The sequence below is a fragment of the Elaeis guineensis genome, chromosome 5 (genome assembly GCF_000442705.2).
Source record: "Elaeis guineensis isolate ETL-2024a chromosome 5, EG11, whole genome shotgun sequence".
NCBI classification, from domain to species: domain Eukaryota; kingdom Viridiplantae; phylum Streptophyta; class Magnoliopsida; order Arecales; family Arecaceae; genus Elaeis; species Elaeis guineensis.
In genome coordinates, this window is record NC_025997.2 from 72,663,763 (window position 1) to 72,735,851 (window position 72,089).

At 39.5% G+C, this 72,089-nt stretch overlaps 1 non-coding gene across 1 annotated transcript; it reads right to left on the bottom strand.

The window, feature by feature from the left end:
- Positions 1-36,820: 36,820 nt before the first annotated feature.
- Positions 36,821-36,926, bottom strand: LOC114912946 (small nucleolar RNA R71). Its single transcript, XR_003798962.1, has one exon. It is a non-coding gene; the product is annotated as a small nucleolar RNA R71 (small nucleolar RNA).
- Positions 36,927-72,089: the final 35,163 nt, after the last annotated feature.

Consider the following 72,089-nt stretch of genomic DNA (forward strand, 5'->3'; position numbering starts at 1 on the left):
TCTATTGAAAATCCAACTATTGGGGTATAGGATACCGATAGTATAAGTCATGTTTGCAAATAGTTGCAAAAGACTTCAGGATAGTAGAAGATTTGAAAATGGTAAGAGACTCCTGAATGTAAGACATGAAAGTCTATTCCAGTCTTAACATTAGAAATCATCGAACTTATTTTCAATCCTAAAAATATCATTTTAAGTGATTGTCACTTTTGTCCAATCTTATTGATGGTGTCAATAAATATGATTGTTGTAATATCATTGTGAATGATACTACAATAATGAGTGGATAATTGAAAATGATATAATTAACTCATTACCATAGTCTGTTAGTGTAATGTACATATTTAACTAGCACCCTAGATTAGATAATATCACTAAAGCCTGCTTTTGGCATAGTTGACTTAATCACCTTTTACTAGAAAGGATGAATGAGTCAGCAATATTTTGAGTCTGATACATATTGATGTATTTGCACTCATAAACATAAGTGCAGGAAGAGGGCTTTACTACTTCATTAAAATCTTTGACGACCTATCTTGGCATAGGTGTGTCTTGCTTATGAAGCACAAATTCGAGTCGATTGAAATATTCAAATGATTCTGTAATGAGGTAGAAAAATAAACTACAAAGAGTATTAGAATTCATCAATTTGACTGATGAAGTGAATACTTTTACAGTAAGTTTTGACATGTCTCGGAGAAAATTAGATTTTCTCTTAACAGACCTCTCCTGAGACATCACTATTTAAAAAGATATCTGAAAAAAAAATTGAATCTTGTTAGACATGGTTCGGTCCACTATGAGGTTTGCTGGTCTGACTGAGGTCATGTTTTAGAGACTACTTGATATGTGCTCGAGAACATTCCAAACAAATCGATCACTAAAACTCCATATGAGATATGGACTTGGATAATTTGATACTCACTTACCTTAGGTTTGGGGTATCGAATTTGTGTGAAATGTTCACTGATTGATTAGCTTGGATCTTGATCTGATAAATATCATTTAAGGGTATTTCTTCTACCTTCCTGATGGACATGAGATGTTCATGAATCTTAAGGTATTCCTTTTGGAAAAAAAAATTTTTGGTGAAGAAATTGATGCCGTTAAGAGTAAGTTTAATGAAGCTTGATAAGTAGAAGAACCAACTCTGACACAAACCAATAGAATCGAAATTGATTAGATCAAATCCGAAATCCAATGTAAAGGCATCCTTGAATAGATACAATAGAGTACCGTATCAACCGAATAGATACTTCAATTTTTAGATTCGAGATAGAGATTTTATCTCTCATATAAATGCAATACAGGGATCTAACATTGAGAAGTGGCTTGGAGCCATTAAATCTGAAATGAAGTCCATAAAGATCAACGATGTATGGACATTCATTGGTTCACTTGAAGGGATGAGACCCATAAGGTGTGAGTGGATTTTAAATGGATAAGAGGTGCAGATGGAAAGGTAGAGACCTATTAATTCTGTCTAATTGACAAAGAATTTTATCAAAGTTATAGTGTTAACTATGACGAGATAATTTTCTTATGGCAATCCTCAAGTCCATTCAGATTGAACCAAGCTTCTCAGAGTTAGAATATATATTTTGAATATATAGCTTTGTTAAGAATGAAGCAGAATCCTATATATACAAATGGGCTAATAGTTCTATAAAAACTATTCTTTATGCTGTTTGAATGAAATTCTCTTAATCGAAAATGACATCCCTACATGACAAAGAATAAAAGCTTGGTTGTCATCTCTATTTTTCATAAAGATTTGGAAGGTTATGAGAACCATCCTTAAATATTTATGAAATACTAAGGACCAAAAGCTCATTTATGAAGAATCTGACTTAAAATCTATGGAATACTGATTCTAATTTTTAGTCAGATGGAAATGATAAAGTTGTGTCAGATTGTGTTTTTATCCTAAAAAGATGAGTGAGTGACATGCTAGAAAGGTTCCATGCAATAGTTAATAGCCAATTTTATTTGCAATACGGAGTTCCTTGCAGCATTTGATGCTGGCAAAAAAGTTGTTTGGTTATGGAATTTTATTAGTAAGCATGGAGTGGCACCTTCCATTGATGGTCCAATCTTTCTGTATTGACAGCAGTACTAGAGCTATAGCTCAAGCTGAAGAATTGATGTTCCATCTGTGAACCAAACACTTTCTGCATTGCAATCAATTTATTCGATAAGATCGAAATAAAGTCGACCTTAGGAAGATCGACTGAAAGAAGAACTTGACCGACCCATTGACTAAAGCAATTAGATCTAATGAGTTCGATGATCTAAAATGAAAGATGGATATTTGATACCGATCTGATTGACTTTAGTCCAAGTGAGAGTTGTTAGAAAATGTATCCTAAAGTCAATCATCTAGGTTGTAGATGATTGTGCTCCATATAAGTATATGAATTATAAAATAATAAATATTATCTAGCAGATTCATCATAAAGAACATATCTTCTAAAATAGAACTCATATATTATGATGAAGTCCTTAGAATTACTTTTAAAATGATAAAAGAGAATTTATCATGTGGTTCTTAAATCCTGCTCGCGATTAAATGATATAATTATTACAAGGATGATAACTGTATCGAGTGTAGGTCGTTGTGTGCCATATTAGTTGGTTGTCCTCTTAACCAAGATGTGTAGTGACATGAGTATAGCATACAAGTGATATATAAAAGTATATTTCACAGAGCGTGATCACTTTCGAAGTACTCTACTATCAAAAATTGCTCTGATGGGATATGGGTATATGTGTCCCTCAGACCTGAGGCTATCTTGATGACTTGCAAGTAACTCACTGTGCTTTGATGCTAGACTATCCGAATTTTTAATTTGATGATGAAAAATTTTTGGGTACAGTCAAGTACTTGTGAAGTCTGAGTGTGAGTCAAGATGGGATTGACTACTCCAAGTAAAATTAGAGATGATGCATCATTGTGTTTCAATTCAGTAAAATTTTAACCAAAATAGTCCTAGTGAGGAGTCACAGGATTTTTGTGGTTGAGACACATGTGGACCACTCTTCCTGGGTTGATAGTTTAATCCAAAGTCATCCTTGAGCATCAAGTGTCAAAGGGATGAATTATACGGTAACTATATCCACATGGATTCTAGAGTGTTGTTGGGCATACATTCAACCTATCCAGATATTGGGTCCCATTGCTAGATAGTTCATTGATTAGTACAGGAATTATTCTTGTGTTATCGACTTAGATTCGAGCCTATGGGGTCACACACATAGAAGTACCTGTCTGATCGAATGGCTGATCGATAATTATGAATCGTTGGAGGGTTTAATTATCAATTTGATTGATGATTAATCCTATGCAAAGGTTATAATAAATATTTACTAATGGTTAGTAAATTAGAAGAATAATTAATTAATAATATGATTATTAATTAGTTTAATTTGATTGAGCAATGGAGATTGGATTAGATCTAATTGAATTGGATTCAATTAGATTGGATTTGGATTAATTGGATGCAGCCTTATTGAATAACAGAGCTTATTCCAATTGATCTTAGGGATACATGAATATGAAATTATTTTATATAGGCTTGGATTGGATCTAATCCTATTGGATAATAGGCTTTGATTTGATCAAATACCATTTGAAAATAGACTTGATTGGGTCAAGCCTTATTATTAAAATTTTTTTTTTCTGATATTCATTAAGAATCAATTTTTGAATCAATAGAATTTTAATCTAACCAATTCTCAATTGGATTGGAGCCTAATTAGGCTAGGATCCAATTAGTTACTTTATTATAACTAATTCCTAAATTGGTTAGGATTGAATCCAAGGGTTAGTTAGAAGTTGAAAAAGATCTTGAGTCCTATTTGGAATAGGGGTTAACCAACTTAAATCACCATATATAATTCCCTATGCCCTATCTCTTTTTCACATTGAAAAAAATACCTCACACCCCAATATGAGAGGCGCCCCTTTCTTTCTTCCATGGAACATTGGCATCCCTTCTGTACTTACTAAATTTTAGATTTCAAATGTATATACATGCATATTAGTTTACATCATAGATCTTGTATGGTGATTTAGATTTGATCTATGCATGTGTTATAGATTAAATTATTTAATCTATGTATATTCTGCTGTAAAAATTTAAAAATACATGCACATCACCCACCATGCTTTCCTTCAGACTCCTCACACCAGTAGGTGGGATGCTCAAAGAGACCCCACGCCCAAAGGAAGAGGAGCAGCAATAAGAAGAGAGGTCAAAGGGAAGAAGGGACCTCTCTCTCTTCTCACACCTCTTTCTCTCTTTCTCTCTTCTCTCAATCTGATTTGTTTTCTATTTGCTATGCATCCATAGGTAGAGACCCTCTCATTTATTGATGATTCTTATAATCCAATGAGAGTAGGACTCTTTATTCAAATCTGATTTGAATTGGTCCTGTACTAATGAAAGAAGGATTCCTACATGAGATAGAATTGCCATCACTTATGACATCCACTTTGTACCCACTCCCACACCTACTTTGGATGCCCCAAATAAGCGTCAAACTAGATTTTGGTCATCTTTCATGAGAGAATATTCTTAGTGCAAGTAAGAATACTCATATCTCATCCAAAATAGATCTAATTTGAATTCAATTCGAAGCTGGTTTGAAATAATTTCGAAAGGTTGTCAATTCCAAACTCTTTAGGACTTTTTGTACTAAGTCTAACTTGAATTTTAGATCCATTTAAGTTCAATTAATTTAGATCTAATCTAAAATTAATTAGCAATTAAATCTAATCTTTCATATGCCCCATGGATTATAGATCAGAAACTATTCATCTTCGGGATCGAACCTAAATCTCATGTGTAGTGCTAGCTAGATATATTCAACTCTTCAATCCCCTTTGATCCTTAACTTGATTCTCAATCAAGTTAACTTATATGTTCAATCAAGTCAAGTACTTTCAAATTGAACATATAAACATAAACCAATTTCTTCCTACTTTGTCTGACTTGTGTGCGTGACTCCATAGGTTCAAATACTAAACTGGTAGCATAGGAATCAATTTCTGTACTAATCGAGATACCATATAGCAATGGTTTTCGACATCTAGATAGGTCAAATTATCATAAAAAAATATTTCAGAATCCATACATATGGTTACCACATAATTTATTCTTTTGACCCTGAATGCTCTGGGATGGTCTCAGGTTAACTGTCAACCAAGATTATTTCATCTGCATTGTATTTCAACCTTTCAAATCTATCTCATGGATTATCTTGACCAAGGTTTTGCTAAATTGAAATACAATGATACATCAACTCCAATAATTTGGAGAGGTCAATTCTATCTTGATCCACATACAAACTTCGCAAGTACTTGACTGTACCCAGTAGCTTCCATCACTGTATTAGAAATCCAGATAGTCCAGCACTAAAGCACAGTGAGTTACTTGCAAGTCACTATGGTGATCTCAGGTCTGAAGGATACTTTTACCCATGTGTTTCACGAGCAGCTCTTGACAGCAGAATGCTCAGCAGGTGAGTCACTTGTTCAGTGATGATGTACCCCTACATCTCACTTGTATGCCATACCAGTGTCGCCACACTCCTTGGTTAAGGGGACAACTAACCCATATGGCATACAATGATCTCCACTTGATAAATATCATCATTCTGTAATGACGTATCATTTGGTCACAAACATGTTTAAGAACTATACGATAAATCCTTTCTTTATTGCACACTAGCATAGTTCTAAGGATTTCATCACAACACAAGAGTTCAAGGAAGATGTTACTTTGTGATGAAAAATACTAGAATAACTTTTATTTATTAAATAATAATTCATATATAAAGATAAACTCAATCGTCACATGATTGATTTTAGGACATAATTTTCAACAACTCCCACTTGGACTAAAGTCAATCGGGGTAGTATCTTATATCCATTTTTCATTTGAAGTCATCAAACTCTTTGATCCCAAGAGCTTTAGTGAAGGGGTCAACTAGGTTCTCCTTTCCATCAATCTTCTGAAGTTGGACGTCACCTCGGTTCACGATCTCTCGCACTAGGTGATAGCGGTGCAGAACATACAGCATCCGATGCAGCAATGTATGCTGCTTCGCAAATAGAATCGGCCATAGTATATTACTTGGAGCTATTCCAGCAAACAACTCCTCCATTCAGAGTAAATACGTAGTCCGACATGCTTCTGCTGTCATCACAATCTGATTGAAAATTAGAATCAGTATATCCCATAAATTTCTAGTCAGTGTCTCCATAGATAAGCCATTGGTCTTTAGTACTTTTGAAATACTTAAGAGTTACTTTCACAATCTTCTAATGCATCTTATCCAGATCAAACTAGTACCTACTCACTATCCCTAGTGAATAGGCCACATCCGGCCTCATACATATCATAGCGTACATGATAGATCCCATTGCTGAAACGTATGGTATTCTACTCATGCACTCTCTCTCCTTAGGAGTTGTCGGACAATCCTTCCTAGAAAGAGTAATTCCATGGCCTATTGGAAGATAGCCTGTTTTGAAATTATCCATGTTGAACCGCTTCAACAAGATGTCAATGTACATAGATTGAGATAGTTCTAGCATCTTTTTAGATCTATTCCTATAGATCTTCATCCCAAGGATGTAGGATGCTTCTCCCAAATTTTTTATGAAGAATTATGATGATAGCCATAGCTTCACACTCTGCAAAGCCGGAATATCATTTCTTAGTAACAGTACATCATCCACATATAGCACAAGAAAATGACTATAGAATCAGAAGCCCACTTGTAGATACAAGGATCTTCTCTGTTCCTAATGAAGCCATACATTTTGATCACCTTATCAAAATGTATGTTCCAACTCTTAGACGCCTGCTTAAGTCCATAAATAGATCTTTTCAGCTTGTACACTTTCGACTCATCTGTGGATGTGAACCCTTCAGGTTGTTCCATATACACCTCTTCTTCCAGCTCTCTGTTAAAGAAAGCAGTTTTGACATCCATCTGTCAGATCTCATAATCTAAGTGTGTAGCGATAGCAAGCATAATCTAGATGGACTTGAGTATTGCCACAGGAGAGAACGTCTCATCATAGTTAATACCATAATGCTGATGGTAACCCTTGACAATTAGATGGACTTTATAGGTCTCCACCTTCCCATTCGCTCTTTTTTTTCTCTTGAAAATCCATTTATATCCTATGGGTTTTATCCCTTCGGATGTATCAACCAGTGTCCATACACCATTGATCTCCATGGACTCCATCTTAGACTTCATGGTCTTAAGCCATTTTTAAGAGTCGGGCCTTTGCATGGCCTCCATATAGGTGATCAGATCCTCATCATTCTCATCAAGTTCGATGGGGTCACCATCTCGGATCAAAAAATCATAATATCTGTCTGGTTGATGTAGTACTCTATCGGATCTCCTTAATGGTGCCTCTACTGGATTCAAATTTGATTCACCAATCAAATCCAATTCTATGTGTGTCGATTCTCTCACCTCATGAACTTCATCAAATTTAATTTTACAGGCATTAGCTTCTTCACCAAGAAACTTCTTTTCTAAAAAGACTGTCTGGCTGCTGACAAACACCTTTTGCTCTGCAGCGAGGTAGAAGTAGTTTCCTTTAGTTTTCTTTGGGTATCCTATGATCAAACATTTATCGAACTTCAGTCCAAGCTTATCTGTTTTTAAATGCTTGACATAAGCTGGACACCCCCAGACCCTAAGGTGTGAGAGTACCGGCTTATGTCTAGTCCATATCTTATATGGAGTTTTATCGATAGACTTGATGGGCACCTTATTTAAAATGTAGCAGGTAGTTTCTAGAGTATATCCTCAAAAAGAGATTGACGGACTTACAAAGCCCATCATGAATCGGACCATGTTTAACAAAGTTTGATTCCTCCTCTCGGACACACCATTATGCTATGGTGTTCTAGGATGGGTCCACTATGAGAGAATCTCATTCTCTTTCAGATATATCAGAAACTCACTAATGAGGTATTCACCTTCTCGGTCTGATCAAAAGATCTTAATACTCTTACCAGTTTGTTTTTCTATTTCAGCACGGAATCATTTGAACATTTTAAATGATTCTGATTTATGCTTCATAAGATAGACATATCTATACCTCGATAGATCATCCGTAAACATAATAAAGTAGTAGCATCCTCCTCTAGCATTTATGTTCATAGATCCGCATACATTAGTATGTATTAGACCTAGGATATCACTGGCTCTTTCATTTTTCTTTTAAAAGGTGACTTAGTCATTTTATCAAGTAGACAGGACTCACAGATAAGCAATGATTCACAATCATCTATCTCAAGGACACGTTCTTTGATCAATCTATCAATCCTATTCTTGTTCACATGACCAAACCTACAATGCCAAAGGTAGGATTCACTAAAATTATCTAAGTTAGGGCATTTACTGGGTGTGTACATTATACTAACAGGCCTTGATATTATATATATGCCATATTTCAATTGTTCATACATAATTATAGTATCATTCATAATGATATCACAAAAATCATCCTTTATTATAAACTTGTAACCAAGTTTTGCCAAAAGGCCTATAGAGATGACATTCATCATAAAGGAGAGACAATAATGACAATCATCTAACATGACACTACTAGACTCGAAGACAACCTGCAAAGTTCCCAAGGTCAGAATTGGAACGAGACTTTCATCTCCAATGTTAAAGAACCACTTGCCTTCTCGAAACTTCCTACTTACCTGCAGTCTATGCAACAAATTTCATATATTAATAGAACTTCCGATATTCAATACCCAGATAGTAGTATCACAAATAAAAAAATTATAAGGTATTATCATATAAGTACCTTGTGAAGTAACTGCTTGCTTCTTTCTCTTATTTTTAGGCCTGTTTGGGTCAAGGGTGGCTATTTAGGCAGGATAATTTCTTTTTCAATGACCCACTTTTTACAGAAGAAGCACTCTGCCTGGCTCTTCTCAACTTTTGATGATTTACTCTATTTGAGATCGGTGGCATAAGATTTTTGCACTTTTTTCTTCTTTTCTCTCCTAGAGGATCGACGCCCTGAGATGAACCTCCCATTAAATTCACTGGCTCCTTCTGGAGCTGGTGATCCTTCTCAAAAATCTGCAGTAACCTTAGCAAATTATGGTAGTTTACTATAGACTTCATCATTCTATAATGACTGAGAAAGGGTAGGTAGGATTTCGGTAGCAAATTGAGAATAGCATCCTTGCCTAACTGTTAATGCAACGGAAAGCCAAATTTGATAAGGCATTCAATCTACTCAATTATGTATAATACATGATCAATGACTGAAGCCTCCTCTCGCATACAGGCATTGAACACTGTGCAGGAGGTTTTATATCTCTTTGCATCCTCAGGGGTGCCGAAAGACTCATTCAACATTTGAATGATCTCCTCTGGTTCTGCATCCTCGAACTTACAACTAAGTTTGTTGTTCATGGCTATCCTCATCACGCAACACATGATTGTGCAATCATTGAGCCACTTCATGTAAGTATCTCTCACGGCACGAGGAGCATTGACTGCAGATTCTTCAGGTGCCTGATCTATAAGGGCATATAAAATTCTCTCATGCTCCAGGACGATCCTCAACTTTCAATACTAGCTATTGAAGTTGGATCTGGTGAGCTTATCACTGTCCAACAGCATACGGAAGGATAGTGTGTTGTCCATAACTGAAAGGAGAAAATACTAGCCTATTAGTATATGAATTATTTTTAATCCTGAAGATATAGACTTGAGTCTAAAAGTTCTCTCACTATTTTTATGAATTGGTAGCCTTTACCTCCAACTCGAGAAATTACACTAATTCTTTAGCGGGTACTAGAATCCACATGGACTGCATTCGGGCCCGAGTATGGCTCGACCAACTCTAGTGCATCTATGGATAGGTTCGCAATCAATTATTTCTCCAAACAACTTCTAGTAATAAGTTTTTCCCCAGTCATCCCTTCAGCAGGAGTGTGGCGCCTCCATCAAAAATTTCGATTAGGTCCAACCATTAAAATGGCACACCAAGTGCATCCAATAAATGGATGTCCAGACCCGAGTGTGGCTCAGCCAACCTGAGCATTGATCTGAAGGTATATCATGATAGTCATATGATGAATGATAATTTCAATATGTAATAGACATCAGACGTGTGGCGTCTCCAATACCTATTTAGAATATTGGACTCATTATCATGCACCTTAATAGGAGGCAATGACCAAGTTATCTCATAACTTTATCACTTTATTGGTCGAATAATTTAGAGGATTTGATTTCATTGATTTAAGAATAAGAGAAAAAGTTGACCTGCAAGCTGTAAATCCTCCCATTGACTTCACCAAGTCATTTAAAGAATTAGGTACAAGCTGGTCTAAAGACACCTAAAATAGTCACATTGATTTACCTTAATGGCATGGGTTTTGCACGAATCAACTAGTGACCTAATCAAAACATAATCTACCATGTTAGCCAGGTAAGTGAGATCAATAGAGGGATATGCCTTTAACTCATCATAGATGCATCTAGGTGAATAGCTCTCAATTAAAAATCACTTGATCGAATTTGTCAAACTTACCTTAGACACCAACTGGTTAATTAGTTTCGATTTGGTCCACCAAAAGATTTGGGCTGAACTATGGAGCCATGATCATGGTCCATTTATTAGGTCAAACACATGGACTTGATCAAACTACAACTATTGATATTCATTTAAAGAAATACTGACCTGATCTAATTCAACATTTGATTAGATTTAATCAATTTCTCTACATGATCCATATGTGTTTCTAACCCTAGGTCTAACCCATTAGAAGTTTTTGATTCATGCTAACCCTTTGCCTATCATTTTATGTGATGTCTTAATGATCTTTAATTTTCAAATCTAGATCATTCAAAACTTCATTCATAATTAAGTATATGAAACGTGTATTTCAATCTGTAGAACTATTCTACAAGGGTTTCAGGTGAAGCATATCATATATTTCAATATATAAAAATAAATTTTTATAATATATTTAATAATTAAACATATATAGATATGATCTATACTTTATACATATATCTCATGTATCATGACAACCTTTAGATCTATACTGTTTACATCATATATAACATGCAATTTAGATCTAAAATAATTTTATATCTGAATTTTATCCTATTGTAATAAATCATAAATTACTTTAAATCTAATCTAAACATATTTATGATCAAAATAATATAAAAAATATATTTATTTTTTTTTCATGAAATTAGATCACAATGACACCCCTACACATCATAAGAAAACTCATCGAATAGGTAAAAAAGAAATTAATCTCTTCAACTCCTATGACCGGATGATCTGGTGATCTCATCAATCTGAGTACTAGGCTACTAAGATCTGAAATCTAATTTCATACATAATTACATCAACATATAATTATTGACAAAACTATTTTATGTCATGAATATATCTTTGATCTTATCAATTATGTTCTTCATCTAATCTAATTAGATTTAATATATCATATACATCATATCAGATTTGAAATACATCTTATACTAATTATAAAATATTAATTTTAGATTTGATATCATATAAAAAATTAATTAGATGTAAATATGAATGCATAAAAAATAAATTTTTGATAAAATCTATTTTCGCACAGTGCAGAATTCTGATAGGATTCAAATCAAAATATCTATCAAAATAGATCTAATTCAAATCTAAAATAAATATCACTTTATAAAAAAAATAATAATATTAAAATTTTATTAAAATAAATTTAAAATAAATTTTAATTCATATTGTTATTTCATCAAAAATTTAGCAACAACAGAATTCTATTATAATAGACTTATAACAACCTCAATAAATCATTGATTAGGCACCTATAATCTGATCAAAATTAGATCAAAAATTTTATATAAATAGAATTAAATTAGATTTAATATTTCACAAAATATCTCAATTATATCTCATATATTTTTTCTAAAAAATTCTATTATGCATATATATATTTCAGGCCTATCCCGATACTAGTTGAAGAGAAGGGAGTAGTTTCTCTTCGGATGCCTCAGGTTGCAGCTAAAATTTTTTTTTACTATTCTACATGATTAAAGATCAAATATTTATCTGATTTGTAGTAAAACTAAAGTTTAAATCTTAATTTATCTGATATAAATCTTCATGGAGGTCTGAATGTGCAGACCCTCTACTTCGCATGCACGCCAAATGCCATAGGAAAATGGGATGAACTCCAATCCAATTATCTTCGCAATACAATCAATCGAGGGATGAGATGTGCTGGTGTGACTCCTCACACCAGCAGGTGGGATGCCCAAAGAGACCCCACACCCAAAGGAAGAGGAGCGGCAACAAGGGGAGAGGCCAAAGGGAAGAAGGGACCTCTCTCTCTCTTTCTCTCTTCTCTTAATCTGATTTATTTTTTATTTTCTATTCATCTATAGATAGAGACCCTCTTATTTATAGATAATTCTCATGATCCAATGAGAGTAGAACTCTTTATTCAAATCTGATTTGAATAGGTCCAGTACTCATGAAAGAAGGATTCTTACATGAGATAGAATTGCCATCAGTTATGACATCTACTTTGCACCCACTCCCACACCTACTTGGGACACCCCAAATAAGCACCAAACTAGGTTTTGGTCATCTTTCATGAGAGAGTATTTCCAGTGCAAGTAAGAATACTCATATCTCATCCAAAATAGGTCCAATTCGAATTCGATTCGAAGCTGGTTCAAAATAATTTTGAAGGCTGTCAATCCCAAACTCTTTAAGACTTTTTATACCAAGTCTAACTTAAATTTTGGATCTATTTAAGTCTAATTTATTCAGATCTAATCTAAAATTAATTAGTACTTAAATCTAATCTTTCATATGCTCCATAGATCATAGATCAGAAACTGTTCATCTCCGGGATCGAACCTAAACCTCATGTGTAGTGCTAGCTAGATATAGTCAACTCTTCAATCCCATTTGACTCTTAACTTGATTCTTAATCAAGTTATCTTATATATTTAATCAAGTCAAGTACTTTCAAATTGGACATATAAACATAGGTCAATTCTTTTCTACTTTGTCTGACTTGTGTGCGTACTCCATAGGTTCAAACACTAAGCCAGTAGTACAGAAATCAATTTCTGTACTAATCGAGATATCATCTAGCAATAGTTTCTAATATTCAGATAGGTCAAATTATCATAAAAAAATATTTTAAAATTCATACGCATGGTTATCGCATAATTCATCCTTTTGACCCTGAATGCTCTAGGATGGTCTCTGGTTAACTGTCAATCGAGATTGCTTCATCCGTATTGTATTTCAACCTTTTAAATCTATCTAATGAATTATCCTAGCCAAAACTTTGCTAAATTGAAATATAACGATACATCAACTTCAATAATCTGGTGGGGTCAATCCCATCTTGATCCACACATATATTTTGCAAGTACTTGACTGTACCGAATAGCCTTCCGTCACTGCATTAGAAATTCAAATAGTCCGGCACCAAAGCACAGTGAGTTGCTTGCAAGTTATTATGGTGATTTCAGGTCTGAAGGATACCTATACCCATGTGTTTCATGAGCAGCTCTTGATAACAGAATGCTCAACAGGTGAGTCACTTGTTCAATGATGATGTACCCCTACATCTCTCTGTGTGCCATATCAGTGTCACCACACTCCTTGATTAAGGAGACAACCAACCCATATGACACACAGCGACCTCCACTCGATAAACATCATCATCCTATAATGATGTATTATTTGGTCGCGAATATATTTAAGAACTATACGATAAATCTTCTCTTTATCGCACACTAGCATAGTTCTAAGGACTTCATCACAACACAAGAGTTCAAGGAAGATGTTACTTTGTGATGAAAAATATCAGAATAACTTTTATTCATTAAAAAATAATTCATATATAAAGATGAACTCAATCGTCACACAATTAGTTTTAGGACATAATTCCCAACATTCATCTCATAACCACACTAAGTTAAGTTACTTTGAAGTATATACTTGTTAAGATCTTAAATTTGGTTAAAATTTTTAAAGAATCCAATTCAATCCCCCCCCTCCTCTTGGGTTGCCACCTTCTGGGCAACATCTAAAATGGACTTGGACTTGCCCAAAATGAAAGAAGATTGATTGAGGTCCACCAAGATCTCACTGTTAAATATATGCTCTAGAAATTAATCTTGACTGATGCATATCATATTTTTAGGATATGATTTTATACTTAATGGATAATTTTAATTCCATTCATGTTGTATGTGTCCATGAATCATCTGAGGGATTAACAAGATAATGACATACATTCTTAAGGAGTTGAGAATTTAAAGCATGTATCATTGATGGTTAATTTCTAAATTGCTCCTGATCATAGGATCATCATAGGGACAGTAATTGATCCAGACAAATTAGTGCATGGATTGCTTCCTTTGGATAGATGAGTCTCAAATCTACAGTGTAGGAACACTGGAGTGAGAGTGCAGGTGGTTGTTCGAGAATAACTAGCACTAAACGTGACCAACACGAGAAATCACATGGATGTCTGTTCATTCGTTAGTGACTTTCTCGATGCTGTAGTTGTGTGACTGGTCCTTTGACCTGTGATGCCACAGCTATTCATAGTGAGACTGCTGGAGTTTGACTACACATAAATATGGCCTCAATAAGTCCTTGTAGTGAATGTTGATGATAGTTGATCCACTATAGGACTAGGATGCGCATCTAGATGGGATCTATTGATCTTAATGGAAAGGAGTAGTCCTATATGATTTATGAGACTGAATTCAAAAGTTTTTGGCCAAGATAGCATGATTGATGGAAAAGAGCTTTTATAGATATTTACAATATGAACTTGAGTCGAATAAATCTAACATATGACTGATGATGGGGTTTGATGAGTTTTTCATGATTTTCATCTAGTCGGAACTCACGATAGAGGGACTGTATCACAAGATAACTGCACCTAGAGGTTCATCATTTTTATTATACTGAATTATCACGATATACTACTAGATATCATTGATGGATTGTTGGATCCATTAGTATCATCTTGATGATCGATGATCCTTGATAGGTAGAGTTGGAATGGTTTTAATCAATTGAAAGGAGTTTCGATGATATTATGATGAAGATTATAAAATACCTCACTAGTAGATAGAAAAAAATATATAGGGTCACACACAAAAGAGGCTTTTGACTGATCAGATGGTTGAGTTATGATTATGAATCACAATAGGATTTAATTATCAATATTATTGATAGTTGATCCAATGCAAAAGTTATAATGTTCAATTCACTAAGGGTTAGTGAATTTATGGAGGGTTTAATTTGCAATTGATTGTAATAGGACTCAATTTGATTTAGCTATAAAATTCAAATTAGATTTAATTGAATAAAATTTAATTTAATTTGATTTAGATTGGATTGGATCAAGTCCTATTGGATAACAGACTTGATTGGATCAAGTCCTATTGATTATGAGATGATCTTATATCCAAGAAATCAATCCCTAAATTGATGAGGTTTAACTTAACAAATTTTCTAATTGGATTAGGGCCTAATTGGATTTTTAATTGGGCTAGGACCTAATTAGTTATTTGGTTATAACTAATTCCTAAGTTGGTTAGGATTGGTTCATGAATTAGTTAGGAATGATCAAGAATCAAGATTTTCTAGTTTGACTAGGAATCCACATGATCTTGGCCGCCTACCCCATATTCCATGCCACATCTTTGAGGCTGCCCTAAAGCTCCACACCATCTTTTATTTGTGTGAGATTTCTCATGCTCTTCTCCATGCAAAAAGGTAGTCACGCATGCCCCTCTTCTTAATGCCATAAAAGTAGGAATTGGATTCCTATTAAAACTCCTATTTGAAGCCCTATTACATGCCTATTTAAGTGGGACTTTTGGGCGTGGGCTATTGGTTTTTAATAGGAGATATCTGCTGGTTGGTTGCTGGTTTTGATGCACAAATCAGAGGTCTTTGGCATCAGAAAAAGAGAGAAAGAAGATCTTCCTCTTGGGCTGAAAAAGAGAGGAACTGTTCCTCCTCCTTGGCATAAGAAAAAAGTGAGGAAGAGCCCCCATGGGCTGAAGAAAGGAAGAAGGTCTTCCTTCTTGTGTGCTGATTTTGGAGAGAAAAGGTTCCTTTTAGAGGCATAAAAAGGGAGAGAGAAAGATTCTCTCTCATGTGTGGAAGAAAAAAGAAGAAAGGGTTCTTCTCTAAATCTCTAACGTAGAGATCATGAGCGTGGTTCCAAGAAGAAAAGGAAAAGGGTCTCCTTGTTCTTCTTCATCTTTCTCTCTATCCTCCTAATCTTTTTTTCCTCTAAGAGTGTCTTGAGAGAAAAGAGGAGTCATCTTCAATCATCAAGATGCAACTCTGTAAGGGAGCTTGCATCTCGATGAGATCAAAAGCTTCTGATTAGATCAAGGCCTTGTATGGATACCCATAAAGGTCGGACATCTGTGCGGCTTCAAAGAGACCTAGAAGACATCCAAGATCATCACTTTGTAGGTGAAGATCGACTCATGATAAAGTTTTAGATTTGAAGATGGAAAGGCGAAATAGGTACACAATGTAATCATATATTTATTTTAGATTAAAAATAAGATTATGTTATTTCTGCACATGAACTAGATCCTTAGGTGCTTACATATAATGTACACATATTTAGATTAAAAATATTTTAATATTATTATTTTATTATATTTTATTTATGAAAAAATTTTAAAATCTACATGCACGAGCATCTTAGAAATCTCAACAATGGTATCAAAGCCAAATTTATATGTTTGAAGATAACATGCATGATTTGAAAAGTATTTTCAAAATTTGATTTTTAATCCATACATGAGATGTATAGCTGTTTGATTTAGATCTGAAAAGAGTTTTGAGATTTGATTTTAATTTGTATATATGATATATGAAAGCATACTTAAGTCTAAAATTAGTTTTCTTGATCTGAATTTATTCATGTATGTGATATGTGATTATATGTTTAGATTTGAAATTAGTTTTCATGATATGAATTTATTCATATATGTGATATATGATTGCATACATGATCTGAAAATTATTTTGAGATTCGAAACTTACTTTTTATATAAAGAATTTAGATCTAAAAATTTAGATTTTAGATCTGAAATTTGTATTTGTGCATGAGAGATTGGTCATGGGTAGATCAAATTAGGTCTTGTAATTAGATTATACCTAAGATTCTTGATTTGATCATAATGGTCTAAGTCGATTTAGCAGTTGATCAAATCAAGTCACGTTGATTAGGGTTAGATCAATAGAGCTTAAGATTATACAATTATTATAGATCAAGTCGATTGACATCCATATATATAATCAATTAACCTAGGAACCTAATTCGGCTCTATGGTTCGAGCCTGATTCGTCTAAGCTAACCTATTTGGACCAATTGACCAATTGATGTATAGCACCCCACCCCCTAAATCAGGCAAGGGTTTAGTAGCTGAACTGAGTTTTAGTAGCATCTCGTGCCGCGGTTTATAAGATACTATTAAATCCTGTTCATCTACCAACAACATGCCCTTCTCTAAATTAAATAAATTTTATTAGATCTGTTAATATAAAGAATTCAATTTAATTCATATGACTCAAAAATCATCTTCAAGATTTCATTCCTTATACCATACTGTACACATACTGTGTAAAATAACTTACACATGATGTCTGTTAATGTATACAACTAAAATAAATACAATATTCTAAAATAAGTTTCCAACTCTAGCTGCTATGGCCCACATATGCCTCAAGGAATAACCCCACCAAAAACTGACATGGTCTACATACACATTTTAAAAAGAAAAAGATCCAAACACTAATGAACATGGCCAACCTTCTACTAATGAATAATGATGAGGATGCTGATGCTGTATTTTTATGTCTGACCTAGCTGCTCCAAATCTGAAAAAAAAAAAGAAAGAGTGAGAGGTGAGACCTAAGTCCTAGTGAATGGATATCCATTTAACAATGAAAAAATAGGTTAACTTAAATATAATACTCATCAGCATAACATATAAATCACATCACTGATATCCTTTCAACTTTTATTAACTATATAAAATAAACCATAGAGTATATCATTTTTCTAAAAGAAAACTCTATTAAGCTGAAATATATTGCTAAGCTATAATAATTTTTTTTCTTTACTAAAGAATATAGCTGACTACTGTCGACTACCTCCAGTGCACCACTATCATGGGTAGTCAACATGTAGCATGAATGCTGTTGACTGGTCATTCTAATAAAGCCTCCACAGGCATTCTGATATTCTGATATTGCTAAGCCCCGTATGGGCATTCTGATATTTTGATACTGCTGAGACCCACATGGGCATTTTGACATTTCGTCGCTAAGGTGGTGCCGGCTGTTTTATGCTGTATGTAATGCTGATGCCATGGTTCATTTCCAAAAGAAGGCTCATTAATTTTCATTGCTCATAGGCTGTTTTGAGATAATTTCAAAACAAAACCAAGTTCTTGTTCAATCCAGATACACATGTTTCTATTTTCAAGTTTACACACACATATATACATATATCTAGATAAACTATACAAGCAATAGAAAATCTGATTTCTTCTCAAAATAGATACTTTTATAGCAAAGTACAATGAAAAGCACCAAGGTTAAATAGAAAATCTACTCACCTCTTATTAGCTACTGCACTATCTTAGAGCTTGATTCACCCAAAGCACTCCGGGAGCCCTCTTCCTCTCCTATAACATTAATACACACTAATTAACAACATACTACATAATATATGAGTATGATTATGCATGCTTTATTTTTATGCTCAACCTTTATACTGACTCTTACTTTGATGCTACTTTACTTGCCCTAACTTAGGGTTAACTACCTCTCTACATAGCCTAAAAAATTTCTAGTATTTCCATCATTTTCTATCTTCATAATCTATTTTAATTTCAGCCAACATAAATCCAACTTATTACTAGAATAATTCAAAAATTTTAGAAAATGGATTGGTGGCAGCACTTCACCCTCAAATTCAAACTAAATTTTGGAATTCAATTCACCAAGGCATTACATCTAATAGAAATGATTCAGAGTTTAATCTAAATCTGGTTTAGAGATTAGAATCCTTACCTTTAATGATTAATACTCTGCTGTCCCCAAAATAATTTTTGACTTTCTCCATGATCAACAATTTTCCTTCAAACCAATTTGTCACTATTTCATCCCTTTTTAGCTGAATTCTCCTTAGTTTTTGACCAAGAAAATTCTATTCTCCCATCCTCCTCCCTTCTATAGCCCTTCTATTTTACAAAAAAAACTTCAACTAGTTGAAAATAGGGACTAAAGGCTAATGTTTTAGGAAACACTAATTTAAGAAAAGATTTGCTAGGTGTCTATCCCTTAGAAAGCCAACAAATAGTTTGCTTCCCTAGTTATTTCTTTATATTAAAAAGTTGCTGAGCTAACCCCTTACAAATTATTTTTAAATTCCAACTTGAAACACCTCGACTAAATCTCATTTTTCAAAATTTTCTGCAGGTTAGCTGACTCACCTGAGACTGAGATGACTTAGTCTAGAACTTAGTCGATTCAGTATAAAATTAGGTTGGCTCAGCTGCATGCCATCAGAATTTTTTGAAACTTCCACTTTCTATCTGGCATGCCCCCTGAGACTTAGTTGGCTCACCCTCCAATTGAGCTGACTAAGTGGCAGAAATTGCTAAAATCATGATTTTAAACTGCAAAATTGCCACACATCTAGTTCTTAAGATGCTCTTTAAAATATCAACTTATTTTAGGATCATAAATTATCAAAAATTCAACTTCCTTATTACTATTATCAACCTAATTCCCCAATTATTTTTCTTCTTAACTAACAACTAAATTTATACTCCATTACTACCTAATTTAATGTTCAAATGCTGAAGTAAACCATAGATGAAATGCTATGCCACACATGCTTAAGTGCGAAGTGCAAGTGTTAGTTTTCTTGATTCACTACTTATTGGTTGCGAATGTTACATTTCCTCCCTCCTTTAAAAAAATTTCATCCCAAAATTTTGTTACCTTAAGTCTAAAACAGATGTGGATATTTGTTTCTCATCTCATCTTCTCTTTCTCAGGTAGTTTCTTCTTTGTTCTGATTCTGCCAGAGAACTTTTACTAAAGGTATAACCCGATTATGTAATAGTTTCATTTCTTTGTTCAGAATCACCACTGGTGTCTTTGGATAAGTAAATCTTCCTTTAATTCAACTGGCTTGGACTGTAGCTTATGTGATGGATCTAAAATATCCCTCTGCATCATAGAAATGTGGAATACATTATGAATTTGGGGCAAGCTTTGGTGGTAGGGCTAAATGGTATGCAACTGGTCCAATACACTCTACTATCTCATAAGGCTTGATGTGTCTTGGACTCAACTTTTCTTTCTTCCCAAATCTTAATATACCTTTCCATGCAGAGACTTTAGGAAATACTTTATCATCCATTTTACCTCTCTATGCTTTGGATCTGTGTACTTTTTCTGCCTATCTTAGGCTGCCTTTAGTTTTTCTCTGATTATTCTAACTTGATCTGCGGTCATCTATACTATCTCTAGTCCTAATAGCTTTCTATCTCCTTCCTCAGCCCAGTACACTAGAGTTCTACATTTTCTACCATATAAAGCCTCATATGGTGCTACACTGATACTGGAATGATAATTGTTATTATATGCAAACTCCATCAATGGTAGATGCTCATCCCAACTATCTAAAAACTCTATTACACAAGCCCTAAGCATATCCTCTAAAGTCTTGTTGATCCTAGGATTGATTTTGATGATTTTAAAATATTGAGTATAGATGATACTAATCATGTATTTTAAAGATGATTGTAGAAGTTTTCAGATATTTAAATTGAAGAATTCATCCATAGAAAAGTTCTCCTTAAGTTGGCAAGCCAAAGTCTTCAAGGAACAAGATTTCATAAGTTTGGATGGCTCAATATGAAGCAAAATAATATTGAAAGATTTTGAATCAATTCTGAAAGATTTTGAGTTGATTCTGACATGTTAATATATTTGGCATGCAAACTGAGTCGATCCAGTAATGGACTGAGCTGACCCAGTCTGAGTGGATATAGAAAATAGAAAGTTGAAATTTTAGAATCTCAGACTGAGTTGATTCAATGAAAAACTGAGCTGACCTAGTACTTAGTTGATCCAATAAAAAATTGAAAAAAAATTGAGTTGATCCAATACTTAGTTGATCCAGTGAAAAACTTAGTCGATCCAATTATTGTAGCTGGCTATAATGGCTAGTTTTTAGAACTTCAGCTTTTTGCCTCCAATCATTCTCAGTAGCTATTTTCTTCATTCTAATGGCTAAAACTCTTTCTTCAGTCATTGTCAAGTCTATTTAAAGATAAAAAATCAAAAAAAAAAAGAAAAATAAATTTAAAAAAAAAATTATTCAAATTTGAGAGCTCCATTAAATATCTAAGAAAAAGAGAGAAGAGAGGGATTCAAGCATTGATTTTAGAGGGCATTCAAGAGCTATCTTCTGCAACTTCTCAAGCATCTTCTCAATATTTTAAGAAGAGTTTTTAAACTTCAAAAGAGCATCATTTAGCCTCTTCTTCATGCTTGAAAAAGAGTTTCTTTTTAGTTTTTCTTTTGTGCTGAATTTGTATTTTTATTTCTTTACAAGTTTCTTTAGGAAAAAGAAACATAGGGTTAAGGCTAATCCAAGCTCAAAATTGGACATTGTATGGTTATGGTTGGTGAGCCAAGGTTAAAATCAACTAGGTTGATAGTGAGTCCAAAAAACTATCGATGTAGGATTGTGGTTGGTGATCCTGAAAAAATCAACTGGATTTATTAGTAAGTCTGAGAAAATATACATTGTAAGGATTATAGTAAAATTTTTAAGAAGAGCTTGGAGAGTGGACATAGGAGTGGGTTGCTCCAAACCATTATAAATCTTATGTGTTTGTGTTGTGCTTGCTTTCTCGCCTTAGCTTCTTGCATTACTTATTTCATCTCTTGCATAGCAACTTATATATTTTATTTCTACTGCTACATATTGTAATTACCACACAATCATTCAAGTTAGAAGTACATACTTGTTAGAGTTTTAATTTGATTAAAATTTTTAAAATATCCAATTCATCCCTCTCCCCTTGGGTAACCATACCTAGATAACAATTGGTATCAGAGTAGGTGCTCTGATTTTTTAGAGTTAAAGATCTTATGGCTAACATATTTGGTTGTTTATTGGGTGAAGGACACTCAACTATTGGACCTCCTTTTTTTCAATGGCACTAATTATACTTATTGAAATACTAGGATGAAAATTTTTATTCAAGCATAATATTATGACATGTGAAATGTCATACTTAATGAACCTCACACACCCATAATGATTGTCAATAATATGTGTGTGCCTAAACCTGAAAAAGATTAGAATGTAAATGACAAAAGGTTGGCTCAATTAAATGCTAAAGCCATTAATATTCTTTATTATTCTTTAGATGTGTATGAGTTTAATAGAATATCAACTTGCATATTGGCTAAAGAGATTTAGGATAAATTAGAAGTAACTCATGAGGGAACAAGCCAAGTTTAGGAATCTAAAATTAATTTGCTTGTTCATAAATATGAAATGTTCAAAATGAAACCACATGAGTCTATTTCTAATATGTTCCAAGATTTATGAATATTATTAATATTTTGAATGGTCTTAGCAAAACCTATACTAATCATGAACTTGTGTGCAACGTTTTGAGGTCTTTGCCAAAGGAATGGGAAGCAAAGATGATGGTAATTCAAGAAGCTAAAGATCTCATCAAGCTATCCCTAGAAGAGCTTGTTGGTTCACTCATGACACATGAGTTGAACATGAGACAAAAGGAGGAAGAAGAGGAGCCTAAGAGGAAGACCATTGCTTTCAAGTCCATCGCTTGAAGGAAGCGATGAGTCGAAGGAAGATGAAGAAGAAGAAAGTGAAAAAGATGATGAGGATATGATTCTACTTCCAAGAAAGTTCAAAAGGTTCCTTATAAAGAAAAGCTTGAAGAAGAAGGAAGATGAAGAGAAAAGAAAAGAAAAATGTTACATGCTATAATTATAATAAGAGAGGACACTACAAGCCAGATTATCCCTTACTCAAGAAGCACCCCAAAAGAGCAAAGAAAATAGCAATGTTAAGGATTTGGGGAGAAAGTGACACTTCAAGCTTCAATAAGGAAGAGGAAGAGGCAAACCTTTGCTCATGGCTATTGAGGATGAAATAAACTCTGAAAATTCTTTTCAATTTATATTTGATGAATTGTTAGAAGCTTTCAATGATTTAATGGATGAATTTAAAAAGTTAAGACTAAAAAATAAAGAACTTAAAAGATCAAATCTTCTTTTGATAAATAAAAAGAAAAAATTATTGATAGAAAAAGAAGATATCTTGAATGAAAGAAATGTTTTAGTTAAAGAAAAAGATATACTTTTTGAATCTGAAAGATCATTAGTTGAAGAAAACAAAAAACTGAAAGAAGAATCAAAAAAGTTAAAAATTTTTGTTAATGATAAAAAAATTATTAAAATCTCTGTTAAAAGAAAATGAAAAATCAAGAAAAGAGATTGAAGATTTGAACTTGAAAATTTCACTTATGGATCACAAAAGCTTCAAATGATTTTGAATAATCAAAAGGCTATTTTCAATAAAGCTGGAATTGGATTTAATCACTTAAGAAAATAAAATTTTGTTAAGAATATGTTCACAAGAATTTTATTTAAAAATTATTCAATTAAATACTTTAAATATAACCAAATTGATTACAAAATTTCAGTATACAATATTAAAAGAATTGGCCATACATTAGTCAAACAAATTTGGGTTCCAAAAGAAATCATGTGCTCTAACCTCCATGGACTCAAGATGGCTGGGGTACCAAAAGTTAAAAAATAATTTTTGCAAGTAGGTCAAGCATCCAATTAAGTAAAAAGAGCTAATTCTTATATATGGATGGCTTGAATTGAGAAAATGGGTGATGATGTTTGGTAAAAGCTAAATCTTCTTTATATCATACCATCATTGATTATTGATTTTGTTGATTTTTCAATATATGTAATGATCTTATTTTATGAGTTAAAAGTTTTGAATATATTATTTATTTGCATACTCTCTTAATATTTTATATCATGCTATTTTGATTGTTAATTATTTGAGAAATCTAAATTAAGATAAGCTTGATTGTATAAGATCTTATTTGGATATAAAACTTATAAATTAGTTTCTAACATGCTTATAAGTAATATTAAAATTTGCATATCAAGATAAGATATACATTCATAAAAGATTATATGCTTGATTGATGTGTATGCTATACTTGTTGGATTTTTGGATGCTTGTTTTCATTATCTTATATAAACCTTGTTGAAAATTAATTTGGTGCTTACTTGAGTGAATGTTATGTGTGTGTTTGATACTTGAATTAATCAAATATTTAGTTTAATACATAATCCACTTAATTGATACTTATTAAACCTTACTTAATTTTGAATGGCTTTGTTTGCAAAAGAAAGGGGAAGAAAATTTGATAAATGGAGAAAACAAATCAAGTTTCATTGAAATCTTGTCATAATGTAATATTTTTCATAATGTGATATTAGTTTGAATGTGAGATATAAAATTCAATAAGTATAAGGATTAATTTAATTATATCAAGAGTAAGCAAGGAATAAACCTAAGAAATTTGGCACATAGTAAAGAGGAGCAAATTTTGAATGAAAAGTAAACTTGATTGATTATAATTTTAAGGGGGAGCTTGATGTTTTAAATTGTTAAAGAAAAACTTATTTTGTTGATTACTTTTTTTTAAGTTATCCTTTTTGATGATGTCAAAAAGAGGGAGAGAGATGCTTAAAGGATTAATGCTTAAGATGCTTGTTAACTTGATGATTGAAACCTTAATGGTCATTGATTTGAATTGATACATTCTTTCATATGAGTATATGTAAAATGTATAATGAATTAAAGATTAATTAAGAACATGCATGAAGTAGGAATTCACAAGTATATACTCTATCACTTTATGATTCAATTTGATTAAAATATATTATTTATTTTTATTGTGTATATACTCAAAGTTTTGCTATGATCAAAAAAGAAAAAATTATTGATCCTAGGATTGATTTTAATGATCCCAAAATATTGAGTATAGATGATCCTAATCATGTGTTTCAAGGATGATTATAGGAGTTTTCAGGTGCTTAAATTGAAGAATTCATCCATGAAAAAGATCTCCTTAAGTTGGCAAGCCAAAGCCTTCAAGGAATAAGATTTCATAAATTTGGATGGCTCAATATGAAGAAAAATAATATTGAAAGATTTTGAGTTGATTCTAAAAGATTTTGAGTTGATTTCGGTATGTTGGCATATTGGCACGTAAACTGAGTCGACCCAGTAGAAGACTGGGCCAACTCAATTTGAGTGGATACAGAAAATAAAAAACTAAAATTTTAGAACCTCAGACTGAGCTGACCTAGTACTTAGTCAATCCAATAAAAAATTGAAGAAAAACTGAGCTGACCCAGTGAAAAATTTAGTCGACTCAATTACTGTAGCTGACTGTAATGGCTAGTTTTCAGAACTTCAATTTTGTATCCCCAATCACTCCCAATGGCTATTTTCTTCATTCCAATGACTAGAACTCCTTCTCCAGCCATTGTCAAGTCTATTTAAAGGTAGAGAATTAAAAGGAAAAGAAGAAAAGTGAATTAAAAGAAGAAATCATTTAAATTTGAGAGCTCCATTGAATATCTAAGAAAAAGATAGAAGAGAGGGGTTCAAGCACTGATTTTAGAGGACATTCAAGAGCTATCTTCTACAACTTCTTAAGCATCTTCTCAACATTCTTAGAAGAGTTTTCAAGCTTCAAAAGAGCATCATTCAGCCTCTTCTTTGTGCTTCAAAAAGAGTTTCTTTTTAGTTTTTCTTTTATGCTGAATTTGTATTTTTATTTCTTTACAAGTTTTTTTGGGGGAAAAAACTTGAGGTTTAAACTGGTCCAAGCCTGAAATTAGATATTGTATGGTTATGGTTCGTGAGCCAAGGTTAAAACTAACTGGATTGATAGTGAGCCCAAAAAACTATCGGTATAGGGTTATGGTTGGTGATCCCATAAAAACTAGCTGGATTTATTTGTGAGTTCGGAAAAACAAATACACTATAATCAAGGAAGGATTATAGTGAAATTCCTAAGGAAAGCTTAGGGAGTGAACGTAGGAGCGGGTTGCTCCAAATGATTATAAATCTTGTGTGTTTATGTTGTGTTTGCTTTCTTGCCTTAGTTTCTTGCATTACTTATTTTCATCTCTTGCATAGCAACTTATATGTTTTATTCCTACTGCTACATATTGTAATCACCACACAATCATTCAAGTTAGAAGCACATACTTGTTAGACTTTTAATTTGATTAAAATTTTCAAAATATCCAATTCATCCCCCCCTCTTGGGTAGCCATACCTAGGCAACAAGTCTAAATGGTCCTCTCTGACCGCCCATCAGTCTGAGGATGGAAAGCTGTCGTGAATCTTAATTTGGTAACTAAAGCCTTCTGTGGTCCTGGCCAAAACTGTGATGTGAAACGAAGATCTTTGTCTAATACAATTGAGATAGGTACCCCATGTCTACTAATAATCTCATCCATATACAATTTTGCCAATCTATCCAAAGTAAATATTACCTTGATAGGAAGGAAATGGGCTGATTTAGTTAATCCATCAACAATCACCCATACTACATCATTACCTCTCCCCATCTTTGGAAGACCTACTATAAAGTCCATTGTGATATGTTTCCATTTCCATTCGGGAATAAAGAGTGGCTGTAATTTTCCAGCTGGGCTTTGATGCTCAGCCTTAATCTGCTGGCACACCAAACATTTGGACACATACTTAGCTATTTCCTTCTTCATACCCTTCCACCAATAGTTCTATCTCATAGTTTTGTACATTTTAGTGCTTCCTGGATGTAAAGTATAGGCTGAACAATGAGTTTCTTCCATTATATACTTTCTAAGATCCCCTTTCTTTGAAACACATATTCAGCTTCTGTACATTAGGGTACCATCCTTTTTGATTGAAAATTCTATCTGTAGCTAATGAACACTTGAATTAAGTCACTAAAAGTACTAAATATTATAATAATTAATATTATTTTATTAAAATTTGATGCTCTCTAATCTTATTTGCAGGTGATTGAGAGTTTGGATTCATACAATTCAAATTGGACTCAATTTGGTTTTGATTTGAGTGAATTAGGAAACCAGCTCCCAGTTTAGAGTGAATATGACTTAGAGATCAACGGTCAAGAAGCAACCTCTCCAATCAAGGGTTTAGATTAGAAGAAATATATAATCAAGTGTGAACACAACTTAAATCTCAAGGGCTTAAATTAAAAGTGTTGAAAATTATGATCCAAAGCCAATCATCAATCTGTTGATGGTTGTGCTCATTGATGTAATTATATATGAATTAATAATTAATAATTAATAAAATATTTATTTGATAATTTTTCATCATAAGCTTTTACATCTTCTATATTAAATTTTTGTGTTATGATGAAAGTCCATAGGACTATTTTAAATTGATAAAGGAGGATTCATCATTTAGTCTTTAAATGAGTTAGCGATCAAATGATATCTATTACTAGGATGATAGATATATCAAGTGTAGATCGTTGTGTACCATATAAGTTAGTTGTCCTCTTAACCAAGGAGCATGGAGATGTTGGTATGACATGCAGATGAAATATAGAAGTATATTTCACTAAACATGACCAACTTTAGAGCACTCTGCTGTCAAGAATTACTCCAAAGGGATATGGGTATAAGTGTCCTTCCGATCTGAGATCACCATAGTGACTTTCAAACAACTCACTGTACTTTGGTGTCAGACTATCTGAATTTCTAATTCAGGATCGAAAGATTTCTGGACACAGTCAAGTACTTGTGAAGTTGGTGCATGAGTCAAGATGGAATTGACTACTCCAAGGGATTGGAGAGAATGCTTTGTGTTTCAATTTAGTAAGACCTTAGCCAGGGCAATCCTTATGAGGAGTCAAAGGATTTATTAGATTGAAACACATAATAGATGCACTGTTAGGAGTTGACAGTTTAAACTCTAAGTCATCCTTGCATCAGGGGTCAAAGGGATGAATTATACAATAACTATATCCAAGTAGGTTCTTGAGTGTTGCTTTGCATATATTCGGCCTATCCAGATATCGAGTACCATTGTTAGATAGTTACTTCGATTGGTATAGAAATTTATTTCTGTGCTACTGATTTAGGTTCGAACCTATAGGGTCACATACATTAGAAGTTTCTCTCCGATCAGATAGTTGATATGAAGAGTCCCACTGAATTGAAACTCCGATGAAGAGTCCTACTAGACTGGGATTCTATTATTAATGGAGGATTAATTAGTGATTAGATCACTAATTAGTTCAATTTGATTGAGCATTAAAGTCTGGATCAAGTCTAATTGAATTAGATTCAATTAGGTCAGGTTCGATTAGGTTATAAGATGACTTAATTGGTAAGGGAGAATTGATCCTGATTTGGTCAGATCTATGACTTAGTTAATTTATTGATTTGATCAGATTTAATTGAGGTCATAGGAACCTAATTAGATTAAGTTCATCATATTTTATTTGGGTTTAATTGAATTAGGTTTGGATGAAACTTAATTGGCTAAGCCCTAGAGTCCAATATGATTGGACTTTCTCCCTTGCACCTTCCCTTCTCTCCATGCCTTCTTTCATCACATAAATTGGTTTGTGCACTAAATATTCCATGCCAAAACCCCTCATATTGTCGCCCATTAGTGATAGGATTAGGTTGGTTTTAAATTGAATTCAAAAGATTTGAATTTAAACCTAAAACCATATCCCTATCCTTCCACACCCGGCACCTTGTGAAGGCCTCTAATATGTGCAACAAAAAGAAATAATCCTAATTTAGTTCCCACACCAAAAAGCTTATTTGGCCTTCTCTTTCATCTAGATATGGATGGGTTAAGTGGCATTTTATTTGAAATTCAAAGGGAGTTTGAAATTCGAATCAAACAAGTCCTTATCTCATTCCAATTCCTTTTGTGCGGCAACCATAAAATGCTTGTGATTTTGTGCACCACCTAATCTCTGATTTTCACCATGAGATACCTAAGAAAGAGAGGGACTGAACATCCTTTTGGAGGCATGAGGTTTGGGGTGGGCTTCTATCTTCTTGGCATGTGTAAAGGAGGAGATCAATCTCTTCTCGAGTGAGAGATCTAGAATCGGTCTAGGGTTTTTGAGTGAAGAAAAAATCAAAGAAAAGAGAGCCTTCATCTGATTTTCCTCCACCTTTTTGTAACCTCTGCTGATCCATCTTCAACATCAAAAAAGTTTGAGATGATCAAAGAAAGAGATCAAATCAGATTTGCCATCAGAAACCGATTGCACGAGCTAGTACTCCTGCGGAGGGCTAATTAGTCGGAGGGCTTCGTGTGGACCATCCGTAGAGGTCAGATACTTATACGGCTGTGAGTGACCAGTGAAAACTTTTAGATCTATATTTTCAATCATGGAGTTCTACTACCCACTCTCAAGTATTGGGTTCGGAATCCCAATAGTGGTTGATTAGATCTACTACAGTGTGCTGATTTTTGTTCACATGCTTGTTGTCTTAAATTTAAATTTTTATGCATGTATATTCATATCATAGATCTGTTTGTAGAGATTTTAAGATTAAATCTTATGCATGTATTTATAGATTAAACAGTTAAATCTAATATTCTTTCACTGTAAAATTTTTGAAATGTATGCATGAAGCCCCTACGCATCCCAATGGTGGTATCAGAGCCACAGTTCTATATGACATGATATTATATGTGTTGGTGCAAAAATCTGCTTGTGCCGGAGAAGCTGGAGTCGGGGAAGTCACGGTCGCCGCCGGGACCTGCAAGGGAAGTCTAAATCGGAGGTGGGGTTGCTCCGGCAAGACCCTCCGACGCTCAAGTCAGTTCTCTGCCTCAACAAGAATGGAGCGCTCGAACGGAGAATTTAGCAGAGTTTTGAGATAAGAAATGAGCTTATAGAATAACGTATCTGGGTCTCCCTTTTTATAGGCGGAGGAGGTAGCGGATTGATGGCGACGTTTGTAACCGTCTGGCAGTGGGCTGCCCAGGGTCAGATGGAGTTTGCTGCGAAGAGTAGTGGAATGGACCCGTGGCTATCACTGGGGCGTGCCACGTGGAGTCTGCCGCATGAAGTGGGGTGACGTTTGTTGTCGTGATTTGCCAGCGGATGGGAGAATCGCGCGGTATCCATTGCAGGAGGTGGAGCAGGATCGCGGCCGTTTATCGTGGCCTGTCAGGTAGTAATGGAGCCGCGTGGGATCCATCGTAGGGAGTGGAGCAGTGCTGCGATCGTTACTGTGGCCTGTCAGGGAGTGGTGGAGCTGCGCGGAATCCGCCGCAGGAAGTGTAGCAGAATCGTGGCCGTGATTACGGCCTGGGAGCGCAGATCTGTCGGCTGAAGTTCGGCCGTGGTCGGAGTCTGACCCCACGTAGGGGTCCGGGCGGAGTCCTCCTTGCGGTTGGGGTAGTGGGTGGAGTCCGGCTCCCGTGGGAGTCTGAGCGGAGTCTTCCGGCAGTCAAAGTTAAAGGCGAAGGTCGGCTCCCGTAGGAGTCCGGACAGCTTACCAGCAGTTGAGGTTGAGGATGGAGCCCGGCTCCCGTAGGAGTCCGGACGCAGTCTGTCTGTAGCCGTCGGAGTTGGGGACGGAGCCCGGCTCCCGTAGGAGTCAGGGCGGAGTCTTCCTGCAATCAAGGTTAAAAGTCAAGTCCGGCTCCCGTAGGAGTCCGGACGGGGCTTACCAGCAGTTGATGTTGAGGACGGAGCCCGGCTCCCGTAGGAGTCCGGGCGGAGTCAACTTGAGGTCGGAGTTGTCGGCGGAGTCCGGCTCCCGTAGGAGTCCGGACAAAGTCTGTCTGCAGCCGTTGGAGTCGGGGACGAAGCCCGGCTCCCATAGGAGTCCGGGCGGAGTCTTCCTGCAATCAAGGTTAAAAGTCAAGTTCGGCTCCCGTAGGAGTCCGGACAGCTTACCGGCAGTTGACGTTGAGGACGGAGCCCGGCTCCCGTAGGAGTCCGGGCGGAGTCAACTTGAGGTCGGAGTTGTCGGCGGAGTCCGGCTCCCGTAGGAGTCCGGACGAAGTCTGTCTGCAGCCGTTGGAGTCGGGGACGAAGCCCGGCTCCCGTAGGAGTCCGGGCGGAGTCTTCCTGCAATCAAGGTTAAAAGTCAAGTCCGGCTCCCATAGGAGTCCGGACAGCTTACCGGCAGTTGACGTTGAGGACGGAGCCCGGCTCCCGTAGGAGTCCGGGTGGAGTCAACTTGAGGTCGGAGTTGTCGGCGGAGTCCGGCTCCCGTAGGAGTCCGGACGAAGTCTTCTTGCGGTTGTCATGTAGTCGATTCCGCTGAGGACTTCGGCTGTGGGTATTTTATACCCAACAATATGTATTTAGATCTATAATTTAATTTTGATTAGATTGGATATATAATATTTTAAATCTAAAATTAGTTATACATCAGATCACCCAAACTGAAATAAGGTTGTCCTGCTATAAGGTTTACCCCTTGCAATGCAAAGGTTATCCTAGTTTATGCTGATCTTTATAAAATCTAATTTTAAATTGAAGTATGTGATATTTATTTATGATAATTATTATCTAATTTTGATATGATCAAAACATAACAATCAGATCTAAAATAATTTAGATTAGATTTAAATTATTTAGATTAGATGATCTGAGTAGCGAAGTAATTGGATCAGGTTTGTCATCAGGCCATCCGATCATAGGAGATAATAGAGATTAGGTCTCTTTTTTTTTCTCATTCATTTGAATCCTCTTATGATGTGTAGAGGTATCATTATAAATATATCTGATGAAGATTAATGTAAAAAAAAATTACTTTTCTATGAAATCCTAGGATTGTGTATGTGATACGTTATATGAAAAGTAGTTACATCTAATCATTATAAATAAATAATTTATGATTAATTTTATTACTATTTATGTAAAATTATTTTGATCTAAAATTATTACAATTATTGTACTTCGCCTGTTGAGTCAACTCAATTTTGTTTGGGTTGACTCAGGACCCTAGTTAGTCAACTCAATTTTTACTAAGCTGACTCAATGAAAAATAGACTAAAAATATGATTTATAATTCATCATCAATAAGTCAATAAAGTCTCAAAACTTAGTTGATATATTGTGATAAGTCGGCTAAATCAAGGGGTGAGCTGATTCAAATTTTAGATCTAAATAATTATGCATAAAATTTAATTATAAAAATATTTTATAAAATTTTAAATTATTTTCAAATATCAAATCCCTACCCACAGTTCCAAACTTAATTAAGAATTAAGCTAAATATATTAGATCTAGAATTATGAATTAAAGATCTAATATCAATCACATAAAATATGGGTGATGGATTTATTGTTGTAGAAAATATGCGGTAGTGCAGTACATGTGATTTTAAAAATTTTGTACAGCAAAAATGAATAATTAAATAATTTAATTCTAATCATATACATAATATCTAATCTTAAACTACCACATCATAATCTATGATATGAAAAATATGTACTTTAGATCTGAAAATAAAAACACACATCGATCTCATCGATGTTGAAAATCTAGATCTAACTATTAGATCTACCATAGAAATCAAGACAAGTTAGAGATCATTACCAAACAAATTTTGATCTTGATCTCCTCTAGTCCAATAGTTGGAAAAGGTATTTCTCAGGTCACTCACAGCCACATGGAGTCAACTGGCCTCTACAGAAAAATTCACGTGAAGACTGGTACAGATCAGGGACTTAGAGGTGCTAGCCTGCAAGCAACTTTGATAGTTGATCTCTACCTTCTTCTACAAGTACCTTAGACACTCCAAAGCAATAGAGGATCTGGAGGAGGAAGAGAGGAGTAGGAGAAGAGCTCCAAAAAATCAGAAAACAACAAGAAAATTGGTCATGGGATGTCCAAGAGAGAGGACCCCTTTTTATAGACTAGGAATTAGGGTTTTTTTTAAGGAAGGGTGCCAATAGTCCACACCAAAACCACCTTTTGGCATCCTAAAAAATTCCAAAAAATTCACTAGGACATGGAGAAGGATTTTGGAGTTTTACACACCAAAAAATTCTCCAAGATAAATAAGAGAAAAAAATAATATGGTGCCAACAATATTCCATGTATGAAAAAATTCTTTTCCTAGTTTGCATCTTATCTCTAATTCAGATCGCATTCGAATTAGGTAGAAGATAATATTATGACTCATCAAATATTACCGCCCACTCTTATTGGACCCTCTATTATGACTCCAAAAATCACAACCCAAATCCAATTAAACGTGGAGAAATTGGCAAGAGTCCAAGTATGGCGCAAAGAGATAAGGATAGAGTCCTAGTTGACAAGGACTCTTCATTTCTAATTCAATTCTAATCCAAATCAAATTTGGATTGAACCCACTGATAGAAATAAATCAAATTCTATTAAAAATTTAAATATTTCATCAAATTTTTAATATAATTAGAAATTAGTCGAGTCCAAACCCTGATCAAATCAGGATCAAATTTTTCTTGTAATCGGGCTTGATCATATCAAATCCAATCAGAGTCGAACTGAATCCAATTCAATTAGACTTGATCCAAAACTCTTCACTCAATCAAATTGAGTCAATTAGTAATCTAATTACTAATAAATTCTCTATAAATAGTAGAATCCCAATCTCTTGGGACTCTGCTCTAGAGTCCCAGTCCCAATAGGACTCCTCACCAGAGCCACAATTCAATTAGACTTTTCAGCCATCTGATCTAACCAAATCTTCTAATGCATGTGACTCTATAGGTTCGAACCTTAGTTGGTAGTATAAGAATAATTTTCTATACGAATCAATGTAACCATCTAGTAATGGTGACCCGATGACTGGATAGATCGATGTATTGCAAAGCAACCTTTTAGAATCTATTGGTGTATGGTTATCGTATAATTCATCCCTTTGATCTAAATACTCAAGGTGATCTAGGATTTAACTGTCAACCTTAAAATCTAGTCGACCATATTGTGTTTCAACCTTTCAAATCCATCTCATGAATTACTCTGGTAATAAACATTTAATTTAAGTCACTAGAAGTATATAGTTTTATTTATTAAAAATTTAATATTTTTTAATTTATTTTGTAGGTAATTGATAAATTTGGCTTAATTGATTTGAATGGGCTCACGCAATTGGATCGTGTGTGTGATCTAATGAGTTATGGAGCATTATAAAAAAATTACATGCATGCACACGAAAAGAACCAACAAGGAGGAAGGATAAATAAGAAAAAAAAAAGGAAAAGGATACATCAGAAATTTAAAAGATGAAGACATTGCTTGAAATCTTGTTTGGAGCATTAAATGAAGTAGGCCTATTTGTATTTAAAAAATAGGGAGCTTGGCTGTTGCTTGAAATGAGATGTGGGCACCTGAGCTTTAGTGTGGTTCGATGGATTCAAATGGGAGTGGGACAAAATAATACCGACCCGAACGGACTTTTCGTGAGGCTTGAGCATGGGAGTTCGAATGGGTGTGCACTGGCACATCAGTTGGGAATGGGCCGAACATTTTTTTTTGGGACCAAGCTCTCAGAATAGACACGCGGAGGCATTGCACGTGGGAGCTCATGAAGCAAGCGGAACCAATGCGAATGTTGGCAAGACGATGAATTTTTGAAGTTTGAAATAGGTGGAACCGACGTGAAGACTGTTGGCGATGCGAAGCAAACGCAGAACAAACATGCAATATGAAGCTTTTAAAATAAAAGTCATGGAAGAAAAAAAGCCATCCTTCTTCTCCACCTAGAAACCATTCCAGCTACCATTGTTTCATCTCTTCTCCACATAGCCACCATCCTTCTCCACACCAAAACCTCTTTCTTTCTGATGCCATCATCCCTCTTTCTGCTGCCGTTAGACATTTTTCAGCTGCTGCCCAGGACTCTCCTCAGCCCTAGGATGTCAGTGAGCAAGAGTTCCATGGAAGACTAGACTTCTTCAACTCGAGAAGACGATAAAACCTGCAACACAGATTTATTTTCTTTCTCTTGTATTCATTTCCTATGCAATGAAATAAAGAATTATTTTATACTTCATGTTTATTTGATATTCTTTCTTCTTCCTTTAGAGATTTGAATTCAGCATGCACAACCTATAGACTTCATAGATATGCCGTGATCTACAAGTACGGTACGTGCTTAGAGGAGATAGATTATTGTATTTTCAATTCAAATTTCTAACTTGTAGTTAAGATAAAATAATCTATATTCTAGACAGACGAGCCATAATCCAAGGGTATGGTTCGTGCCTATCCGAGGTAAATTACACTACATCTTAATTATAAATCTCTTCATTGCTACATAAAAGTAAAAGATAGTAAAATCTATTTTGCACAGTAGATTTTAAATTTCTGAGGCTTTTTCTTATTCGATTTTTTTTCGTGAATTAAATTCTTAGTAATTCATTAAAATTGATTCTTTCTTTTTTTTATTATAAAATAATTATCTGAGATCCCTGTGGATACGATCTCGATTCACTCTAGCTACGTAATAAGTTAGAATTAGATTTATTTTTGGTGCCCTAACGGCGAACATCAAATTTTTCATAACACTTAATTAATATAGCATAACCGAAAATATAATTTTTTTTAACTCAATTGGACATCTTATTTGTTTTGCATTGCATATCCATAATTAACTTTAAGAGCACTTAACCCATTAATCGGATAACGTGGAGATTTGATCACCCTTCCTTAGCCCACAAACCATAATCTTCAGTTTGCATCTCTAAGCCTAACTTAAAATTAATTAGACGTTGACCACTAAGGTGTTTGAGCTCACTAGGACAAGGCACTCGACAGAGTTGGATCGGGTCAGGATTGACTAGTTGATTGGTGTCTAGGAAAGGGGTTCAGGGATAAGAGCCCGAAAAAAGGTGGTTCTCTAATTAGGTCCGTTGCGTTAGTACGGAGAGCCTCTCACCATTCTTACCCTTACCTGACTAGTTAGTTAGTTAGTTTCTGACTTGGAGGGCTCCAAGGCAGCCTTGGTAGTTAGGATCTATCTAGATTTAAGATAACCTAGGATAGAAATAATTTGTTTGAGTAAGTGTTTGAAAAACTTAAAAGAAAAAAATTCTATAAAAATTGAAATTTTCTTTTTGCTTTAAGGTAATTGTAGAGTGTATGCTTGGTTGTCGATCATTACGATCAGAAATTCTACCTTTTTATCCAGAAATAGAAAGAACCTTCAGAGCTAACAGACGTAGAAATATGGATCGAAATTAGGAGACCAAAATATTTTACTCCTTCCACATATACCTACACTCCTTGTATTCAAGTGCCCTCTGTAGAGGCCACCCAATATGAAATTAAGTCCAGTATAATCCAAATGTTACCCTCATTTTATGGACTTAGTAATGAAGACCCTTATAAACATCTTGACGAATTTTTTGAGATATGCTCAACAGTCAAGATTCACAACTTCTCCGATGATGCCCTTAGGTTAAAATTATTTTCTTTCTCACTTAAGGATAAAGCCAAATATTGGCTACATACTTTGGATTCCATGACTATATCAACCTGGGATCAGCTCTAAGGAGAATTTCTCAAGAAATATTTTTCTATAGAAAAAACTAATCAAATAAAAAAAGTCATAACTAGTTTTTCCCAATTAGATGGAAAAATGTTTCATGAAACATGGGAGAGGTTAAAGGAACTTATTAGAAAATATCCCCACCACACTGTACCCAAATGGCAGTTAGTCCAATATTTTTATGATGGGCTATCTGAAAGACATCGACAAATGGTTGATGCATCATGCAGTGGGATATTCATGCTCAAAAGTGAAGATAAGGCATGGCAACTGTTTGAAAGTTTAAATGAAAATTTATTACATCATATGTCTGCCTCTATTAGAGACAAACTCATGTTAAACACAAAGAGGGGTGGAATCTATGAAGTAGGAAATGCCATAGATTTTCATCATAAGGTAGATGAATTGTCTCAAAAGTTAGATCAATTATTAAGTATAGGACATTCTCCTTCTCCATCTAGTCAGATCCAAGATATATGGGCACTATGTTCGAGCCCCACTCACTTCATGAGTGAGTGTCCAGCCGCACCACAATTTCTTGAATATGTACAAGAGCAAGTCCATCAAGCCCAAACCACTCATAGACCAGGGAACAATCTTTATTCTAGCACGAACAATCCCTATTCTAGTACATATAACCTAGGATGGAGGAACCATCCAAATTTTTCATGGAAACCACAACCAATGGTTCCTCCGGTGCAACAAGAATCAGGTTATTTGGGTGCGACTTCGAGGCATCGACCCCAGTCACAATACCAGGACCCTCCTCAACCCACCCCAAGTACCCATAGCTCGGCTTTTGAAGAAAAGGTGCTGCAAGCACTTAAAGGACTAGAAATGAACACCCAACTCCTTCACTCCCATACACAAACAATAGCAAAGCTAGAAACTTAAATAGGTCAGTTAGCAACTTCTTTTAATAGAAGGAAGATAAATTATCAAGTCAGCCCATCAATAACCCAAAAAGACAGTACATGGCTGAGAGCTCCACTAGTCTCAAAATTTTTTTCGAATATGCCAAATCAATTATGACCCTTAGAAGTGGAAAAATCTTAAATCAATGTGAAGTAACCCAGCAACCAGAGCCACTAATGCCAACCACACGAGAAAAGAAGAAACCAAAAGAGAGGAAAGAATCTATTAACCTAGCACTTGCACCTAAGGCTCCATTTTCCAGTGCTTTAGAATCCCCTCTATCTCTCGACAAGAAGGGTATTAAGATGAATGAAATGTTAGAACTTTTGAAACAGGTTCAGATAAACTTATCCTTTCTTGATGCCATTAAGCAAGTTCCTACATACGCCAAATTTCTTAAGAATTTGTGCATATAAAAATAAAAATCTAAGGCACAGATACCAAGAAAAATCCACCTAATTGAGCAGGCCAGCTTAATTTTTCAGCAAATTACCCCACCCAAACTAAGGGATCTAGGTACCCCAATTATATCATGTATCATAGGGGATCTCACGATTAAAAAGGTATTATTAGATTTGGGTGCAAGTGTCAACCTTTTCTCGAGCTCTGTTTATGACCTATTTGGATTTGGAGAGTTAAAACCTACGACGGTGACCTTATAACTAGCAGATCGATCCATTAAGGTACCTCGTGGAATGCTAGAAGACATGTTGGTGAAAGTAGATGAATTCTACTTTCCTGTTGATTTTTTTATACTGGATATGGAATCTAGCAGCAACCCCAGCTAAATACCAATCATCCTAGGAAGACCCTTCCTAACAACCGCTAATGCTTGTATAAATTGTAGGACCGGGGTTATGGATGTATCTTTCGAAAATAAAAAGCTAAGATTGAATATTTTCAATGCATCTCAAGGACCACCCACGTACGACCATAACGAGATCAACATGCTAGAGGAAGTTGTAGAAGGCAATGCCCCTGCCTTGCTCAACTCATATCCTTTACAGGCATACCTAACACATCGTGGAGTAGATAATTTTGATATTGATGGATACACTGAAGAAGTACATGCTTTGCTAGAACCTTTCAAGTTTAATACCATTCCCCCTTAGACTGTAAAATATAGGCAATTACCGACTCAATCAAGCCCTCTAGTACCATCTTTAGAAGCACCACCTATCCTAGAGCTAAAATATCTTCCTGCCATGCTAAAATATTCTTTTCTCAGACCTAATGATACCCTACCAGTGATCATTACATCTAACCTAACCACTGACCAAAAAGAACAACTTGTAGGGGTGCACAAAAAGCATAAAGAAGCCATAAGATAGACGATTGCCAATCTAAATGGTATAGATCCTTCTATTTGCATGCATCGCATTCACCGTGAGGCTGAGGCCAAACCACATAGGGACATGCAATGAAGATTGAATCCGAATATGCAGGAAGTTGTGAAAAAGGAAGTAGTAAAATGGTTTGATGCTGGTATCATCTATCCAATTTTGGATAGTCAATGGGTTAGTCCAACCCAGATAGTACCTAAGAAATCAGGTATTACTGTAGTAGAGAATGACGAGGGCGAGTTAATTCTTACTCATACAACAACTGGTTGGCGAGTATGTGTAGACTACCGCAAGCTGAATGCCATTACTAGAAAAGATCATTTTTCTTTGTCTTTTATTGACCAAATCTTAGAACGGCTAGCAAGACAAAGTTTCTTCTGTTTTCTGGATAGATATTTAGGATATAACCAAGTTCCGATGTTCTCTACTGATCAAGAAAAGACCACCTTCACATACCCATTTGGAATATTCGCATTCAGGTGTATGCCGTTTGTCCTCTGCAATGCACTAGCCACTTTTCAATGGTGTATTTTGGCCATCTTTTTTGATATGGTTGACAAATTTCTAAAGATTTTCATAGATGATTTTTCGATATTCGGCCCTACCTCTGACGATTGTCTTCAAAATCTAACCAAGGTCCTTCAACGATGTGTGAAAATAAATCTGATTTTAAGTGGGAAGAAGAGCCATTTTATGATTCATGAAGGGATCGTGCTCGGACATATTGTATCCAAGTGAGGGATCGAAGTAGATAAAGCCAAGATTGAAGTAATCTCAAAATTACCTCCCCCAACCTCGATTAAACAAGTATGATTCTTTTTAGGCCATGCAGGTTTCTATAGGCATTTCATTAAAAATTTTAGCAAATTCTCACGACCCTTGTGCAACCTCCTAGCCAAAAACAATTCTTTCAATTTTAATGAAGATTGCCTGGCTGCTTACAATACGCTCAGAACTGCCTTAACCACTGCATTGATCATAAAACCTCCGGATTGGACCTAACCATTCGAAATTATGTGCGATGCTTCTGATTATGCTATAGGGGCAATCCAAGGGCAAAGGTTTAATCGAGAATTGTATGTAATATATTATGCAAGCAAAACTCTTTCATATGCCCAATTGAATTATACCACGACCGAAAAAGAGTTGCTCGTAGTTGTGTTTGCCTTAAAAAATTTTAGATAATACCTTCTAGGCTCCAAGGTCCTAGTATACTCGGATCATGCAGCACTGAAACATCTGCTATCAAAAAGAGATACAAAACAAAGGCTGATTAGATGGATCTTTCTATTACAAGAATTTGATTTAGAAATTTTAGACAAAAAGGGTTTTGAAAACTTGATAGCAGATCATATTTCTAGGATCTTGATAGAACATAATAAAAAAGCGATCAAAGATAGGTTTTCGGATGAACAACTCTTTTCAATCTCTTCCACTGTTCTTCCTTGGTTTACTCATATAATCAATGACTTGGCAGTGGGACAGATCCCGTCTCACTGGACCCAACAAGAGAAAAATAGATTTTTTTTTCCAAGTAAAATACTATTTTTGAGAAGAACCAAAGTTGTTCAAATATTGCTCAGATCAAGTGATCCAACGTTGTGTCCCCGAGTGTGAAGTCCAAAGTATTCTTACCTTCTATCACTTGCTGGCATGTGGGGGATATTTTAATGGAAGAAAAACTGTAGCAAAGATGTTGCAGAGTGGATATTACTGGCCAATACTATTTAAAGATGCACATGAATTTAGCCATTATTGCATGCGATGCCAACAAACAGAAAATATTTCAAGAAAAGATATGATGCCCCTGTCCTCTATTCTTGTCGTAGAAATTTTCGATATTTAGGGGATTGATTTTATGGGACCTTTCCTTCCTCATTTGGATTTGAGTATATTTTAGTCGCAGTAGACTATGTTTCAAAATGGATAGAGACAATAGCAAGCAGAACCAATGATCACAAAGTTGTGATCAAGTTCATTCAACACAACATCTTTAGTTGGTTTGGGTGCCCAAGAGCCATCATAAGTGACGGAGGTACACACTTCACAAGTAAGTACTTTAAAATTTTAATTAAAAAATATGAAATAACCCACAAAGTTGCCACGCCTTATCACCTCTAGACAAGTGGCCAAGTTGAAGTCTCCAATAGGGAGATCAAACATATTCTTGAAAAAATGGTAAGGCATGATAGAAAGGATTGGTCAGCATGCTTAGATGATGCATTATGGGCTTACCGTATGGCTTTTAAAATATCTATAGGAATGTCTCCATACCAACTTATCTTTGAAAAAGCTTGTCATCTACCAGTCAAATTAGAACATCGTGCATTTTGGGCCATACGAAAATTTAATTTTGATATGAAAACTACAGGTTCTAATAGGAGACTCCAATTGAATGAGTTAGAAGAGCTATGTAATGAAGCGTATGAAAGTGCTAAAATTTATAAAGTCCGAACTAAAGCATACCACGATAAATTCATTGCATGAAAAATATTCGAGCCCAATCAGAAAGTATGGCTTTTCAATTCTAGGTTGTATCTTTTTTTCGAAAAACTTCGCTCACGCTGGGATGGACCCTTCATCATGACCCAAGTATTTTTCCATGGAGCTGTAGAACTTAGAGATCCTAAATAGGGAAATACTTTTAAGGTAAATGGTCAGCATCTGAAACCATATCTGGAAGGAATCAATGATGGGGAGCTAATTGAATCTGTTGATCTAGTGGATCTAATAGAATGATACTCAGTACAGTCTGACTGAAGACTTTAAACTTAGCGTTTCTGAGAGGCAACCCAGCTTATGCATTTCATCTATCTTCTTTTTCTTTTGATAGAAAAACCTAAGAATGATAATTAAACAAGTTAGGGGGAGCATCCCATCTAAGACCCAGATGGAGTCATGAACAGATCACACCCGCAAAGGAAGAATCTCTCAATCGATAATAAACGAGCACATCGGATTCAGGTGGTATCTTTCCTTATAATTTCTTTCTCTATTTTATTCTATTTTTTTAATTCTCTTCTTTCATTGGGGATAATAAAAATAAAGATGGGGGGAGAGAATAATTAAATTAATCAAGTCCTCAAAATATGATTATAATCAGTTTTGTGTATCAGATTCTGTCTCGAATTAAGTTAATCAGGTATTCTAATTAATAAATGATTAACTATTTAGATAATTTTAAAAATATTGAGGGATAAATTATTAAGAAAGCACAATAAATGGTAGAGTTTGGATCAGAATAAATTTTGAAGTAATTCTAGAACCTTCTACCTAATGATCTCAATAAAGAATCTATTTCATAAGGGTATAAGTGGAAAAGTCAAAGTTTACAAAAAAAAAAAGAGAAACAAAAAGTCCACCTTGAAGTTGAAGTTTATCCAGATTAATAAAATAGGTTTTTAGCATTTTTCACTGAATAACCGGGCCCCTTCACCTAAGTAAGCGTTGTTGTTTGTGTCAAAAGATGAGAATGCAAAGAAACCTCTTGTAGAGTCAGTCTTAACTCGTAACCTTTTTGACTTGAGTAAGTGAGCCTAAGGGGTGCTCTGCACCTAATGCCCTAAAGCCAATTGGTTTGGGAGTCATTGGTCTAAAGCTCGTTATATGGGTCAACTAGAAAGCTTAATAGGTTAGGACATTGCACTGACTATATATTCAAAAAATAAAAATAAAAAATAAATGGACTAACTTGCAAAAAGAACCAACAAGGAGGAAGGATAAATAAGAAAAAAAAAAAGAAAAGGATACATCAAAAATTTAAAAGATGAAGACATTGTTTGAAATCTTGTTTGGAGCATTAAATGAAGTGGGCCCATTTGTATTTAAAAAATAGGGAGCTTGGCTGATGCTTGAAATGAGATGCGGGCACCTGGGCTTTAGTGTGGTTTAGTGGATTCAGGAGTGGGACAAAATAATACCAACCCGAACGGACTTTTTGTGAGGCTTGAGCATGGGAGTTCGAATGGGCGTGCGCTGGCACATCAGTTGGGAATGGGCCGAACATTTTTTTTTGGGACCAAGCTCTCGGAATAGACACGCGGAGGCATTGCACGCAGGAACTGACGAAGCGAGCGGAACCAACGGAAATGTTGGCAAGACGATGAATTTTTGAAGTTTGAAATAGGTGGAACCGATGTGAAGAGTATTGGGGACGCGAAGCAAATGCGGAACAAACACGCAAGATGAAGCTTTTAAAAGAAAAGTCACGGAAGAAAAAAAGGTGGGGGGAGGAAGATATTGAAGACTATTGAAGTTCGACAGCACAAGTCGGCCATCCTTCTTCTCCACTTAGAAACCATTCTAGCTACCATTGTTTCATCTCTTCTCCACATAGCCACCATCCTTCTCCACACCAAAACTCCTTTCTTCCTGACGTCATCATCCCTCCTTCTACTGCCGTCAGATATTTTTCAACTGCTGCCCAGGACTTTTCTCAGCCCCAAAATGTCAATGAGCAAGAGTTCCATGAAAAGCTAGACTTCTTCAACTCGAGAAGATGATGAAACCTGCAACAAGAAGATGATGAAACCTGCAACATAGATTTATTTTCTTTCTCTTGTATTCATTTCCTATGCAATAAAATAAAAAATTATTTTGTGCTTCATATTTATTTGATATTCTTTCTTCTTCCTTTAGAGGTTTGAATTCAACGTGCACAACCTATATACTTCACAGACATGCCGTGATCTATAGGTACAGTGCATGCTTAGGGGAGATAGATTGTTGTATTTTCAGTTCAAATCTCTAACTTGTAGTTGAGATAAAGTAATCTATACTCTGGATAGACAAGCCATAATCCAAAGGTACGGTTCGTGCTTATCCGAGATAAATTACACTACATCTTAATTACAAATCTCTTCATTGCTATATAAAAGTAAAAGACAGTAAAATCTATTTTGCATGGTGGATTTTGAATTTTCGAGGCTTCTTTCTTATTCAATTTTCTTTCGTGAATTAAATTCTTAGTAATTAATTAAAATTGATTCTTTCTTTTTCTTTTATTATAAAATAATTGTCTAAGATCCTTGTGGATATGATCTCAATTCACCCTAGCTACGTAATAAGTTAGAATTGGATTTATTTTTGATGCCCTGACGACGGGCATCACCTGGCTAAGATTTTACTAAATTGAAATACATTGATGCATATCTCCTACTAATTCAGAGGGGTCAATTCTATCTTGACTTACATATCGACTTGTTAAGTACTTGACTCCATCTAGTATCCTTCCATTACTGAATTAAAAACTCAGATGTTCCAATACTAAAATACAATGAGTTGCCTACAAGTCACCGTGGTGGTCTCAGATCTGAGGGACATTTATACTCATACCCTTCTCGAGCTACTCTTGACAGCAGAGTGGCCGACACATGGTCACGTTCGATGTGAATGTACTCCTGTATTCCATCTGCATGCCATAATAGTGCCTCAATACTTTTTAGTTAATAGGACAACCAACTCATATGATGCGCAACGACCTATACTTGATATCGCTATCGTCTTTGTAATAGTCATTTAGTCACGAATATTTTTAAGAACTTAACGACAAATCAGGTGGTAGCGGTGCAGAATATACTTGGTGCGCTGATGGGACTTCAGCTCCTTGGTTTGAGCAATGGCTCTAGTGTTGTCACCATATAACAACACAGGACCATCTACGGAGAGTGCCACTCTGAGCTCACCGATGAACTTCTGCAACCATACAGCTTCCTTCACAGCATTGGATGCTGCGATATACTCTGCTTTGCAAATAGAGTCAGCTACAGTGTACTGTTTGAAACTCTTTCAGTAGATTGCTCCACCATTTAGGATAAAAATATAATCCGACAGACTCTTACTATCATCATGGTCTGACTGAAAGCTGGAGTCAGTGAACCCCACAAGTTTCAAGTCAGTTTCATCATATACAAGCCACTAGTCCTTAGTATTTCTCAAATACTCATAGAAGGCAAGAAAAGTAGGGGAGGCGCTAGGGTTTTGAGCCCCTCCCCCTTTGTGTCGCCAACCATATTGCCTCTCCCTCTCTTGCAGCCATCCAAACATCAGGTCCAAGATTTGAAATCTCTTGCTACAAGGTTGGTACAAGTTTTTCTCAGATCTGGAGTTGATCTGAGATCGTTTGAGGCACGGGTGAGATCTCCATTAACAGATCTACAGGAAAGGCTGCAGCAGGACAGATCTACAAGGTCTGGTTCTATCTACCTTCTTCCATATCTAGAATACCCCAATTTGAGATCTATAAATTGAAAGACCTCGGTCCAGGCCTGATCTGATTGGGTACCAGATCTTGGATTTTTTAGAGGTGATCTTAGAGGCATTCTTCATCTAGAACGAAAGGCTGACGAAGAAGACAGCAACCAGGCTGATTTCGTCAAGGGCCTTTGATCGAGTCTAGAAGTCTCCAGATTTATTCGTTGCTGGTTCCACTACACCCAAGGTCTGTGGGAGGAGCCGGGATCGTGCTCCAATAAGATTGGTATCTACTCACTACCCCTAGTGAGTATGCCACATCTGGTCGTGTACATGTCATGGCGTACATGATAGATCCCACTGTCGAAGCATATGGATTCCTACCCATACGCTCTCTCTCTTGAGGTATTGTCAGACAATCCCTCTTCGAGAGAGAAATTCCATGGCCTATCGAAAGATAGCCTTTCTTGGAATTCTTCGTGCTGAACCTCTTCAGCATAGTATCAATGTACGTGGACTGAGATAAACCAAGCAACCTTTTAGATCTATCCCTATAGATCCTCATCTCTAGGATGTAGGAAGCTTCTCCTGGATCCTTCATGGAGAACTGTGACGACAGCCAAATCTTTATTCCCTATAATGTAGGGATATCATTCTCGATTAAGAGAATGTCATCCACATACAATACAAGAAATACTACTACTGGACTATTAGCCCACTTATAAATGTATGGCTCTTCTCCATTCTTAACGAAGCCATACGTCTGATCGTCTTATCAAAATGTATGTTCCAACTCCGTGATGCCTGCTTAAGTCCATAAATGAACCTCTGTAGCCTGCACACCTTAGACTCATCTGTGGATGTGAATCCTTCAGATTGTATCATATACACCTCTTCATCCAGCTCTCCGTTTAGGAAAGCTGTCTTCACATCCATCTGCCAGATTTCATAGTCCAGATGGGCAGCTATCGCAAGCATAATCCGAATGGATTTGAGCATTGCCACAGAAGAAAATATCTCATCATAGTCTATACCATAATGTTGACGATATCCCTTGACAACCAGATGAGCTTTATAGGTTTTCACCTTTCTGTCTGCGCCTCTCTTCCTCTTGAAGACCCACTTACACCCTATGGGTTTTACTCCTTCGGGTGGGTCAACCAATGTCCACACATCGTTGACCTTCATGGACTCCATTTTGAATTTCATGGCCTCCAGCCATTTCTCAGAGTCGGATCTCTGCATTGCATCTATGTAGGTGATCGGATCCTCATCATTTTCATCAAGTTCGATAGGATCGCCATCCCGGACCAAGAAACCATAGTATCTGTCCGGTTGACGTGGTACTCTATCAGATCGCCTTAAGGGTGCTTGAACAATGGGCTCTGGATCTGATCTAATCAAATATGGTTCAGGTTTAGCAACTTGTGTCAGTTTTTCCACCTGCCAAACTTCGTCAAGTTTGATCTTAGAGGCAACAATCCCTTCACCAAGGAACTCCTTTCTAAAAAGATTGCCTTAAGGCTGACAAACACTTTTTGCTCATCAGCTAGGTAGAAGTAATACCCTTTGGTCTCTTTTGGATACCTTATAAAATTACACTTGTCAGACCTAGGTCCAAGCTTGTCCGTAATTAAACGTTTAATATAAGCCGGACACCCCCAAACCCTAAGGTGTGAGAGTACTGGCTTACATCCTATCCATATCTCATATGGCGTTTTGGTTACAGACTTACTCGAAACTCTATTTAGAAGGTAACAAACCGATTCGAGCGCATATCCCTAGAGGGAGATCGACAGACCAGCAAACTCCATCATGGATTGAACCATGTCCAACAAGGTCCGATTTCTCCTTTCAGATACACCATTATATTGTGGTGTTCCAAGAGGAGTCCATTGAGAGAGAATCCCATTCTTCCCAAGATATGTCAGAAAATCATTAGAAAGGTATTCACCTCCTCGATCAGATGGAAGAGTTTTAATACACTTTCCAGTTTGTTTTTCTACCTCATTTCGGAATAGTTTGAATATTTCAAACGACTCCGATTTATGCTTCATTAAATAGACATACCCATACCTTTATAGGTCGTCTGTGAAGGTTATGAAGTAGAAATATCCACCTCTTGCACTTGAGCTCATGGGTCCACATACATCAGAATGTACCAAACCCAAGAGTTCACCGGCTCGCTCATCTTTTTTAGTAAAAGATGATTTGGTCATTTTACCAAGAAGACAGGACTCACAGGTTGGAAGTGATTCACAATCACCTACTTCAAGAATTTCTTCTTGAGCCAACCTGTTTATCCTGTTCTTATTGATATGACCTAGCCTACAGTGCCAAAGGTAGACTTCTGACACATTATCTATTCTAGGGTATTTACCGGAGGTTTGAACCACATTAACAGGTTGTGATAGAAAGTAAATTCCATTATTAAGTTATCCAACAAACATTGTAACACCATTCAAAATGATATTGCAAACGTTTCTTTTTATTAAAAATTGATAACCGTTCATGACCAAAAGACCTACAGAAATAATATTTAATAAAAAGCTTGGACAATAGTGACATTCACTCAGAATTATATTTCAAGAATTGATTACAAGGTTCATGATTCCTAATGCTAGAACTGGAACTTTGCTTCCATCTCCAACGTTCAGAAATCTATCGCCTTTATCAAATCTCCTACTGACCTGCAGACCCTGCATCAAATTGCAAATATGATAAGGACTTCCGGTATCCAATACCCAGGCAGTAGTATCACCAATGGAAAAGTTGCAAGGTGTTATCATATAAGTACCTTGCTTCTTCTTCGATCTGTTCGGGTCCAGGGAAGCAATGTATAGAGGACAGTTCCTCTTCCAGTGCCCCTACTTCTTGCAAAAGAAGCACTCTGCCTGGCTCTGGTCGGGCTTGCACTTCTTGGTCTGACCCTGTGCAGACGTCCCAGCATGCAGCTGCACCTTCTTATTCTTCTTCTTCTTGTTCTTCTTCTTCCCTTTCTTAAAGGATCGACGACCAGAAGAAGACCCTCCCACAACATTCACCGACTCCTTATGGAGCTGGTGATCCTTCTCAAAGTTCTGCAACAACCCCAACAAACCGTGGTAGTTCACTGTAGGCTTTGTCATCCAAAAATGAGTAAGGAAGGGGAGGAAGGACTTGGGCAATGAATTAAGGATCGCATCCTTACCGAGCTACTCGTGCAAGGGAAAGCCCAGTTTAGTTAGGCGCTCAATCATTTCGATCATGTACAGTACATGAGCAGTGACTGAGGCTCCATTCCTCATCCGAGCATTAAAAATAGCATAACTAGTTTTGTGCCTTTCAACATCGTCAGGCATGCCAAAGGAGTCGTTCAACATTTGAAGCATCTTCTGTGGCTGGGCGTTCTCAAACCTGCGGCTGAACTCATCATTCATTGCCGCCAGCATAATACATCGAATGGTGGTGCGATCGTTGAACCACTTCTGATAAGTGTCTCGGACCGTCCCTCTAACGTTCGGGGCTGGCTCCTCAGGTGTCGGATCTGTTACTACATAAAGGATCCGCTCATGCTCAAGGATGATTTTTAATTTTCGATACCAGCTATCGAAATTATATCCCATGAGCTTGTCATTATCTAATAATGACCAGAGGGACAGGGTAGTGGCCATAGTTGCATAAAGGAAAATCAGACCTCTATTAGTACATAAATTATAAATACTAAAGACTTGGACTTCAGTCTAAAGTTTCTCCCAGTATTTTTATGAACTGGTAGCCTCAACCTCCAATTCGAAGAATTACTTTAATTTCTTAGTGGGTACTAGAATCCACACAGACTACACACGAGCCCAACTCTGGTTGGTCAACCCATGTGCATATATGTGTAGGTTCATAACCAGTTGTTTCTCTAAACAACTTCTAGTAATTGATTTTGCCCCAGAACCTAATCAGTAGGCTTTGGCCTCCACTGAAAAGATCTGGTTAGGTCCAACCATTAACATGATTTGATTCGGTGAATCGGACCAATAAATGATCAGGCCCGACTTTGGCCGGCCAACCTGATCACCATCATAAAGACTCAAACCAAATTATCATATTATGAATGATAATTCCATTAGTCAATAAGCACCAGGCCTTTGGGCCTCCAATGATTATTAAACTAATGGACTCATTATCACTCACTTAATGGGAGGCTATGACTTAGTTATCAATATAACTTAATCATTTTTAGGGACCTAATAATTTTTTTGAGGATTTTATTAAAGGATAAATGAGAAGAAAATATCTAGCCAATTTCAATCCTCCCACTGACTTCACCAAGTCAGATTAAAAAGGATTTAATTAAAGCTGGCATTAGGAGCACCTAAATCAGTCAAACTGATTTACCTAATGACATGGGTGAGCCCTAATCACCAAGTGATCTAATCAAAACCTAATTCATCAGGTTGGCTAGGTAAGTGAGATCAGTGGTGGGGATAAGTCATTAACTCATCAGAGATCAAATCACTGCGAGTAGCTCCCGCTTAAAAACCACTGGTCAAACTGCCAAACTTACCTTAGACACCAACCGGTTCATTAGTTTTAATTTGATCAACTTAGTAAATAGGGTTCCACCGCATAGCCATGAATTAAGTCCATCTTGGTCTAGTTAAAGACATGGACCCATTCAACTACAACTATTGGAGTTGAGTCTAGAGTATCTTTGACCTAATCTAATTCAACTTTTGATTAGATTTGACCAATTACTCTAATTTAGTCCATTTCTTTAAGCTAACCTTAGGTCTAATCCAATTATGGACCTAATCCATCTAACCCATTGACCCACAAGTTTATGCAATTGTCTTAAGTCTTAATTCACAATTCTAGACCTACTAGACAACACTTAATTCTTTTAATTAAGTATTTGGGCTGATGGGTCAGGGTTTGGCATTTCGAAAATAATTTTCAAATTTGAAAGGTTTTATTTTTTGTTCACCAAATATGTTAACTCATTTCACAAATAGATCAGCACATTTCATAAATAGCAATCCTATTGCTAATTACATAACAGAATATAACTCAATCAAAATAAATCATGAATATTCTTTTAGATCTAATCTAACACATTTATGATAAATTTCATAATTCAACCTTTACAATTAATTCCTTTCGCTGCTTCATCTGTATGGAATATAATTGCAGCGGCACCCTTACCGTCATAGGAGACCCCATCGAATGAGAGGAGAGGGCCTTTAAATCCTACTTTTCTCCTGTGACTGGACGGCCATGGCAACCAACCCAATTCAATTACTTGCTACTTGGATCAAGTATATCTAAATATACCAATTTTAAAATTTAAATTTGAAATTTAAAATTTAAAATTTTGAATTTCAAATTTTAAATAAATTTTAAATTTCAAATTTCAAATTTCAAATTTTTGAATTTTAAATTTTTGAATTTTGAATTTCAAATTTCAAATTTCAAAATTTAAATTTTAAATTTTGAATTTCAAATTTTTGAATTTTGAATTTTGAACAACTTTCAAAATTCAAATTTTAAATTTTTGAATTTCAAATTTTAAATTTAAACTTTTAGATTACAACTTAATCTACGCATGCAAATATATATATCATATCTAAGAACCCGCTCTGATACCATTTGTGGGGAAATTCAGTGCAGGGGTAAAATGATAATTTTAAAATCTTTTCAAAATCATGATTTTATAGTAAAAAAATATTAATTAATCTAATTAATTAATATAAATTTATCCTATACTAAGATCTAAATATGATATATAGCATGCATGTATTTAAATTTGAAATTCAAATTTGAACAATAAATACTTTATTGTAATGTGTTCAGAACATAATATCTTTGTGCGGGTAGTAGATCGCCGTAATTTGATCATTATCGGAAGAGTCTGATCATCGCGATGCAGCCACACAATATGTCTGGCCTCTATGGATCATCCACATGAAGTTTTCGATCTGATTGACTCCTCACGAGTGTTAGCTCGTTGTAGAGCCCTTTTGACAGTCGATGCTGATCGAACTCCTTTGATTGATGTCTGTCGATTGTTTAGACACTCTGGATCATCAACAAATGTGCTTGAGAGGATGTTGAAGATCTCCCTGAGATTTTATGGGCTCACGACACTCGTAGCTCACTTTCTCACTTCCCGAACCCCAGGCTAAAACTCCAGGGAACTCATCGAAAACCTTGCACCCACTTTTCTTTCTTTTCTTTCTTTTTCTCTTGAAAGGATATGGACTTCTTTCTCACGCACAAGACTTCTTACGTCCCAAAATTTTTCTCCAAAAATCTTCTTCTTGCACGTCCTATTTTTCTCCTCCTTTTATAACAACGTCAAACATCTTATCCAAAAGAAAAGATAAAGATGAGTAATTGCACATTTGAATTCAAATCAAATTTTGAATTCAAATGGACACTAACTCATCCCTTATCCACTAAAGGCATGAGGCATGGCTTAAATTATGCATGAAGAGATTTCATGAGAAATCTTTTTCTCATGTAATAAATAGGGTGTAAAAAAAGGGATAAGGTGCAAAGATTGATTGCCCATTCAAATTCAAACTTTATTTTGAATTTGAATGGCCAACCAATCATCCTTATCCATTCATTTGGCACATTAAAGTGGGGCATGGAGAGGGCTTGGCATGAGGAAAAAATTCATGAGAAGTTCTTTCTCATGAATTCAAATGGGTGCAATGGAAGTGAGGTGGCGCATGGAGATTGGGTCAAGGTGGTTTAATTATTTAAACCAACCTAATTGAACCAAATAAGTTAGGTCCAATTAGACTAATTTAAACCCAACTTAATTAGGCTTAATTAGGCTCAATAAAATCCTAATCAAATCAAAAATTGACTAAGCCCAACCCCTGATCAAATCAGGGACCAAACCATCTCGACGATTAGGTCAACTCTTAACCTAATCGGGTCAAACCCAACTGAATCCAATTCAATTGGACTTGATCTAAAAATAATTACTCAATCAAATTGAGTTAATTAGTGATCAAATCACTAATTAAATATCTCATAAATACTGAGTCCAAATTCGATGGGCAATCAGGCATCAGAATTCATCGATATGTAACCCTGATCGAAAAGTCCCAACCAGTGGGACTCTTGACCCCGGTACCCATAATGTGTGGAACTCGTGATTAGAGAATCTTGATTCTCGATCACTGAGTCTCAAACATGTAGGATTCTATATCAGCCATCAGATCAGATAGGAACCTCTAATGTGTGTGACCCCGCAGGTTCGAACCTAAGCCGGTAGCACAGGAACCAATTCCTGTACTAATCAAAGTGACCATCTAGCAATGGTACCCGACGTCCGGATAGGTTGAAGAGATACAATCGCAACACTCAGAACCTACATGAATATGGTTACTGTATAATTCATCCTTTTGATCCCTGTGTTTAGGATGACTCAGGGTTAAACTGTCAACCCTGATCAGATCATCCGAATCGTGCTCAACTCAAACAGTCCTGTGACTCCTCACGAGGACTATCCTGGCCAAGGTTTTGCTAAATTGAAATATGACTGTACACAGCTCCTAAACTGGAGTGGTCTATACCATCTTGACACACGCATCGACAAGTCAAGTACTTGACTACACCTAGTAGCCTTCCGTCATTGAATTAGAAATTCAGGTAGTCCAGTGCCTAAGTGCAGTGAGTTGCTTGCAAGTCACCGTGACGGTCTCAGGTCGGAGGGACATTTATACCCATATTCCATCGGAGTAAATCTTGACAGCAGAAATAGCTCCAGAGTCGGTCACGTTCAGTGCAGATGTACCCTTACATCTCACCTGTATGCTATACCAGTATCTCCACACTCATTGGTTAAGAGGACAACCAACCTATATGGCACACAATGACCTATGTTTGATAAACATTGTCATCCTTGGTAACAATATATCATTTGATTGCGAACAGATTTAAGGACTAAACGACAAATCCTCCTTTGTCGAGTCTAAATAGTCCTAAGGACTTCACCACAACATAGGAGTTCATTAGAAGATGAAATATTTTGTGATGAAAAATGCCAAAATAATTTTTATTAATTCATAATTCATGTACAAATACAAAAATAAGCACAACCGTCAACAGGCTGACGATTGGCTTTGGGATACTATTCCCAATACTTCAGTGGCTAAATCACTTCATAACTCAATCATGGAAATTGGATGAAGTTGGAAATCTAGACGAACCTAATCCATGCGCAACCTAGAGTCCAACTTGTTTTGGTCTCTTAAAATTGTTACACGCCACTTTTATTTCTGATTTTTTCTCCATACCATTTTCAGGTTAGCACCTCCTTTGTTGGCCCTTGGATGGCCAGAGTGCGCTGATCAAGGGTGGAGAAAAATGCCCCCTAAGGGAAGCCTCGCAATGCATCAAAAAATAATGGAAAAAATTTCTCTAAAGAGTCTTTCTATGTGAAGCAACTCATAGACTTTTTCCTGATGTTTGCCATGTATCACATATTTTCAGATGGATGTGTGAAATTGGTGGGAGGCATAAGATTTTTTGGTTGGGCATGAGTTGATGCGTGAAGAGGGCGCGAGATATTTCTGATGGCATCCTATCGCTAACTATAAAAAGGGTCCTACACCAAGATTTTAATTCAATCAGATTTCCATTCTTATCTCTTTTTTCTTACACCTCTCTACCTCTTATCCAATTATTCCCTTCCTTTCCTTTTTAGAATAAGTCCTAAAATAGTAAAGACAAGTTCGATTTTAGGATAAGGGCCTAGGAAGAGATATAAGGAAGATAAGAAAGGTAGAGATAGGAAGGCTAGGAGGAGAGGAAGGAGGCCCTGAGGTTTTGCTACCCAAAAAAATTCTTAGAGTGAGAATTTTGGAGGAGAAATTATCTTAAGAAGTTAGTATTTTGATCAAAGTCCTGTATGGATCACCGTTGGAGGACGAATACTAGGGCACCTGATGGAGGTTTTGCCAGAGTTTTGGAATAAGCATTGCAGGTATTCTTCTATACCTTAAATTTTATTATGAAAATATTTTATATGTTTGGTGTTGGGTATAAAATACCCGCAGCCGAAATCCTCAGCAGAACGGATCCGCCCGGACTCCTACGGGAGCCGGGCTCCACCGCCGACAACAAGTGCAGCTCAGCCCGGACTCTTACGGGAGCCGGGCTCCACCGCCGACAGCAAGTGCAGCTCCGCCCGGACTCCTACGGGAGCCGGGCTCCACCGCCGACAGAAAGTGCAGCTCCGCCCGGACTCCTACGGGAGCCGGGCTCCACCGCCTACAGCAAGTGCAGCTCCGCCCGGACTCCTACCGGAGCCGGGCTCCACCACCGACAGCAAGTGCAGCTCCGCCCGGACTCCTACGGGAGCCGGGCTCCACCGCCGACAGCAAGTGCAGCTCCGCCCGGACTCCTACGGGAGCCGGGCTCCACCGCCGACAGCAAGTGCAGCTCCGCTCGGACTCCTACGGGAGCCGGGCTCCACCGCCGACAGCAAGTACAGCTCCGCCCGGACTCCTACGGGAGCCGGGCTCCACCGACGACAGCAAGTGCAGCTCCGCCCGGACTCCTACGGGAGCCGGGCTCCACCGACGACAGCAAGTGCAGCTCCGCCCGGACTCCTACGGGAGCCGGGCTCCACCGACGACAGCAAGTGCAGCTCCGCTCGGACTCCTACGGGAGCCGGGCTCCATCGACGACAGCAAGTGCAGCTCCGCCCGGACTCCTACGGGAGCCGGGCTCCACCGCCGACAGCAAGTGCAGCTCCGCCCGGACTCCTACGGGAGCCGGGCTCCACCGACGACAGCAAGTGCAGCTCCGCCCGGACTCCTACGGGAGCCGGGCTCCACCGATGACAGCAAGTGCAGCTCCGCCCGGACTCCTACGGGAGCCGGGCTCCACCGACGACAGCAAGTGCAGCTCCGCCCGGACTCCTACGGGAGCCGGGCTCCACCGCCAACAGCAAGTGCAGCTCCGCCTGGACTCCTACGGGAGCCGGGCTCCACCGACGACAGCAAGTGCAGCTCCACCCGGACTCCTACGGGAGCCGGGCTCCACCACCGACAGCAAGTGCAGCTCCGCCCGGACTCCTACGGGAGCCGGGCTCCACCGACGACAGCAAGTGCAGCTCCGCCCGGACTCCTACGGGAGCCGGGCTCCACCGACGACAGCAAATGCAGCTCAGCCCGGACTCCTACGGGAGCCGGGCTCCACCGCCGACAGCAAGTGCAGCTCCGCTCGGACTCCTACAGGAGCCGGGCTCCACCGCCGACAGCAAGTGCAGCTCCGCCCGGACTCCTATGGGAGCCGGGCTCCACCGCCAACATCAGAACAGCTCCGCCTGGACCCCTACGGGAGCCGGGCTCCGCTGACGAGCCCTACCGCCAGGAGGACCTCTCCCGGACCTCAACAGAAACCGAACTCCGACCGCTGTCGAGCCTCGATCAACAGATCCGCGCCCCCTGGCAGATCACAATAACAACCATGATCCTGTTCCACTTCCTATAGCGGATTCCGCGCGGCTCCATCACCCCCTGCGGCGGACCCATTACTCTCTGACCGGCTATGTCAACGGTCGCGATTCTGCTCCGCTCTCTGCGGCAGGTGCTGCACGATCCCACTACTCGCTGACAACTAGCGGCAACGGACGCCGCTCCACTACCTGCAACAGGCCCTACGTGGCGGGCTGTGACGATAGCCACGGGTCTACCCCACTATCTTTCGCAATCAATTCCCCTGACCATGGGCGGCCCACTACCAGGTGGTTACAAACGTCGCCATCAATCCGTCGCCTCCTCCGCTTATAAAAGGGGGACCCAGATACGTTATTCTTTAAGCTCATTTTCCTTATCTCAAAACTCTGCTAAATTCTCCGTTCGAGCACTCCATTCTTGTTGAGGCAGAGAACTGACTTGAGCGTCGGAGGGTCTTGCCGGAGCAACCCCACCTCCGGTTTAGACTTCCCTTGCAGGTCCCAGCGGCGACCGCGGCTTCCCCGACTCCAGCTTCTCCGGCGCAAGCGGATTTTTGCACCAACAGGATTGGCGCTAGAGAAAGGGCCGTGTGTCTTCGCAGCACCCTTGTTCTTGAAGGAGCGCTCAACGGACCCGCTTCCGGCCATCTTTGCCGGCACCCAATCCTCTTTTCCCCGTCCGATGCCCTCTCGCGAGGTTTCTGCACGACTACCTCCAGCTCTGGTCGCCGACAAAGGGTGGCCAGGCGACCAGTCCCCACCGGATTCCGTCAATGTCATCTCGGGGGAATCCCGGCAGGAGGCAATCAGCACATCAGCTGCGCCCCTCAAGCGGCAAAAAGTTGAAGAACCCATAGCCTTCACTGAAGAAGACGCCCAGGGAGTCCAATTCCCTCATAACGACGCGGTCGTAGTTTTCTTGAACATAGCAAATTATGACGTCCGTCGCATTCTCGTCGACAACAGAAGTTCGGCCGACATCTTATTCTACAGTGCCTTTTCAAGAATGGCCACTCTTGGCGGTCATCTAAGGCCGATTTGCTCCCCCTTGATAGGGTTTACTGGTGACGCCGTTCCAACGAAAGGAATGATAGCTCTAACTGTGACCGCGGGTCAGCATCCAAAGCAGTCCAGAGCCCTGGTGAATTTCCTGGTGGTAAAGGCGCCATCTGCCTACAATGCAATTCTTGGCCGACCCGGCCTCAATGCTCTCAGAGCCGTTGTTTCAACCTACCATTTGAAATTGAAGTTCCCCACCGACAAGGGGATCGGAGAAGTCCGGGGAGACCAAGCGCTGGCCAGGCACTGCTACAATATTGCCCTGCAAAGAAGCGATCAAGCGGACCTCTGTCCAGTCGACGGGTTGGATGCGCGCGATGACCTCACTGAAGAGAGGGGCGGTCCGATCGAGGACCTGATACCAATTCCTTTGAATGATGGGAATGCGGAGCATGTGGTGTTAATTGGCTCCAACCTGGAGGAGGAGGTGCGGACGCATCTCGTGGATTTCCTCCGAAGAAATGCGGACGTTTTCGCATGGGTCCCGACGGATATGCCGGGGATTGACACAGAAGTCATGGAACATCATCTGGCGGTCGACCCTAAGCATCGGCCAACGAAAGAAAAAATTCGGAGTCATGCCCCGGAGAGGCAGAAGGCAATAGCCGAGGAAGTGGATAAACTTCTCAAGGCCGGATTCATCAAGGAGGTCAATTATCCTGAGTGGATCTCCAATGTTGTCTTGGTCAAGAAAGCAAACGGCAAGTGGAGGATGTGTATCGACTTCAAAAAGCTGAATAAGGCTTGCCCAAAGGACAGTTACCCCCTTCCCAGGATCGACCAACTGGTGGACGCTACCTCAGGCTATGAGCTTCTTACTTTTATGGATGCATTCTCTGGCTATAACCAGATTAGAATGGCATCGGAAGATGAAGAAAAGATGGCTTTTATCACTAATCACGGCCTTTACTGCTACAGGGTCATGCCGTTCGGCCTCAAGAACACGGGCGCAACCTATCAACGACTGGTGAACAAAATCTTCAAGGAGCAGATCGGCCGAAACATGAAGGTTTATGTGGACGATATGCTCGTGAAAAGCAGGTCTTTCGGAAATCATGTCGCCGACCTCGAGAAAACCTTTGGCGCTCTTCGAAAGTATAGAATGAAGCTGAACCCAACCAAATGCGCCTTTGGGGTAACCTCAGGAAAGTTCCTGGGCTTCATGGTATCGGGGCGCGGGATCGAGGCCAATCCGGAGAAAATTCGCGCCATCCAAAATATGACTGCCCCAAGGTCGATCAAGGAGGTTCAATGCCTCACGGGAAGAGTTACGGCTCTTAATCATTTTGTCGCGAGGTCGGCCGAACGATGTCTGCCCTTCTTTCAAACCCTCAAGCAGCCGAAGAACTTCTGTTGGACCTCTGAATGCCAACAGGCATTCGAAGAATTGAAAAGCTACCTTAGCTCGCCCCCACTGCTGGCGAAGCCTGAGCCTAAGGAAGAATTATTTTTGTACCTGGCAGTCTCTCCCACCGCCCTTGCAGCTGTCCTTGTTAAAGTGGAAATGAAAGTCCAGCGACCGGTCTACTACATTAGTCGCGTGTTGAGGGACGCCGAGACCAGGTATACTAAATTAGAAAAATGACCTACGCCTTGTTGATTGCAGCTCAGAGACTCCGGCCTTACTTTCAAGGGCACACGGTGACGTTACTCACCGACCAACCGATCAAGGCGGTTTTGCACCGAGCTGATATCTCCGGGAGAATGGCGAAATGGGCGATCGAGCTCACAGAATTCGACATCAACTACCAACCTAGACCGGCCATAAAAGCCCAAATATTGGCGGATTTCATAGTAGAATGCACCATCCCCGAGGAGGCCGAATCTGAGCAAAGCAAAATTGACGACCTGAAGACTCAACCGAACTTCCCCGACGAAGAAGCCAGTTCCTCCGATAGCTTTTGGACCCTCCATGTGGACGGATCTTCCAACATGGCAGGCGCGGGTGCAGGCCTGATCTTGACCAGCCCGGAGGGAGTCGTTGCGGAGTACGCTCTGCGTTTCGAATTCCCCACAACAAACAATGGAGCAGAATATGAAGCTCTGATCGCTGGATTGAGGATCGCCAGGGAGCTTGGAATAGGTCAACTCCGGGTGCACAACGATTCCCAACTTGTGGTGGGGCAAGTCAGCGGGAGCTTTGAAGCGCGGGAGGACAGTATGGCCAAATATCTTGAGAAGGTGAAGGAGTTCACCCCTGCCTTTGGCAATTTCGACATCAGGCAAATTCCAAGGTCGGAGAATACCAGAGCCGATCTTCTCTCCAAGCTGGCGACATCGGCTCCGGCCGAATTGCCCAAAGGCGTCCTCTTTGAAGTTTTAAAACATCCGAGTACGGAAGAACCGCGACTCGTAATGGAGATCGACCACGAGCCCAGCTGGGTCGACCCACTGATAACCTATCTTAGAGATGGGATTCTCCCCCAGGACGCGAAAGAGGCCCGAAAACTCCGAAATCAAGCCTCCCGGTACATCCTTTATGAGGGCAGATTGTACAAAAGATCGTACTCCTTGCCTCTCTTGAGATGCCTCCGACCCTCAAAAGCTGAATACGCTTTATGGGAAGTACATGAGGGAGCTTGCGGAAGCTATTTGGGTGCCAGATCTCTATCCCACAAGCTACTCCGCCAAGGGTACTACTGGCCAACAATGCATCGTGATTCAATCGAATATGTCAAAAAGTGTGATCGATGCCAGAGATACGCCAACGTCCAGAGATAACCTGCTATCGAGCTTACACCCTTGAGTGCCCCATGGCCTTTTGCGCAATGGGGGATGGATATTCTTGGCCCCTTTCCCATGGCGTCAGGTCAAAGGAAATTCCTCCTTGTAGCAATCGATTACTTCACCAAATGGGTCGAGGCCGAGCCACTAGCCAAAATCACAGAAGCGAAAGTGCAGGATTTCGTCTGGAAATCGATCGTATGCAGGTTCGGTTTGCCTAGAACCCTAATCACTGATAATGGACGGCAATTCGCAGGAGCCAGATTTGCTGAATTCTGCGAAGATCTAAACATCTCCCACAACTTCACATCAGTGGCCCATCCTCAGGCGAACGGCGAAGCTGAGGTAACGAACAGAACCCTTTTGCAGGGGATTAAGACCAGGCTCGAAAAAGCAAAAGGAACTTGGGCGGACGAACTTTATCATGTGCTATGGGCGTATCGAACCACCCAGAGGTTGCCCACAGGGGAGACTCCCTTTGCTTTAGCCTTTGGTACAGAAGCCGTCATCCCGATCGAGCTTAAACTCCCGTCGGTATGAGTCGTGGCGTTCGACGAACCCCAAAACGCGCAAAGTCTCAGAGCCAACCTCGACCTACTGGAAGAAAGGCGGGAGGTTGCTCAGGTTCGAATGGTGGCCTACAGACAGAAAGTTGCCCGATATTACAACGCCCGAGTCAAGAACAAGGCATTTAAAGCAGGGGACCTAGTGCTCCGACGAGCTGCTGTCTCACAACCACAGGGCCAAGGGAAGCTTGCCCCAAACTGGGAGGGACCTTATGAGGTCAAAGAAGTAGTCCGGCCTGGAACTTATTATCTTAAGGAGCTCGGAGGAGCCGACCTCCCGCGACCTTGGAGCTCAGAAAACTTACGGATGTACTACCAGTAATTTCGTCCTAATCAAAAAATGCGTGCCCATTCGTCTTGAGACAATTCGAGCGGACGGTACCAAAAACGAGAGGACAACCTTATAAAAGTCGAAGGCCCGGTTCTTTTAGACCGGATGGGGGGAGAGGCCTTGCAACGCCCATATGTGCCCCCACAGCCCTGTTAGGGACAGGAGGAGAACCTCGCCCTAACTTGAGCAAAGTCGAAGGCCCGGTTCTTTTAGACTGGTGGGGGGAGAGGCCTTGCAACGCCCATATGTGCCCCCACAGCCCTGTTAGGGACAGGAGGAGAACCTCGCCCTAACTTGAGCAAAGTTGAAGGCCCGGTTCTTTTAGACCGGATGGGGGGAGAGGCCTTGCAACGCCCATATGTGCCCCCACAGCCCTGTTAGGGACAGGAGGAGAACCTCGCCCTAACTTGAGCAAAGTCGAAGGCCCGGTTCTTTTAGACCGGATGGGGGGAGAGGCCTTGCAACGCCCATATGTGCCCCCACAGCCCTATTAGGAACAGGAGGAGAACCTCGCCCTAACTTGAGCAAAGTCGAAGGCCCGGTTCTTTTAGACCGGATGGGGGGAGAGGCCTTGCAACGCCCTAATGTGCCCCCACAGCCATGTCAGGAACAGGAGGAGAACCTCGTCCTGACATGAGCAAAGTGGAAGTCCCAGACTCCTACGGGAGCCGGGTTCCTACGCCAAAGAAGGCTTCGCCCGGACTCCTACGGGAGCCGGGTTCCGCCGCAAAGAAGACTTCACTCGGACTCCTACGGGAGCCAGGTTCCGCCGCCAAAGAAGGCTTCGCCCGGACTCCTACGGGAGCTGGGTTCCACCGCCGAGAAGACTTCACTCGGACTCCTACGGGAGCCGCGTTCCGCCGCCAAGAAGGCTTCGCCCGGACTCCTACGGGAGCCGGGTTTCTACGCCAAAGAAGACTTTCCCTGGACTCCTACGGGAGCCGGGTTCCAAAAAAAAAAAAAAAAAAAAAAGGGGGCGAGACGCTTCACCCGGACTCCTACGGGAGCCGGGCTCCACCGCCAACATCAGCTACAGGACAACTCCGCCCGGACTTCTACGGAAGCCGGACTTTACCTATGACTTTGATTGCAGAAAAACTTTGCCCTGACTCTCACGAGAACCGAGCTACTCCAACTTCCGGAGGGCTTCTCCGCTCGGACTATCAAGGGAGCCGAACTTAGCCCCGACTTCAGTGGAGAAAAATCCAAGCAAACCTGACAAGTGGGTATCTCCGAACGGCATAAAAGCCGAAAAGGAGCTCGGCGAATGACGACCCCACATGAACTAAAAAGGTCGCCGACAGCCTTGGAACGACGTAATACAGACAAAGAGAAGGAAAGGAAAATGAAGAAGTTCGGCAGACAACTATTCAACACAAGATGCAAATAAGGTAATGAAATCACTTTTTTATTTAACAAAAGTACACGTCACAGGACCCGGTGGGTCAGGAAAAAAGAAGATACACGTCATCGCAAGTCTCGCGAGCACGGTTCGGGCAGGACGAACCGGAGGCCGCTCCGAGCTACGAACTTCGTCTCTATCCTTCTCAGTCGCATTATCCAGTGCGTGTAACAGCTCTCGCCCTATCTCGCCTCGTTCTGTTCCCGAAGCCCCAACCTTAGCGGGAAAGGGGTGGGATAGATCTCCGGAGGCGGTGAGGGCAACGGCGGCAGTAGCGAAGACCTGTTTCAAGAAGAGCCGTAGCCACTTCAGGAGCGGTTGGGACACCAGAGATATGCCTCATCTCCGAATGCACCACGACGGCCGCCATCCGAGACGCTCCGGCAAGGTCGGCATGCGTTACTTCCACCGTCCCCGCAACAAGTTCTACTGCCCCATCGTCGACGCCGACCACCTCTGGTCTCTCGGCCCCGACGGCGTCAAGGATCCCATCATGGCTTATTACGACTATTCTGCCCTCTTGACCGGTATCACCCCGCCTTGCTACTCCGAGATTCGCGGGCAGAATGACTTCACCGACAGCCCCCGTTATCAAACCCCTGTTGTTGAAGGAATTCTTCCTTGGGCTCCCTTTAGGACGACAGAAATTCTCACCGGCCGCCATTCTCCTCCTCACCTTCCTCCAAACCCTAAAAATTCCCTCAAGAACAGCCTCCCAGGTAGAGAGCATAGTGTGAGGGAAGGAGACAGGGACTGGGGCGAGAGAAGCAGGACTCTCAGATGAAAGAACAGCGCCAGGATGAAACCACGAAGGGACTGAGGGGTTTAAATAGCCGATGGATCCTGGCGCTGTTATGGCGGCGGGTATTCCTGGGCCAACTGGTGTGTGCCACGTGGCGCGCTTATCCCCTTCACCGCCATCGAGGGTTGACCGCTCACAGATTCCCGCAGAGCGGCGCTTGGGATCGCGTTTCAGCGGGGGTTCCGAAAAGACTTTTCAAGTCGCCTTCACCGAAAAATGGATTCTGACATGCGCGCATTAAATGGGGACGGCAGTGCGCAAGGTTCGAAGGGGCGATTCTGGCTGCGCACATCTCTCTCTGCGTACTTCCTTCGCTTGAAATTCAAACTCAGAAGTAGGGGGACTGGTGTTGGGTATAAAATACCCGCAGCCAAAATCCTCAGCAGAACGGATCCGCCCGGACTCCTACGGGAGCCGGGCTCCACCGCCGACAGCAAGTGCAGCTCTGCCCGGACTCCTACGGGAGCCGGGCTCCACTGCCGACAGCAAGTGCAGCTCCGCCCGGACTCCTACGGGAGCCGGGCTCCACCGACGACAGCAAGTGCAGCTCCGTCCGGACTCTTACGGGAGCCGGGCTCCACCGACGACAGCAAGTGCAGCTCCGCCCGGACTCCTACGGGAGCCGGGCTCCACCACCAACAGCAAGTACAGCTCCGCCCGGACTCCTACGGGAGTCGGAATCCACCGACGACAGCAAGTGCAGCTCCGCACGGACTCCTACGGGAGCCGGACTCCACCGACGACAGCAAGTGCAGCTCCGCCCGGACTCCTACGGGAGCCGGACTCCACCGACGACAGCAAGTGCAGCTCCGCCCGGACTCCTACGGGAGCCGGGCTCCACCGCCGACAGCAAGTGCAGCTCCGCCCGGACTCCTACGGGAGCCGGGCTCCACCGACGACAGCAAGTGCAGCTCCGCCCGGACTCCTACGGGAGCCGGACTCCACCGCCGACAGCAAGTGCAGCTCCGCCCGGACTCCTACGGGAGCCGGGCTCCACCGACGACAGCAAGTGCAGCTCCGCCCGGACTCCTACGGGAGCCGGGCTCCACCGCCGACAGCAAGTGCAGCTCCGCCCGGACTCCTACGAGAGCCGGGCTCCACCGCCAACATCAGAACAGCTCCGCCCGGACCCCTACGGGAGCCGGGCGCCGCTCACGACCCCTACCGCCAGGAGGACCTCTCCCGGACCTCAACAGAAACCGAACTCTGACCGCTGCCGAGCCTCGATCAACAGATCCGCGCCCCCTGGCAGATCACAATAACAACCATGATCCTGTTCCACTTCCTATAGCGGATTCTGCGCGGCTCCATCACCCCCTGCGGTGGACCCATTACTCTCTGACAAGCTGTGTGAACGGCCGCGATTCTGCTCCGCTCCCTGCGGCAGGTGCTGCACGATCCCACTACTCGCTGACAACTAGCGGCAACGGACGCCGCTCCACTACCTGCAACAGGCCCTACGTGGCGGGCTGTGACGATAGCCACGGGTCTACCCCACTATCTTTCGCAATCAATTCCCCTGACCATGGGCGGCCCACTACCAGGTGGTTACAAACGTCGCCATCAATCCGTCGCCTCCTCTGCTTATAAAAGGGGGACCCAGATACATTATTCTTTAAGCTCATTTTCCTTATCTCAAAACTCTGCTAAATTCTCCGTTCGAGCACTCCATTCTTGTTGAGGCAGAGAACTGACTTGAGCGTCGGAGGGTCTTGCCGGAGCAACCCCACCTCCGGTTTAGACTTCCCTTGCAGGTCCCGACGGCGACCGCGGCTTCCCCGACTCCAGCTTCTCCGGCGCAAGCGGATTTTTGCACCAACATTTGCTAATTATCAAGGAGGTATTGGTTAAAGAGTTTAATATTTAAGATTTCTTAGTTTAAATTTTTAAAATCTATTATGCTTCTACTGTGCATGTTCTCCCTGAAACCCTATAGCTTTCTCCTCAGTAGTATCTTCCTGAATAGAATCAAGACTGAGAGTATCCAAAATATAGGAGATCTTTTCTTGCACAAGAACAATGCACAAGTTCCTCATCCAGTCTATAAAGTTTGGAACGGTTAACTTATTATTATCTAGGATGTTTTGCAATGAGAGTGAAGAAGCCATAATGAAATTATCTACATAACACGAACAATATACAATCAAACCACTCATAATGACATTCGCAACAAGATAAGATCTTCTATTTAGTTGTCTCCCACTATTTTATCAGATATCATAACCCTCTCCTATGGTAAATGTGAAATCCAATCCTGGTTTCTTAAGTGGGGTTGAGATCTTAATTCCTTATATCAGTCTTATGGTTACACAATAAATCTCTATGAGTTCAAAAGTAGAAGATCCTTTCCAATTGCATCCTATGCAACTCTCAATAATATCCTGACCTCTAAAACTCTTATAGCCTTGTGATTACACAACAAACTATAAAGTTTTAGTTAAGTTAGGCCCTTCATTTTCATATAGTCAGATTTGAATAATGCTCCTCTTGTGGTTACACAACAAAACAACATACTTAAACTGCCGTAAACATCTAATATGTACCAGAACTATATTACAACTATCTCCATTGCAAGTCTTGTGGTTGCATAACAAACCTATTATAATTCTAGTCATAACATAGACCTAGCATGAAGGAAGGCCCTTATAGTATTTTTTTTTAACATCAAGCATTCCTAATTCAAGATTCAAACTAATCCAATTAATTAGAAAAGTATTAGAAACAAGATTGGTGGGAGTCCCCCTTATTGCTTTTCTAGAGACCAACAAGTTGACCAGACTAACGAACAGAAATAATTAAAGAACTATTGCACTTGAAACACTTCTAGACACCAATTGATTTAATCGATTCAAGAATTGGTTCACTTATAGTTGCTTATTACTACAACTTAATATAATTTTATTATGATAATTTTTTATGGTCTCATTCACATCCTTATACTATAGCAAAAATTGAACATGCTATTTTCTAGGATAATCATTTACCACATAACAAATATCCATCGCTATGAGTCCTCCAACATTGATACGCACATAAAGCTGATCAAAGAATTGCTTCAGTAGAATCTTGTCTATGAATTGCTTCACCAATTGAGCCTCTTAGCCTACCCTGAACCAAGACCCCTCTTAGATGAACCCTTAGCTTTTTTTCCTCACTCTCTCTACTCTTTAAATTGCCTCCTACTTTCTTTCTAAGCCTTGTCTTAAAATCAGTAGACTTATCTTAATAGAAGAGCTTTGTCCTAACAAGACAAGGAAGAGAGAGAGAGATTGATTTTTGTCTGAAAGTTGAATGCTTTGGACTCTCGGTATGAGTCCTATTTATAGGAAGAGACGGGGTGCAAGAAGGATTCAGATACGCCTGTTTAGGAGTCTCTCAAATCAGTGTATCAAAAAATTAAGAGACTTATTTGAGAAGGACTCTTAATTTTCTGATACATTGATTCAGGTTTTTTTGCACCTATCAGTGTTCCGATAAGGATTCAACATCCTTATTTAAATAAAAAAATTTGATTTTTGCCACCTAGAAAGATCTTTGAATGAGACTTCTGATGGGATAAACATCAAGGCATGAGTATATCCCAGCAAGAAGAAATCCTGATGTGAACTCATGACTGTTTGCATCACTTCATCCCACACGTGCCAGAAATAAAAGGATGTTTGATGCCCCATCTAGCCATGGCACACTTTAAAGTTTATGCCATCTAGATATAGGGTTGAGAAGGCTCCACATGGGTCTTAGTTTCAAATAAAAAAAGATACTTAAAAAATATTAACCGACCAAAACAAAATCGATAAAATTTTTCATCGCATCCTTCCATAGTTTGGCATCCAACAATTATTTCCATATCATTTTAGATTTAATTCTGATCTGATCAGAATTCAAGGGGCACATAAATAGTTTCCTTATCCATCTATAAATCAAATAAAATAGGTGTTTAATGTGTAGAAGGACTCTCAGTCCTTTTGCACGCCACTAAATGTTATCGCATAAGAAGATTTGTAAGATCTGATGGCTGAAGGGTCCAATTGGATTATGACTCTGGTGAAGATTCCAACTTGGACTAGGACTCTATGGCAGAGTCCCACTGAGACTGAAACTCTATCATTTATAGAGAATTAATTAGTAATTAGATTACTAATTGACTTAATTTGATTGAGTAAAGAGCTTTGGAATAAGTCTAATTTAATTAGATTCAGTTCGACTCAGATTGTGATTGATATGATCAAACCCGATTATAAGAAAAATTTGATCCTGATTCACTCAGGGTTTAGACTCGGCTAATTCCTAATTAGGTTAAAAATTTGATGAGATATTTAGATTTTTAATTAGATTAGATTCAAATCTATCAGTGGTTTTAATCCAAATTTGATTTGGATTAGAATTGAATTAGAAATGAAGAGTCCAAGTCAAACTAGGACTCTATCCTTATCTTTTGCGCCATATTTGGATCCATGCCTATTTCTTCACACCTAACTAGATTTGGATTGTAATTTTTGATGTCATGAGAGAGGATCTAATAAGGGTGGTTAGCTATAGCTGATGAGTCATAATATTATCTCTTTCCTAATTCGAATGTGATCTGAATTAGAGATAAGATGCAGACTAGGAAAGAGATTTTTCATATATGGTACATTATTGGAGTCATATTATTTTTTTCTTATTTTTCTTGATGAATCCTTTAGTGTGTGAGACTGTAAACTTTTTCTCTACATCTTAATGATTTTTTAGAATTTTTGGAGATGTCAAAAAGGGGTTTTGGCATTGATTCATGGCATCCTTTTTTGGAAAGTCCTAATTCCTAGTCTATAAAAAAGGGACCCCTCTCTTGGACGTCCCATGATCAATTCTCTTGTAGATTTTTTGCTTCCAGAGTCTCTTCTCCTCTTTCTCTCTTCCTCCTCTAGATCTTCTATCACTTTGGAGTATCTAAAATGCTTGTAGAAGAAGAAAGAGGTCAGCTGTCGAAGTTAATCATAGACTAGCATCTCCAAGCCCCTGATCTGCGCCAGTCTTCATGTGGATTTTCTTATAGAGGCCAGATCACTTTGTGTGGCTGTGAGTGACCTGAAAAACATCCTCTTCAATTGTTGGATCAGATGAGATCAATATCACAATTTATTTGGTAACGATCTCTAACTTATTTTGATTCTTATGGTAGATCTAATAGTTAGATCTAGAATTTCAGCATCGATGAGATCGATGTGATTTTTATTTTTAGATCTAAAGCATATATTTTTTATATCAAAGATCTTGATGTAGTAGTCTAAGATTAGATCTTATACATATGATTAGAATTAAATTATTTAATCTATAATTTTTGCTGCATAAAATTTTTTAATTGTATGTACTGCACTACTGTAAATTTTCTTCAACTGGTATCAAGTTAGGTTGTTTTGATATGAATTAATATGACTTTAGATCTAATTTTTTGTTATTAGATTTGATTATTTATGATCTAGATTAGATCTAAATTAGTTTATTTTCAGATCTAATTATTATTTATTTAGATTAGATGTTTTGAGTAGTAAAGTACTTGTATTGGGTAATCACCAGGCCATCCGGTCATAGGAGCAAGTAGATTTTCATGATCCTCTCTTCTCATTCAGTGGGGTGCTCTTCATGGCTGTAGGGGTGCCACTGTGAGGTCCCATGAAGAAAAAAGTGAAAAAAAAAACTTACTTTCTAGCAAAACCCTAGATCTTGAAATTCTAGGTGTTGTTGTATATGATGTAAGTTGCGAAGATAGTTAGTTACATATAATCTTGTTTAGTCAAAATTATTTTGATCTAAAATCATAAAAAATTTAGATTTGATCTAAAATATTTTATGACTTGATGTAAAAAATTTACATGAAAAATTATTTTTGAAACCTTAACCATGTTGATGCAAAACTTAATTGAGAATTAAGTATCAAGCTGATTGGATCTAGAATTGTGATTTAGATCTAATGACATTGCATAAAACATGAGGCATGAGTTTGCTCAAATCAAGTCCTTCCCTTTAATTGGATTAGACCTAAGGTTAGAATCAAAGAATTAATTGATCATGTAAAGAAATTGATTAAGTCTAACCAAATATTGAATTAGATTAATCAGAATTTTTTTAGTACAATAGTTGTAGATGGTTAAGTCCATATCTTTGATTAGACCAAATGGACCTTGATTGTGGCTCAGTGGTCGAATCCGAACCATTACGTTAGTCAAATTGAAACTAGTTAACTAATTGGTGTCTAAGATAAGTTTGGTATTTCGATCAATGATTTTTAATTGGGAGCGGCTTACCTGGCCATTTCGATAGTGTCTAAGGCAAGCTTAGCAGACCCTCCCACCGATCTCACTTACTTGACAAATTTGGTGAACAAGATTTTGATTAGATGGCTAAGTGATTCGAGTTAGCCTATATCATTAAGATTGATCAATGTAACTGATCTAGGTGCCAGTTCAATCAGCATGACCTAACCCGATTCAGTGACTTGGTGAAGTCACTGGGAGGATTATGGTCTACTGATTAATCTTTTCTTCTCTTCTCTCTTCTCTAAATCGATTAAGTCCTCTAAATTATTAGATTCTTAAAATGAGCTGGTTATGGTGATAACTAGATCATAGCCTCCCATTAAAGTGAGTGATAATGGGTCCATTATTTCTGATTGACATTGCAGGCATCATCCATCTGATGTTCTCTCTAAATGATGGAATTATCATTCATCATATGATGATTCTGATGAACTCTCTGATGATGGTTGGTGTTGGTGCAAAAATCCATCTGCGTCGGAGAAGCTGGAGTCGAGGGAGTCGCGGTCGCCGTCGGGACCTGCAAAAGAAGTCTAAACTGGAGGTGGGGTTGCTCCGGCAAGACCCTCCGATGCTCAAGTCAGTTCTCTGCCTCAACAAGAATGGAGTGCTCGAATAGAAATTTTAGCAGAATTTTGGGATAGAAAATAGAGCTTAGAGAATAACGTATCTGGGGCCCCCTTTTATAGGCGGAGGGGGAAGCAGACTGATAGTGATATCTGTAACCATCTGGCAGTGGGCTGCCCAGGGTCAGGCAGAGTTTGTTGCGAAGAGTAGTGGAGTGGGATCGTGGCTACCGTCGGGACGTGCCATGTGGAGTCTGTTGCGGGTAGTGGAATGGCTTCCATTGTCGCGACTTGCCAGGGGGTGGGAGGAATCGTGCGGTATCCGTCGCAGGGAGTAGAGCAGAATGACCACGATTCGAGTGATGGAGCCATGCGAAATCTGTCGCAGGAAGTGGAGCAGTGTCGTGGCCGTTACTACGGCCTGCCACGGAGTGATGGAGCCTCGCGGAATCCATCGCAGGAAGTGGAGCAGTGTCGTGGCCATTGCTGCGGCCTGCCAGTGGGTCCAGGCCTGTCGGTCGAAATTCGACTGGAGTGTCTGACGGAGAGAGGTGGCTAGGAGTTCGGCTCCCGTAGGAGTCCGGACAAAGTCTTCCTTCAGTCGAAGTCGGGGATGAAGCCCGGCTCCCGTAGGAGTCCGGGCAGAGTCCACTTGTAATTGGCGTCGGGGGCGAAGTCCGGCTTCCGTAGGAGTCCGGATGAAGTCTTCTTGCAGCCGGAGTTGGGGACGAGACCCGATTCTCGTAGGAGTCCGGGCAGAGTCTTCCTGCACTTAATGTCAGGTGCGAAGTCCGGCTCCCGTAGGAGTCCGGATGAAGTTTACCAACAGTCGAACTCGGGGACGAAGCCCGGCTCCCGTAGGAGTCCGGGCGGAGTCCACCTGCAATTGGCGTCAGGGGCAAAGTCCGGCTGCCGTAGGAGCCTGGACGGAGTCTGCAGGTGAAGTCGTGGGCGGAGTCCGGCTCCCGTAGGAGTCCGGGCAAAGTCTACCTGCAATTAAAGTCAGGGATGAAGTCTGGCTCCCGTAGGAGTTCGGACGAAGTTTACCAGCGGTCGAAGTCGGGGACGAAGCCCGGCTCCCGTAGGAGTCCAGACGCAGTCTGCAGGTGAAGTCGTGGGCAGAGTCCGGCTCCCGTAGGAGTCCAGGCGAAGTCTACCTGCAATTAAAGTCAGGGGCGAAGTCTGGCTCCCGTAGGAGTCCGGATGAAGTTTACCAGCGGTCGAAGTCGGGGATGAAGCCCGGCTCCCGTAGGAGTCCGGGCGGAGTCTTCCCGTGGCTGGAGTCAGAGACGAGATCTGGCTCCCGTAGGAGTCCGGACGGAGTCTTCCAGCGGTTGAGGTTGGGGACGAAGTCCGGCTCCCATAGGAGTCCGGATGAAGTCTGCCTGTAGCTGGAGTCGGAGATGAGATCTGGCTCTCGTAGGAGTCCGGTCAAAGTCTACCTGCAATTAAAGTCAGGGACGAAGTTCGGCTCCCTTAGGAGTCCAGACGAAGTTTACCTGTAAGCGAAGTCGTGGGTGGAGCCCGGCTCCCGTAGGAGTCCGGACGAATCCTTCCCGCAGTCGAGGTCGGGGATGAGATCCGGCTCCCGTAGGAGTCCGGGCTGAGTCTTCCTGCAATTGAAGTTGTGGGTGAAGTTCGGCTCCCGTAGGAGTCCGGACGAAGTTTGCCTGCAGCCGAAGTTGGAGACGGAGTCCGGCTCCCGTAGGAGTCCGGACGAAGCTTGTCTGCAGTCGAAGTAGAAGACGGAGTCCGGCTCCCGTAGGAGACCAGACGAAGTTTGCCTGTAGTATCCCCGAGGGGTCACTCCAAACACGAACTTCGGCTGGGGGAGGTTTTACACCCAACACCAGTCCCCCTACTTTCGAGTTCGAGTTTCGATCGGAGGAAGTATAGAAGATTTTCACAGCCAAAGTCGTTTCCTTGAATTCTGCCATGACCGCCCTCAGAAATTTTGGCATTTAATGCGCGTAGGCTGGAGCCTTTTTTCGATTAGGGCGACCCGAAAAGTCTTTTTGGAATTTCCACTAGGACGCGATCCTAAGCGTCATGCCATAAAAATCCACGAACGGTCAACCCTATGCCGCGGTGAGTGGGACATGTGGTGGGTACTGGTTGGCCTAGGGACATCTGCCACCATAACTGCGCCAGGCTCCGTTGCCTATTTAAGCCCCCGCCTTTCCTCCGGGGGCTTCACTTCGCCTGTGGGTCGACGCCTTTCTTCCGCCTGAGGGCCTAGCCACTCAGCCACTCCATCGGTGCCCCTTCCGACTCCGAGCATCCTTTGTGCCGGTCCTTGCCATCTCCATCGGCTCTCCGTCATCTTCGGTCCCCCGAGTCATTCCGAGGGGTTCTCCCATCGGGGTCTCCGCCCCAGAGACCAACCTCAAGAGGATGTCACGGACTAGGAAGAGTACGAGGAGGAGAACAGCAGTCTACGAGTTCTCCAGTTGTCAAACTGCCGCTGAGGGTTCCTGTCGCCTTAAAGAGGGCTCGAGGGAGAATTCCTTCAACAACAGGGGTTTAATAACGGGGACAATCGGTGAAGGCATTCCGTCTGAGAACTTCGAAGTAGCTGAAAGGGGCGACACTGGTAAAGGGGCAGAGCTATCGTCACAAGCCGTGGCGGGATCCTTGATGTCATCGGGGTCGAGGAACCAGAAGCGGT